The sequence below is a fragment of the Arachis hypogaea genome, chromosome 16 (genome assembly GCF_003086295.3).
Source record: "Arachis hypogaea cultivar Tifrunner chromosome 16, arahy.Tifrunner.gnm2.J5K5, whole genome shotgun sequence".
NCBI lineage: Eukaryota > Viridiplantae > Streptophyta > Magnoliopsida > Fabales > Fabaceae > Arachis > Arachis hypogaea.
The window spans coordinates 110,604,361-110,676,449 of NC_092051.1; the positions used below are offsets into that span (position 1 = coordinate 110,604,361).

Consider the following 72,089-nt stretch of genomic DNA (forward strand, 5'->3'; position numbering starts at 1 on the left):
CGCAGCAATCTCAAAGTTGGAAGCACAAGTAGGGATTTTATCCAAGAAAATCCCACTTCCCACACACAGATTTCCTAGTGATACCATGGCTAACCCAAGAGGGGAATGCAAAGCCATTACTCTAAGAAGTGGGAAGGTTGTAGAAGAAGGGACCCCAAGCAAAGACAAGCATGAAGAAGCTGCAGCAAAGCATGGGAACAAGGATGAAGAAGAGATCCCTGCTCCACCTCCACCAAAACCAGTCTTGAAGCCTTATGTGCCAAAGGCACCATACCCACAAAGACTGGGAAAAGATGGGAAGGATGGCCAGTTTTCTAAGTTCTTAGAGATCTTCAAGAGGCTCCAAATCAACATACCATTTGCTGAGGTATTAGAACAAATGCCACTTTATGCCAAATTTTTGAAGGAGCTTATAACCAAAAAGAGGAACTGGGAGGCAAAAGAAACTATAATATTGACTGAAGAATGCAGCTCCATCATACAAAAAAGCTGCCTCAAAAGCTGAAAGACCCAAGGAGTTTCCAAATCCCCTGCATCATAGGAGACATCACCATTGAGAAAACCTTGTGTGATTTGTGAGCTAGCATAAATCTTATGTCCCTAACCATGATGAGAAGGATGAAGATTGAGAAAGCCAAGCCAACAAGAATGGCACTCCAATTGGCTGACAGAACATTTAAGTTTCCACATGGGGTGGTGGAAGATTTGCTAGTGAAAGTAGGAGAATTCATTTTCCCTGCTGATTTCGTTGTGCTGGACATGGAAGAAGAGGCCAACACGTCAATTATCCTAGGAAGACCATTCCTAGCTATTGCTGGAGCCATCATTGATGTGCAAAAAGGGGAACTAGTCTTGAGGTAGCATGAAGAGAAAATGGTCTTCAACGTCTTCAAAGCAATGAGTTACCCCAAATAATCCATAGGAGAATGCATGCTGGTAGACACCATAGGGGAATCCACCTTGTTTCTTTTAATGTTACCCTGCTCTTTGTGGCCTCCTTTCCCAGGAAAATTTTGTTGCTGGTCTCATATGACTCTGGTGGGTTTGGCTCCTCTTGGGTTTCCTTTAGCTGTTGCACCTTCTGACTATTTTGTTCACCAACCAAAGGGATTCCAGGGTGTACTGTTTGTGCTTCGGTGCTTGTTTCTTTCACCAGTGCATCATTGTGATCTTCCCTTAGTTTCTTGTTTTCTTGATCTGCTTCTTGTGAGGGTTTGAAGACATTGAATGCGAGTTGTTCATCATGTATCCTCAGTATTAGCTCTCCTCGCTCCACATCTATAAGTGCTCTGGCTGTGGCTAGGAATGGTCTTCCCAATATGATTGGGTGGAGGTGACTCTCTTCCATTTCCAATATGAAAAAGTCTGTGGGAAGGAAGTAGTTCCCAACCTTTACCAACACGTTTTCAACCACTCCTACTGCTTGTTTTTGAGTTTTGTCAGCCAGCTTGATGACTACGTCTGTGGGTGTTAGCTCATTAATCTGCAGCTTCTTCATGAGGGATAAAGGCATTAAGTTGATGCTTGCTCCCAGGTCACAGAGTCCTTTATCAAACCTTGTTTCTCCTATGGCACAGGGGATGTGAAAACTCCCTGGATCCTTCCTTTTTGTAGGCAACTCTGGTTGAATGAGAGCACTGCACTCCTTATTCATCACTATTGTTTGCCCTCCTTTGAGTGAGCTTTTCCTGGTCAGCAGCTCCTTCATACACTTAATGTATGAGGGCATTTGTTGGAGAGCCTTGATAAATGGTATGTTTACTTGAAGGGATGCAAACATGTCGAGGAACTTTGAGTATATTCTCTTTTCTACACCACCTTTGAGTCTTTGGGAAAAAGGTGCATAGAGTTTCAGAATCTCCTTCTGTGTAGTTTTGGTTTCTTGGTTACCCTCTTCCTGCTCCTCTGTTGAAGTATCTCCAGAGTGTTCTAAGGGTTTGTTCAGCTCTTCCTCAATCCCCTTATCACTTATAGTTACCATCTTGCATTCTTCCCATCTCACTTTCTTTGCTTCACCTCTCGGGTTTTTCTCTGTGTCACTTGGGAAACTGTCAGTAGGTTTGGGAATCTTCTCAGAGAGGTATCCCACTTGAAATTCCAGCCTCTTGATGGTGTCTCCCTGGTTTTTAATATTGGCTCGCACCTCCTCCTTGAACACCTTGTTATCTTGGATTTCCTACATATGCCTACAAGTAGAGTCTCAATTCTGGAGAGTCTATCTTCGGATAATGGTGAGTTGAGATTGGAGGGATGAGAAGGGCCATTTTGGTTTTGATATGGATGTTGAGAGGTATTATTAGGTGGGTGCTGATATGATCTCTGTGTGAAATGTTGGTGAGCTGCATTGCTGTTGGGGTTGTGACGTCTCTGATCTTGGCCTTGATCTTGTTGATTTCCCCACCCAAAATTCGGGTGGTTCCTTGGTGCGGTATTTTACAACCACACTTACTAACCGACAAGTGCACCGGGTCGTACTAAGTAATACCTTACGTGAGTAAGGGTCGATCCCACGAGGATTGATGGATTAAGCAATAATAGTGTTTGATAGGATTAGTTAGACAAATAGAAAAGAGTATTTGAATATTCAATCGTGCAGAAATTAAAATAGTAAAGTAAATAAATTGGGAAGAAAATATGGAGAAAATAGTTAAGGTTTCAGAGTTATCTATTTTTCCTGATTAATTTTTCTTACTAACTATTTTAATCATGTAGGATTTAATTTATGGCAAACTATATGTGACTAGACCCTAATTCCTTAGACCTTCCTAGTCTCCTCTAAGATTCATCAACAGCCAATTCCTTGGTCAATTAATTCCAATTAGAGGGTGATAATCAATTTCTAGTTTATATGCCACAAAAACTCTAATTACCCAAAAATAAAAGGATTATATGTCACGTATCCCGTTAAATCCAAATAATTAAAATTTAGAAGAAATTATTTTCAAGTTGTTGTTCAAGTAAAGAGCTTTTCCAAGTTTTACAGGAACTCAAATAGAAAGAGGATCATACTTCCATTCCACCCAAATTCATAAAATAAAGAGCAAAAACAATTCTTAAATTATAAATCCATACATAAATTAAAATAGAAAAAGCAATAAAATCAATCCATACAAATAGACAGAGCTCCTAACCTTAACAGTGGAGGTTTAGTTGCTCATAGAAAAGAGAGAAAATTAGGATTGTCAATTATGTTTCCCTGATGGGATGAGGTGGAATCTCCCCAGGACCTCTCTACAAAGGAAGGAAAGCTTCCTCCTTTTATAACTAATCCTAATAAATTTAAAATCTAATATCTAAAACTAAAAATTAAAATAATATCTTTTCCTAATTTAAGATTTGAATTTAAATTTGAATTAATTTAAATAATCAAATCTTCAATGGATGGATGGGGACCACTTGAATTGTCCATGCTGCAGCTTTTAATCTGTGTTTTCTGGGCTGGAAACTGGGTCAAAATAGCCCAGAAATCGCCCCTAGCATTTTCTGTCAATTCTGCAGATCGCTCATGTGATGCGTCTACGTCATCCATGCGTTCGCGTCATTTGTACAGATTCCAGTCCACGCGTTCGCGTCAGGCACGCGATCGCGTCATTGCGATTTCCTCTATTCCACGCGGTCACGTGAGCCATGCGTCTGCGTCGGTATTCGCTGGTCATCTCCTTGGTTCTTTCTCTGCAGAAACTTGATCAAATCCATCCGAATGCTACCTAAAATAAATAAAATTGCACAAAACTCAAAATAGCATCCATAGTGGCTAAAATATAATTAATTCTTAATTAAACTCAACAAATTAGATGCAAATTCACTAGAAAAAGATAGACAAGATGCTCATGCATCACAACACCAAACTTAAACTGTTGCTTGTCCTCAAGCAACCAAAACTAATATAAGCTTAGGATGTGAATTTGCATGAGAATGAGAGTTCGATTAAGCTCATGTCTCTTCTTATAGTGGGGTTTACAACTGCAATCCTGAACAGTTTTGGCATCTCACTTTATCCTTTGAAGTTCAGAATGAATTGCATCCATAGGAACTCAGAATTCAGATAGTGTTATTGACTCTCCTAGTTCAGTATGTTGATTCTTGAACACAGCTACTTTATGAGTCTTGGCTGTGACCCTAAGCATTTTGCTTTCCAGTATTACCACCAGATACGTAAATGCCACAGACACATAACTGGGTGAACCTTTTCAGATTGTGACTCAGCTTTGCTAGAGTCCCCAGTTAGAGGTACCCAGAGTTCTTAAGCACACTCTTTTTGCTTTGGATCACGACTTTAACCGCTCAGTCTCAAGCTTTTCACTTGACACCTTCACGCCACAAGCACATGGTTAGGGACAGCTTGATTTAGCCGCTTAGGCCAGGATTTTATTCCTTTGGGCCCTCCTATCCATTAATGCTCAAAGCCTTGGATCCTTTTTACCCTTTGCCTTTTAGTTTAAAGGGTTATTGGCTTTTTCTGCTTGCTTTTTTTTTTCTTTTATTTTCTTTTATTTTATTTTAGTTTTTTGTTTTTTTTTTCGCAAGCTTTGTGTTTTTCACTACTTTTTCTTGCTTCAAGAATCAATTTTATGACTTTTTCAGATTATCAATAACATTTCTCTTTTTCATCATTCTTTCAAGAGCCAACAATTTTAACATTCATCAGCTTCACTATAAAAAATATGCACTGTTCAAGCATGCATTCAAAATCACAGAAAATACCACCACATTTAAGTAAATAAGACTATTCTTTAATATAGACCCACCTTCTCATGCAATATAACACTCCTGTATTTTTTTTTTTGAATTCAAGCTCAGTGAGTAATACATGAGACATCTTTTCAGAATTAAAGCAATTAAAAGAAAACTAAACTAGTCCTAGGATTCTAACTAATAAAGGATCATGCAACAAACAAAGCAAAATAACAGCAAACCGGAACATAACATAGAAAAAGAGGGGAGGAGTAAAAAATGAAAGGAACTCAACCACCTTAATTATCCTAGCGGTCGCTTTATTCTTCAGGTTGTGCTCCTTTGCGAAGATGATTCGCCTCCCTTTTGTACTAGAAAACCTATAGCGCAGCGTCAACACCAAACTTAAAGGTTTGCTTGTCCTCAAGCAAAGAAGAACTGAAAATAAAAGAGACAAATATTAAAATGAAAGAAAGAAAAAAAAATAAAAGGATAAGAGAAAAAGAGAGAATTAGGATTGGGAGAGAGAGAGAAAGAAACTGGGCGGCACAAGCAACGCGTTCGCGTCAATGACGCGATCGCATACGTCGCGTATCCTTCATAATGACACGTTAGCATTAGGCACGCGTCCGCGTGCCCTAGATTTTGTGCGATTCGCGCGAAGCCAGCCGCGCGCCCACGTGACTTTCTGTTTGCATGGCTTGGGAGCCACATTTTCCTACGACGCGTTCGCGTCATGCACGCGTTCGCGTGGATGGCCATTTATGCAATTGACGCGGACGCGTCGGGCACGCGTCCGCATAACCAAATTTGTGCTTTTAGCACACTTCTTGCCTCAAGCCAGCACAACTCTCTGTCCAAACACTCTTTTACGTCGATTCTGCAAGTCACACATTCGCGTGAGTGACGCGGTCGCGTGAAGTGGCAAAAATCATGAATGACGCGGTCGCGTGAGCCATGCATCTGCGTGGGTTTGTTTGTGCTAGAGGCATCATTCTTGCGCCACTCCCACGCAACTCTCTGTTCAAATTTATTTTTCATGCACACATGATTGACGCGTTCGCGTCAATGACGCGATCGCGTCGTGTGCCTCTTTTTTTTTTTGAATTATATAGCTTGAGGTGTTCGATTCCTGGAAGAACATAGCTGCATGATCAGAAAATTAGTAAGAACTCAATAAAATAACTAGGAAAACTACTACTACGAAAAATAGCTAAGGATACGAAATTATCGGATTGCCTCCCAACAAGCACTTCTTTAACGTCATTAGCTTGACAATCAGCTCTGCTAGTTCAGCAGATGAGTGGACCTCTGGCGATTAATCTCGCCTCCAAGATAGTGTTTCAACCTCAGGCCATTCACTGTAAATTTCCTGTCAGAATTCTCTTCCTGGATTTCCACATGACCATATTGTGAAACTTTGGTAACCACAAACGGTCCTGTCCACCGGGATTTCAGCTTCCCGAGAAAGAATTTGATCCTTGAATTATATAGAAGTACTCTCTGTCCTGGCTCAAAGACTCTGATGGCAATCTTCTTATCATGCATTAGCTTGGTTCTCTCCTTATAGAGATTGGCATTCTCATAGGCTGAATATCTGAATTCATCAAGCTCATTTAACTGAAGCATCCGCTTAATTCCTGCAGCTTCTGAATCAAGATTCAGATACCTAATTGCCCAATAAGCCTTATGCTCCAGCTCAACTGGAAAGTGACAGGCTTTGCCATAGACCGACTGATATGGGGACATGCCAATTGGAGTCTTGTATACTGTCCGGTATGCCCAGAGAGCATCATCAAGCTTCCTAGACCAGTCCTTTCTTGAGATACTGACGATCTTCTCCAGAATCCTCTTAAGTTCCCTGTTGGAAACTTCAACCTGCCCACTTGTCTGAGGGTGATAGGGGGTTGCCACTTTATGACGGACGCCATATCTATGCAGAAGAGAGTCCAGCTGTCTGTTACAGAAGTGACTTCCTCCATCACTAATGAGTGTCCTTGGGACACCAAACTGGCTAAAGATATACCTCTGAAGAAAGCTCATTACCACCTTGGCATCATTGGTGGGCAAAGCCACAGCTTCTACCCATTTGGACATATAATCAACTGCCACTAGAATATAGTTGTTTGAATGTGAGGGTGGAAAAGGTCCCATGAAATTAATACCCCACACATCAAACAACTCAACCTCAAGAATCCCCTGCTGTGGCATTTCATGGTTGACAGGGAGATTCATTGCTTTTTCACATCTGTCACAGTGCTTTACAAATGCTCTTGAGTCTCTGAAGAGAGTTGGCCAGTAAAACCCACTCTGAAGGACCTTTGTAGCTGTCCTTTCACCATCAAAGTGGCCTCCATACTCAGAACCATGACAGTGCCAAAGAATCTGCTGTTTTTCTTCATCTGGGACACACCTCCGGATAATTCCATCTGAACACCTTTTAAAAAGGTATGGTTCCTCCCAAATGTAGTACTTTGCATCAGTCAATAGCTTCTTCACTTGTTGCCTACTGTACTCCCTTGGGATAAAATTCATGGCCTTATAATTTGCAATGTCTACAAACCATGGAGCTTGCTGAATGAGGAACAATTGCTCATCTGGAAATGTCTCAGTTACAACTGTGGGTGGTTGCACTCCTGCTTCAGGCTCAATTCTGGAGAGATGGTCAGCTACTTGATTTTCTGACCCTTTTCTGTCTTTTATTTCAATATCAAACTCCTGAAGGAGTAACACCTATTTGATTAATCTTGGTTTAGAATCCTGCTTAGTTAGAAGGTACTTCAAAGCAGCATGGTCAGTATAAACAATAACCTTAGAACCAAGTAAATAGGACCTAAACTTATCAACAGCATACACAACAGCTAATAATTCCTTTTCTGTAGTTGTGTAATTCTTTTGAGCATCATTTAACACACGACTGGCATAATAAATGACATGTACAAGCTTACCATGCCTCTGTCCTAAAACAGCTCCTATAGCAAAATCACTAGCATCACACATTAATTCAAATGGTAAATCCTAGTCAGGTGGAGCTATAATGGGAGCAAAGGTAAGGTTTGCTTTTAGAGTTTCAAAAGCATGCAGACAATCAGAATCAAAGACAAAAGGAACATCAACAACCAACAGGTTACTCAATGGTTTAGCAATTTTAGAAAAATCCTTTATAAATCTTCTATAAAATCCTGCATGACCCAAGAAACTCCTAATTGTCTTAACATTAGTTGGTGGTGGTAATTTTTCAATTACCTCCACCTTTGCTCTGTCAACCTCAATTCCCTTACTTGAAATCCGGTGTCCAAGAACAATGCCTTCTGTAACCATAAAATGGCATTTTTCCCAATTTAAAACAAGGTTTGATTCTTGACACCATTTCAAGACAAGAGATAAATGTTTAAGGCATGATGCAAAAGAATTACCAAAAACAGAAAAGTCATCCATAAATATTTCAATAAACTTTTCAACCATATCAGAAAAAATTGAAAGCATACACCTCTGAAAGGTTGCTGGAGCATTGCAAAGTTCAAATGGCATTCTCCTGTAAGCAAATATTCCAAAGGGGCATGTGAATGCTGTCTTCTCTTGATCTTGAGGGTCCATTACAATTTGATTATATCCAGAATATCCATCTAGAAAACAATAAAAAGCATGACTAGCTAACCTCTCAAGCATCTGATCAATGAAAGGGAGGGGAAAATGATCCTTCCTTGTAGCAGTATTGAGCCTCCTGTAATCTATGCACATTCTCCATCCCGTGACTGTTCTTGTAAGAATAAGCTCATTCTTTTCATTCTGGATCACTGTCATCCCTCCTTTCATGGGAACTACCTGCACAGGACGTACCCAAGGGCTGTCAGAAATAGGGTAAATAATACCTGCTTCCCATAATTTCATTACCTCTTTTTGGACCACCTCTTTCATAGTTGGATTGAGTCTCCTTTGTGGTTGCACAACTGGTTTAGCATCATCTTCAAGAAGGATCTTGTGCATACACCTGGTTGGACTAATCCCCTTTAAGTCACTAATGGTCCACCCAAGAGCTGTTTTATGGCTCTGAGCACTGAAATAAGCGCCTCTTCCTCTTCAGGCTTTAGGGAAGAGCTAATAATTACTGGATATGAATCATTTTCACCCAAGAACACATATTTCAGAGAAGGGGGTAAAGGTTTGAGCTCAAGCTTGGGGACTTTCTCCTCCTTTATTGGCGTGTTCATCAGCTCCTTTTGGGGTGGTGAATCATCAACTTCAACTAATTCGTAGTCAGAATTAGGGTCCAGAACATCATCAAGTACCTCAGCTTCCAGTACTTCTTGAACAAGTGGTTCAATAACATCTATTTTCATACACCCCTCAGAATCATTGGGGTGCTTGAGGGCTTCAAAAACATTTAGGACCACCTGTTCTTCATTGACCCTCAGGGTTAATTCACCCATTTGTACATCAATCAAAGCTCTACCTGTAGCTAAAAAGGGTCTACCAAGTATAATAGAGGGTTTTACCTCCTCTTCCATGTCTAATATAACAAAATCAACAGGGAAAATAAATGGTCCTACTTTAATAAGTAAATCTTCAACCACACCTACAGGTAATTTAATAGAAAGATCAGCAAGTTGAAGAGAAATACGAGTAGGTTTTACCTTCTCAATTTGAAGCTTTTTCATCACTGAAAGTGGCATGAGGTTGATGCTAGCTCCAAGATCACATAAAGCTCTCTGAATACCGACTTCTCCAATGGTGCAAGGAATGACAAAACTCCCTGGGTCTGGCATTTTCTCAGGAAGGGTGTGTTGAATAATAGCACTGCATTCCTTGGTTAACACCACGGTTTCTTGCTCCTTCCAATTCCTCTTGTGGGTCAACAATTCTTTCATAAATTTAGCATAGAGAGGCATTTGCTCTAGAGCCTCTGCAAAAGGGATGTTGATCTGCAGCTTCTTGAAGACATCTAAAAATTTAGAGAATTACTTTTCTTTGGACGCCTTCTGAAGCCTCTGAGGATATGGCATTTTCGGCTTGTATTCAGGGGCCTTTGGTAAGGTGGGATAAGTGTCAAGAGAGTCAGAAAACGGGTTGTCTGCACGCTTAGGTAGGGCGTGCTCTACCTCTTCCTTCTTCTCCTCTGGAGCTTCCTTTTCAACTGGATCTTCATTGACCTTATTCTCAGAACCAGCTACCTTACCATTTCTCAATTGAATAGCCTTGCAATCTTCTCTTGGGTTCACCACTGTATCACCAGGGAATGTATTTGAAGACCTTTCAGGTAATTGCTTGCTCATTTGACCCATTTGTACCTCTAAGTTTCTAATGAAGGCTCTGGTTTCTTGCACGAAACTCATCATCATCTCCCACTTAGAATCTTCTTGGGATTTAGAATTTGCCTGCTGAGGTTGTTGTTGCTGAGACTGAGATTGGCGGTTATTATATTTGTTCTGTTGAAAACCGCCCTGAGAACTATTGTTGAAGTTCTGAGGTTGATCTCTTCACCCAAAATTTGGGTGATTCCTCCACCCCTGATTGTATGTCTTAGAATACGGATCATTGTTGGGATTTCTAGGACCACTCCCCATGTAATTCACCTGTTTAGAAGAGGGTTGAGCATAATCATAATTATCATTTTGCATAAAGTTACCTGTCATATCATAGGAGGTCTCTTGGGGTGGATTTTGAGTGTTGATAGCTGAGACTTGCATGCCACCCATCTGTTGAGTAAGTAGATTTATCTGCTGAGACATAAGCTTGTTCTGAGCAAGAAGAGCATTAACAGCTTCTACTTCCAACACGCCTCTATTCTGAGAGGTCTCAGAGTTCACAGGATTCCTGTTAGATGAGTACAGATATTGGTTGCTTGCAACCAATTCAATCAGCTCAATTGCCTCCTCTGGTGTCTTCTTCTTGTGCAATGAACCGCCTGCAGAAGTGTCTAGGCTCATCTTTGACATATCTCCTAAGCCTTCATAAAAGATATCCAGTTGAGTCCACTTGGAGAACATGTCTGGAGGGCATTGCCTAGTCAGCAGCTTGTACCTTTCCCAAGCTTCATAAAGAGTTTCACCCTCCTTTTGCTTGAAAGTCTGAACCTCCAACCTAAGCTTAGTCAGCTTCTTTGGTGGGAAAAATTTAGTGAGAAATTCCGTGACAACCTTTTCCCACGTATTCAGACTCTCCTTTGGTTGGGAATCTAGCCATAGCTTTGCTTTATCCCTCAGAGAAAACGGGAAAAGCATTAGTTTTGTACACCTCTGGGTTCATTCTATTTGTCTTCACAGTATCACATATCTGCAGAAAATCAGATATAAATTAATTTGGGTCTTCATGAAGAAGACCATGATACTGGCAATTTTGTTGCACCAGGGTGACCAATTGTGGCTTCAACTCAAAGTTGTTTGCAGTTATAGGAGGCACCACAATACTTTTTCCATAAAGATCCGCAGTAGGGGCAGAATAAGAGCCAAGCACTCTCCTCTGTTGATCATCCCCATTCGGATTTACCACATTGGCATTAGCATTATTTGCCATAGTAGATTTTGCAGCCTTGCAAAGTCTTGCTTGTTGTAAACGTTGCCTGAAAGTTCTTTCAGGTTCAGGATCAAAGTCTAAGAGTTGTTCTTTGTCTCTATTCCTGCGCATACACAAGCAGAAAACAAGAAAAAAAATGGGACTCTCTACGTTAGAGTGCAGAGAAGTCCCTGTGAAGTAACCTGTGTAAAATAATAAAATAAAAATACTAAATAAATAACTAAAAAATTCGAAAATTTAAAAGAAAAAATTAAACAGAAAAATTAAAATAACATTAACTGAGTAACACCAAACTTAAATTAAGAAATTAAGAAAAGAAAAATATTAATACTAAAATATTTATTTATTTATTTATTTTTATTTATTTATTTTTAAATTTTTTTAAAGCAAAACAAAAAAAAAGAAGAAACAAAAAAGAAGGAACAGGGGAGGGGGGGTAGGAACAAAAGAAAAAAATGTAACAGAAAAGAAAAAATAAAACGTAAAGGAAAAGAAATTTTTTTTTTCGAAAATACTAATAATAATAAAAAAGTTTTTAATTAAAAGAAAAATTATCTAATCTAAGCAATCAAACAACGAATAGTTGTCAATCACAGTCAATCCCCGGCAACGGCGCCAAAAACTTGGTGCGGTATTTTACAACCACACTTACTAACCGGCAAGTGCACCGGGTCATACCAAGTAATATCTTACGTGAGTAAGGGTCGATCCCACGAGGATTGATGGATTAAGCAACAATAGTGTTTGATAGGATTAGTTAGACAAACAGAAAAGAGTATTTGAATATTCAATCGTGCAGAAATTAAAATAGTAAAGTAAATAAATTGGGAGGAAAATATGGAGAAAATAGTTAAGGTTTCAGAGTTATCTATTTTTCCTGATTAATTTTTCTTACTAACTATTTTAATCATGTGGGATTTAATTTATGGCAAACTATATGTGACTAGACCCTAATTCCTTAGACCTTCCTAGTCTCCTCTAAAATTCATCAACAGCCAATTCCTTGGTCAATTAATTCCAATTAGAGGGTGATAATCAATTTCTAGTTTATATGCCACAAAAACTCTAATTACCCAAAAATAAAAGGATTATATGTCACGTATCCCGTTAAATCCCAATAATTAAAATTTAGGAGAAATTGTTTTCAAGCTGTTGTTCAAGTAAAGAGCTTTTCCAAGTTTTACAGGAACTCAAATAGAAAGAGGGTCATACTTCCGTTCCACCCAAATTCATAAAATAAAGAGCGAAAATAATTCTTAAATTATAAATTCATACATAAATTAAAATAGAAAAAGTAATAAAATCAATCCATACATATAGACAGAGCTCCTAACCTTAACAATGGAGGTTTAGTTGCTCATAGAAAAGAGAGAAAATTAGGATTGTCAATTATGTTTCCCTGATGGGATGAGGTGGAATCTCCCCAAGACCTCTCTACAAAGGAAGGAAAGCTTCCTCCTTTTATAACTAATCCTAATAAATTTAAAATCTAATATCTAAAACTAAAAATTAAAATAATATCTTTTCCTAATTTAAGATTTGAATTTAAATTTGAATTAATTTAAATAATCAAATCTTCAATGGATGGATGGGGACCACTTGAATTGTCCACGCTGCAGCTTTTAATCTGTATTTTCTGGGCTGGAAATTGGGTCAAAATAGCCCAGAAATCGCCCCCAGCGTTTTCTGTCAATTCTGCAGATCGCTCATGTGACGCGTCCGCGTCGTCCATGCGTTTGCGTCATTTGTGCAGATTCCAGTCCACGCGTTCGCGTCAGGCACGCGATCGCGTCATTGCGATTTCCTCTATTCCGCGCGGTCGCGTGAGCCATGCGTCCACGTTGGTATTCGCTGGTCATCTCCTTGGTTCTTTCTCTGCAGAAACTTCATCAAATCCATCCGAATGCTACCTAAAATAAATAAAATTGCACAAAACTCAAAATAGCATCCATAGTGGCTAAAATATAATTAATTCTTAATTAAACTCAACAAATTAGATGCAAATTCACTAGAAAAAGATAGACAAGATGCTCACGCATCATTCCTCCAACCAGGATTATAAGTTTTGCAGTATGGATCATGGGTCTGCCTAGGTGAGTTCCCAATGTAGTTGGCTTGTTCCTGATCACTCTCATCCTCTGTATTCACTCCTTCTTGAGCTGCTGATGAGGTGGTGACTGCTGCTACCTGGTTCCTTTCCATCTTCTTGGTAAGGTCAGCCAGCTACTTGGTGATCATCTTGTTTTGAGCCAGCAGTGCATCCATGTTGTTCAGCTCCATCACTCCTCTAGTATTGCCCCTTTCAGAAGCATAGAAGTAATCATTCTCAGCTACAGTCTCAATGACATCTATGGCTTCTTCAATGGTCTTCTTCTTGTTCAGAGATCCCCCGGATGAGTGGTCTACTACCTTCTTTGATTCATAAGAAAGACCCTCATAGAAAATATGTAACTGCACCTATTCATTGAACATGTCTGGTGGGCACCTTCTTGTCAAGTCCTTAAACCGCTCCTATGCTTCATAGAGAGTTTCACCATCTTGTTGCCTGAAGGTTTGTACTTCAGCTCTCAACCTATTAATTCTCTGAGGAGGGTAGAATCTCGCCAAGAATTTGTTCACCACATCTTCCCAGGTTCTTAAACTCTCGTTTGGGAAAGATTCCAGCCATTTAGATGCTTTGTCCTTGAGTGAAAAGGGGAACAAAAGTAATCTATAGGTGTCAGGATGAACACCATTAGACTTCACAGTATCACATATCCTTAGAAAGGTGGTGAGATGTTGATTGGGGTCTTCTTGGACACTTCCTCCGAATGAACTGTTGTTCTAAACAAGGGTGATGAGCTGTGGCTTTAGTTCAAAGTTATTGGCATGTGTGGTTGGCTTTTGGATGCTACTTCCGCAATTTTCTGGGTTTGGACCCAGAACTATTCTCTCTTGCCCAGCATGATTTGCTGGTCCTTCTCTGGCATGGTTCTGAGCCTCTTCTTCATGGTGGTTCTCCATATTCTCCTCTATAGTTGGTTCAAAATACTCCTCCTCTTCCTCAACACCAACGATTCTCTTTCCTCTTGCTTCCCTCTTTAATCTAAGGAAGGTCCTCTCAGGTTCAGAATCAAAGGAAGTTGAAGCCCCGCTTCTTCTACCTGTCATACAACCAACAGAGCAATAAGCAGGAAAGAGAATTGATGGAGCAGTTACTCCTATTAGGGGTGCTGTTAGTGTGAGTGATGCAATATATCAAACAGTTAGTGGGTTAGTGAACTGAATTGTAAAAAAATTGAAGATAACACCACAAACGGGTAGGGGGTAAAGGGAAGAAAATAACTAAAACTGAAAGTAAATCACTCAAATGAAATTAAACAAAACAAAAGAAAAATGCTCAATCTAGTTATCCATAAATTTAATCATTGTTGATACAAAATCAATCCCCGGCAACGGCGCCATAAACTTGATGCACGAAAATTTGTCTCTCAACAAATTTCCCTTGGCAAGTATACCGAATTGTCGTCAAGTAAAAACTCACAATAGAGTGAGGTCGAATCCCACAGGGATTGATTGGTCAAGCAACTTTAATCAGAGGAATGTTCTAGTTAAGCTAAGTAGAAATTTAGTTGAGATTTGCAGAATCGTAAATGGCGGGAAAGTAAATAATAGAAAATGTAACTACTGGAAATAAAGAGCAGAATGTAAATGGCGGAAAGTAAATTGCAGAATCTTAAATGGGGAATTGGAAGGATGAGCATAAAAGTAGATGGCAGAAAATAAAGAGAATGGGTAAGATCAGAAATGGGGGATTCATTGGGCTCAGGAGATGTTGTATTCTCCGGATCAAGTCATTTTCATCTCTTCCTCAATCAATGCATTCATTGATCTCCTTGGCAATCTTAAGTGATTGAATTCCAATTTCTTGGTAATTCAATCTCTCAAATCTTGATCAATAGCCAATTCCTTGGTCTAATTGCTCATGAGAAGAGATGAAGTATGGTCACTGATTATACCACATGTATTCCCAAATCAAAGTGTTGGTAGGATTATATGTCACTATATCCATCCAAACCCCAATTTGGTCCAACATGAGAAAGCATTTCTAGCATGATCTCTTCATTCCTCTTCCAAGATTTCGAAGAGATCCAAGTATGAATAGCTTCTTTTCCAAGACAACTACCCAATTGGATGAAGATTGAAAGCCTTCTAGTGAAATCAAGAGAAAAGAAAGAAGAAGAATAATGAAAACTATTATTGATCCATCAAATTATAACAGAGCTCCCTAACCCAATGAAAAGGGGTTTAGTTGTTCATAGCTCTGGAAATGGAAGAAGATAAAGAAGAATGCATTGTCAAATTAACTAGAAATTACAGAGAAAGTAAAATATACAGAGTGTAGTTCTCTAAAATGCCAAAAGCTCCCTTACCAGTTCAAAACTACTCCTATATAGACTACTCTTTTGATCTTCTAGTTGGCTCTTCAAGTCTTGGATATGGGCCTTCGATCTTGAGTTGAAGCCGTTACAATCTTCAGTGGGCTCAACTTTGCTTACAGAAAGTATGAGTTAGGCATGGACGTTAGTTAGGATGTTAGTGGTGTTAACGTTAAGTGAAAATGTGGGTTCGAGAATGTTAGTGAAGATCACCTTTTTCACTAACGTTCCAAACCAAAAATGATCCACGTTAACTTCAACGTTAGTGGCACTAACGTGACCACTAACGTTGCCTCTTGGTCCTTCGCAAACGTTATTGGCATTCACCTTTTTCAATAACGTTGCTAATTGCCCCTTTTCCCCGTGTTAGAGTTCACGTTAGTATAACTAACGTGACCCTTAACGTGGGTATGCCTAAGTTTCGAGAGCGTTAGTGACACTTACCTTTGTCACTAACGCTCCAAACGCCCCTCCTTCCCACGTTAGAGTTCACGTTAATTAGATTAACGTGGTGGTAATTGCCATCTCTAACGTTAGTGACAAAGGTGAGTGTCACTAACGTTGGCCTATCACTCCTTGCTCCACGTTACCCTTCACGTTAGTGGTCTTAACGTGACCACTAACGTGGGCAATGTTGGCCTAGTCCAACGTTAGTGACAAAGGTGAGTGTCACTAATGTTGGCAATTTTGTCCTCCTCCCACGTTAGAGTTCACGTTAATTAGATTAACATGGCTTATGTATGGCCTTTTGGAACTTTAGTGGTGTTCACTTTTACCACTAACATTGGAGCTCCTCTTTTCTTTCCACGTTAGCTCCTACGTTAATGTAACTAACGTGGCAACTAACGTGGGCTATGATGGCTTTCGATGGCGTTATTGGCGATCACTTTTCTCATTAACGCCACAAGCTTATGCCCATTCCACGTTAGTGGCCACGTTAATTAGACTAACGTGGCTCTTCCTTGCTTCCTTTGTCCTGAAATCAAGCAAATAAAGTGCATCAAAGCTCTATTCCAAGTCATGAGATCATGCATTATCCAATTTATCATTCAATTCATGCATAATTCTCATGAAATCATGTAAAGTTCACAATGTTTGCTTGAATCAAAATGTAAGTGTATTTCTACCCAAAACTTGCTTATTTACTAAGAAAATGCATGAAATTATCCTAAAACAGTAAAGAAAAGGTCAATAAAACTGACCAAAATGCCCTGGCATCAAGGAACCATTGAGCTGGATGGAGAACCACCACAAGCAACCATGAGAAACTCAATCATGCCAACCACCACAGACAACAAAGATGCAGAGTCACCAAAACTAGAGCTGAAAGCATTACCACCCAACTTGAAATATGCATATCTGGGTGCTAACAATACTCATCCAGTGATAATAAATTCAAGTCTGAGTAAGGAACAAGAAGAGGAACTTATCCAAGTGCTGAGACAACACAAGGATGCCATAGGCTAGACACTTGCAGATTTAAAAGGGATCAGTCCTTCGATGTGTATGCATAAAATCTTGCTTGAAGAAGATGTCAAACCTTCATGACAACAACAAAGGAGGCTGAACCCAATTATGAATGAAGTGGTTCAGAAAGAAGTGTTGAAACTATGGTAAGCAGGGGTGATCTACCCCATCTCAGACAGCCCTTGGGTAAGCCCGTTGCAAGTAGTCCCTAAGAAGGGAGGGATCACTGTTGTGGCAAATGAGAAGAATGAATTGATACCCACAAGGACAGTGACCGGATGGCGTATGTGCATTGAATACCAAAAACTTAATGAAGCCACCCGGAAGGACCACTTTCCGCTACCTTTCATGGACCAGATGCTTGAAAGATTGGCAGGACATGAGTATTATTACTTCCTGGATGGGTATTCAGGCTACAACCAAATTGTTGTAGACCTCAAGGATCAGAAAAAAACTTCATTTACTTGTCCATATGGTGTCTTTGCTTATAGGAGAATGCCCTTTGGATTGTGCAATGCACCTGCAACATTCCAAAGGTGCATGCTCTCCATTTTTTCAGACATGATTGAGAAGTTCATAGAAGTATTCATGGACGACTTCTCTGTATTTAGGAACTCATATTCTGATTGCCTATACCATCTTGCTCTTGTGCTAAAAAGGCGTCAAGAAACCAACCTAATTTTAAACTGGGAGAAGTGCCATTTTATGGTGACTGAAGGGGTGGTTCTTGGTCACAAGATCTCAAAAGATGGCATAGAAGTGGACAAGGCAAAAGTGAAAGTAATTGAAAAATTACCTCCACCTTGCAATGTCAAAGCAATCAGAAGTTTTTGGGGACACGCTGGGTTCTATAGGAGGTTTATCAAAGATTTTTCAAAGATTGCGAAACCCCTTAGCAACCTACTTGTCTCAAATACTCCCTTTGTTTTTGATAGAGAGTGTATGGTAGCCTTTGATGAACTTAAGAAGAAACTCTCCTCTGCACCTATTATAGCACCACCAAGCTGGGATCTTCCCTTTGAACTAATGTGTGATGCATCTGATTTTGCTGTTGGTGCTGTTCTAGGATAGAGGAAAGACAAGCTAGTACATGTTATTTACTATGCTAGCAAGGTTCTTAATGAGAATCAAAAGAACTATACCACCACGGAGAAAGAACTTTTAGCCATAGTTTTTGCTTTTGATAAGTTTAGATCATATCTTATTGGCTCAAAAGTAATTGTGTTCACTGATCATGCAGCACTCAAATACTTGCTTACCAAACAAGAATCTAAGCCCAGACTAATAAGGTAGATTTTGCTGCTCCAAGAATTTGATATTGAGATTAAAGATAGGAGCAGAGCAGAGAACAAGGTAGCTGACCACCTCTCAAGGATCCCACAAGAAGAAGAGATGCAGCAAGTAGCAGTCAATGAAAGCTTTCCTGATGAACAATTAATGATGATTCGAGTAGCCCCTTGGTTTGTAGACATAGCCAACTTCAAGGCTATTGGGGAGCTACTAACCAGCATCAATAGGCACATGAGGAAGAAGCTAATTAAGGATACAAAACACTACATCTGGGATGACCCTTATTTGTTCAAAAAGTGTGCTGATGGAATCCTAAGAAGGTGTATATCCCATGAAGAAGGGTAAGAAGTATTATGGCAGTGCCATGGATCCGCATATGGAGGTCACTTCAGTGGAGAAAGGACAGCAGCAAAAGTGCTTTAATCCAGATTTTACTGGCCAACAATGTTTAAGGATGCCAAGGAAATGGTGTCAAGGTGTGATGAATGCCAAAGAGCTGGTAATCTAACCAAGAGAAATAAGATGCCACATCAATTCATACTAGAGTTGGAGCTATTTGATGTATGTGGATTGATTTCATGGGACCCTTCCCAACCTCCTACTCTAATAGCTACATATTGGTGGCTGTTGATTATGTCTCAAGGTGGGTAGAAGCCATAGCCACTGCAACAAATGACAATAAGGTTGTGATAAGCTTCTTGCGAAGGAACATCTTCAGCAGATTTGGAGTTCCCAGAGCTCTCATTAGTGATGGAGGTACACACTTCTGCAATAAACAACTAGAGACACTCCTTCTCAGATATGGAGTAAAGCACAAAGTGGCAACTCCATACCACGCACAGACCAACGGGCAAGCTGAAATCTCCAACAGAGAGCTGAAACGAATCCTTAAAAAAACTGTTGGAAGCTCAAGGAAGGATTAGTCTAAGAAGCTGGACGATGCACTATGGGCCTACAGGACAGCCTATAAGACTCCTATTGGAATGTCTCCATACCAACTGGTATATGGCAAGGCTTGTCACTTACCAGTTGAAATTGAGCATAGAGCATTTTAGGCTCTAAAGATGTTAAACTATGATAAGCAAGCTACTAGAGAAAAGAGATTAATGTAACTCAATGAGCTGGAGGAGTTTAGAAATCAAGCATATGAGAATGCAAAAATCTACAAAGAGAACACAAAAAGGTGGCATGACCAAAAGATAGCAAGAATGGAGTTCACTAAAGGACAGAAGGTGTTACTCTATAACTCAAGACTCAAGTTCTTCCCTGGAAAACTGAAGTCTAGATGGTCAGGACCTTTCACCTTACTCAAGGTGTTTCCCTATGGTCATGTGGAGCTCATGGAGGACAAGACTCAGAGATCTTTTATTGTCAATGGCCATAGACTCAAACACTACTTGGGAGGCCCCTTAGAGGAGCAGAGAGTGAGCTACAAGCTCAGCTGAAGATAAAGGAATGTCAAGTTAATGACAATAAAGAAGCGCTAGTTGGGAGGCACCCCAACACTTTATCCTTTTTGATTTAATTGCTTTTCTTAGAAGTAGTTTAAAATCTATTGCTTTAGATAGTTTAATTTTCAGTCTCACTTTGAGGTTACAGTATCAATTTAAGATTAGTTTACAATTGTAGGTTAGAAAGTTTGATATTAGCTTTGGTAGCTAGATTTTTTTTACACTTTTTTATTTCTTTCTATTCTGGAATTGCAACTTGATGAAGGCATAAGTCATGATGAGTGAATAGGCTGAGAACTAGCTAAACTGCTAAGTTTGGTGTGGCCTTCCACTCACTTAATCTAGGCTTACAAATAATTAATAGCCTGATCTTGAAGAGTAAGCCCAAAGATTAAGTTTGGTGTGGCCACCACCAAGAATCACCTAGCAGCCCAAGTCACCTTATTTGAAAGCACTTAATGCTTTGGGTAAGAACGTGAATGTGGTTTAATGAGTTTAGAGGAATTGGAATCAAAAGAAAATGAAAAGATTGATGTTATTCCACTCTTATGAACACATTAAATACACAATGATGAAACCAATTTATTGAGATGCCAAAGAATTAAGTTTGGTGTCCCAAGGGACACCCATCAGTTACAATCCAATTCACTCTTGATGAGAAGGAATGTGAAGGGTTCTTTTGTCATTACTAATGGGTTCAGTTTCAATTTTAGGAGAGAAAATGGGGCCCACATGGTAAACAACTCACAAAGCAAGGAAGTCAAAGTGTACTTGCACTTTGGAACTCAACACACGCAGAAGACATGTGAGAAAAGAGTTGGCGCCTCTTCCCACGGTAGGCGCCACTCCCCAAGTGGGAAAACATTTAACCCTTTTTATTTCCCACCCTTCATACCACACCATTCACCCATTATAAAATCCTCACCTCCCCATCTCCTCTTCCACTTCAACAACCCCAATCACACACGAAGAACATATAACCCTCGCCTTCCTTTCACTTTTCATCTTTTACCATCTCTTTCCCTACTTTCTTTCTTTCTTTTTTTCTTGATTGGGACAATCAAGTCCTAAGTTTGGTGTTGGAGCAAAACATTATTTTGCTTGCTCTTTCTTGCAACCACCACACGTTTTCACAATCCCATACACACTCTCTCAACCTAATGGCACCACCAAAAAGCTCAGCCTCAAAGAAAAGAAAAATCAAGGAACCAACCTCTGGATCCTCAAGCTCCTTCAATGACTACAAGTTCCTCTCTGCATTCAACCAAAATCAATTCTATGATTGGGTGAGTGAGAGGGAAATCATTCCAGAAGTTGGGTTTCAACTAGGGAGAAACGAGCACATTGAAATCAACATTGAGATCAACAATAGAGGTTGGTCACTTCTATGCAACCCACCAAGGAAAGTGGTAGAGAGCTTGGTAGGAGAATTCTATGCCAACGCAGTGCCTCAACCAGGGCAACACTATGGCTACATTAGCTATGTAAGGGAGAAGTCCATTGACTACAGCCCCTCTAGCATAGAAAGAATGCTAATAGTGAAGAGGATAAGCTCTACTCGGAGCTATAAAGAAAGAATGAAGCAGCAAGACCCTGGGTTTGATGAGATCTTGAATGAAATTTGTGTGATGCATGTGCGTTGGATAAATGATAAGGATGGGATACCCAATCAATCGAGGAGAAGATATTTGAGCTCCCAAGCTAGAGGGTGGCTAGAATTTGGGAGGAGGTCCCTAATCCCCACATCCAACACTTCAGAGGTGACCAAAGAGAGAGTTGTACTCATCTACAGCATCATGAAAGGAGAGAACATCAACGTGGGGGAGATGATTGCCAGCAACATCAACAAAGTGCTGAAAAGCACCAGTGACAACACAAGGTTGGCATTCCCCAGCATTATACAGAGGCTATGTGATGAGGCTGGAGTTGAAAAAAATCATTGATGAAGTGCTTGTGAAGCAAGACAAGTTCATAACTGCCAAAAAGATGGCCAAGGTGGTAGCTGTTCACCCACTCAACATGACCAGAGAACGAAGAGCTCATGCCCATGAACCACAACAACAACAAGAAGAGGAAAAGGCAGAAGAGCAACCTCAATTCCTGGCACTCCAACCACCACCACAATACTAATATCAGCAATTTCCAGAGGGATTCAACTGGGAGCAATTGCAAGGAGATGTACACCAAATGAAGGAAAATCTACGCCACTTAAGGGAAGATGTCAATCAACTCAAGGAAACTCAACAACAATAATGGAGGCAAGTCAACCAAAACATTCAACAACTCCAAGGGAATTGGGAGCATATGAGGAAGGAACAGCAAGAACAATTTGACTGGGGAGAGGTGCGAAGTGCACTGGACAAAATAGTAGAGCAAGGCAAATGGCAACAGAGGAACTTGGCCAAATTCAGACATCTCTATGATGCCAGGAGGCAGTATGACATTAATACACAAGCGAAGTTGAATCACTTGTGTAACACCGTGGCCGCTCTAAACCCAGGATACCCAACCTTCATGCAAGGAATGGAAGAGCTAAGTGCAAGACAAGAGGAAATCCTAGCCAAACATAAGGAAGATGAAAGGAATTATATGAGGAGGGCAGGATTTTGGAAGCCCAAGGATGCCAAAGCACAAGAAGGTTCCTCCAAGCCTTCCCCTTCTAAGAAGAAGGTGGCTCTTCCCCCTCCAAGAAGAAGGACAAAGGGAAGAGGCCAATGAAGTAAAGATAAAGCTTCTCAAGGTTGTTGAGTCCCATGGTTGATATTTTCTAAATTCTGAAATCTTGTTTAAGCTTTTGCTTTATTTACTTTTTGAATAGATAATCATGCTAGGATAGTTTATATTTTATGCTTAGTTTAATTCCTGTTTGAAGTCTTTATGAATTTTTTTTACAAGAAAGAAAATGCCATGTATTCCAAGTCTTCATTTCAACATAAATAATAGTAGAGGTTGTCTCCATAAGAGTCACTGTGAGTTGTGCAAAAACAATGAGAGAGACCAAGGCCAAGAGAGATCATCAAACAAACTAAGAAATAAGTAACCAAGTGTAGGACCTTGGATGAACTAAAAAGAAAATGAGTCATGGAAGAGCAACTAGTCCTAGAAGGTACAACAAGGGGAAGGTTAAGGGGTGTTCCTTGAATATCCATAGAACTAAGAGGTAGTAAGCAATAAAGGCCCAAGGCTCTGAGCATCAACTACTGGGATAGAAAAAGAAACATTAAAAAGCTCAAAAAGAATTAAAGATCTTAGTAGATGCTTGTGGTGAAGATCTGTCAAGAAGAGACCTGGGCAAGTAAATTCTTAGGGGTGTCTCAACACCTAGTATCCTAAAACCAACTGGTTTGGGAGTGCTAATTGAAAGCTTAATTAAAGGGTTGTCTTGAGACAGAACACTTAGAGTCGTGGTCAAGAAAGCAAAACAACCTTTTTTACTTCAAGGTGACAATCAATAGAAAGGACCCCTAAAGTCTATACCTGAAAGAACCCTCAAGGATCTAAGAGCTTTCCATGACATTAAAACATTCATACATGTGTTGAACACTTAGTCTTACTCTTAGTTGTATTATAATCACTCAAAGCCAAGGCCTCAAGTTATAAAGGTTTACTCACATTTATTTGCTTGGGACAAGCAAAACTTAAGTTTGGTGTTGTGATGACTTGCATCATCTACCCTTCTTTCTTGTATAAAGAAGACCATAAAAGAGCATATCAGTACAATTCATGCATTATTTGATGAATATTATGGTATTCTACTTTGAGATGAGTTGTGCTGAATTTCAGGTGAAGAAGGCATAAAAAATGGGTAGAAGACAAAAAAGAAGCTGGGCGTGTGAAACTGGCGTGCCACTTGGGAGCAAACGTCACAAAAATGCACTGGCGTGGCACGCCAGGAGCTAGGCGTGGCACGCCAGTACTAAAGTTCAGAGAAGAAGTCCAAGCATGGATGAGGGCGTGGCAAACCAGGAACTGGGCGTGGCACGCTAATGCATTTTTCCAGAGAGCTACAATGGAGGACACAAAAGGGGCGTGGCACGCCAGGCTGGGCGTGGCACGCCTGACCCATCAATTACTATGGGTGTGCCACTTGAGCAAAGGGGCGTGGCACGCCAACTTACCATTCCAAGAAGAACCTTCACTATGGCGTGCCACTTGGTATCGAAGGCGTGGCACGCCAGCCCTAAGAAGTCACTTGGGCGTGCCACTTGAGAACCCAGGCGTGGCACGCCAAGCTTGAAGAGTTCACAAATCCATGGGCGTGCCACTTGAGCAGCATGGCGTGGCACGCTGGTACAACAATCCAGAGAAGGGGCTGAAAACAATTGAAGATTGGGCGTGCCACTTGAGTAACCAGGCGTGGCACGCCAATGCACAAAGGACCAAAAGCAAGGACTGGGCGTGCCACTTGGTATCAAAGGCGTGGCAGGCCAACCTTAGCATTTCACTATGGCGTGCCACTTGAAGGCTGAGGCGTGGCACGCCAACTACTAGAACCAAGATAAGATCATGGGCGTTGCACGCCAGCCTTTAGGTGTGGCACACTGGTATAAGTTTCCAGAGAGGATGAAGGAGGCCAATTACATGGGGCGTGCCACTTGGTATCGAAGGCGTGGCACGCCACTCACCATTCTTCACTTAGGCGTGCCACTTGAGCAACCAGGCGTGGCACGCCAGTGTCATTCAGAGAGCAAAGAAGCATTGGGGCATGGCACTTGAGTTCGTGGCGTGGCACGCCAAACAGAGAAACCACTCACTCACAAAAGAGGCGTGGCACGCCAGACCCTGGGCGTGCCACGCTAGTTAAAATTTCCAAAGAAGCCTAGCCAAGCATAGAGCAAGGGCATGGCACGCAAGACCTTGGACGTGGCATGCCAGTTCAAGTTTCCAGAGGCAAAGAAATGTGGAAAAAGGTAAGGGGCGTGCCACTTGAGTTCGAAGGCGTGTCACGCCAACACAAGAATTCCACTATGGCGTGCCACTTGAGTTCGAAGGCGTGGCATGCCAAGGTTGTTAGAGGGACGAGCGTGCCACTTTAAGGATTGGGCGTGGCACGCCAAGCTAGAAATGAAGGGCACGTGACACGCCAGAAAAACGCCAATCACACGCCAGCTGAGAAGTCACGCTTATTGAGTGTTTTCTTTTCCCTCTAAAATGTAATTTTTCTTTTTCACTTTTGTAATTCTTTTATTTTACTAGGAGTAGTATAAATACCCCCAAGGAGTACTGAAGAAGGGGGTTAAGCAGTGAGTTTTAGATCCACTTTTACACTTTACTTTTGAGTACTTTTTGAGCTATGAGTAGCTAACTTCCCTCTCATTGAGATAGGAAGCTCTGTTGTACTTGATGGATTGATAATAGTGAAATTATTCTTCTCTTCATCTTCTCTTTGATTTGCTAGAAGGAATTTTGTTCTTAATGCTTAGTATTCAATTATCTTGGGAAAGAGATTGAATGTAATTGGGTTTCATGGGAACCTTGGGAAAGAAAACATGGAACCATGCTTGAAATCCCTTCTCACGCTTGAGTAGAAGCTGGGTTTTGGTGTTTGGATATGTGACATATAATCCTCCCTCTACTTGGACCTATAATGGTGTGTGGTATAATCAGGGACCAAGCATATCTCTCTTCATGAGCAACTAGACCAAGGAATTGGTTATTGATCAAGATCTGAGAGATTGAGTCACTAAGGGATTGGGGCTCAATCAATCATGATTGCCAAGAGGTCAATGAGTTGCATGATTGAAGAGGATATAAGCTAGATTTGATCCAAAGAGACAACATCTCCCAATCTCAATGAATTTCCCCATTCTTATCTATCAATTTCTTTACAGCTTATTTTTACATTCAGTAATTCTCCATTCCCATTTACATTCAAGTCATTTATGATTCTGCACTTTACATTCTGCCATTTATATTCCTGCACTTTATTGCTTTTCTTTATATTCTAGCCATTTACATTTATGTCATTTATAATTCTGCACTTTACAATCCTATTGATCTGCTTGACTAATTCATCAATTGATTAAAACTGCTCGAATTTGACAATCTCTCTGGATACGATCCCACTCCACTGTGGTTATTACTTGACGATAATTTTGGTGCGCTTGCCAAAAGAACTAATTCACCAATTTTGAATAGAATGTGAATTCTGGTCATCACCTGCCCAGGGAGGTTGGAGCCATGGAAATACTCCTCCGTGCCGGGAAGCAGCTGGGAATCTATAAAGTTCCTGGCATCGAAGTTCCTTTCCATCACAGTAAGGGCTCTGGTGTGCAGAAATCGTGACGGTTCATTCCCCGGCAACAACACCAAAATCTTGGTACGCACGTTCATAATCTTAGTTCTTTGTCACAACTTCGCACAACTAACCAGCAAGTGCACTGGGTCGTCTAAGTAATAAACCTTACGTGAGTAAGGGTCGATCCCACGGAGATTGTCGGTTGAAGCAAGCTATGGTCATCTTGCTAATCTCAGTCAGGCAGATTCATATGTTTATGGATATTTGATAATTAAAATATAAATAAAATGTAAATTAAAGATAGAGGTACTTATGTAATTTATTGATGAGAGTTTCAGATAAGCGTATGAAGATGCTTGTTCCTCCTGAACCTCTGCTTTCCTATTATCTTCATCCAATCATTCATACTCCTTTCTATGGCAAGTTGTATGTTAGGCGTCACCGTTGTCAATGGCTACATCCTGTCCTCTCAGTGAAAATGGTCCAATGCACTGTCACTGCATGGCTAATCATCTGTCGGTTCTCGATAATACTGGAATAGGATCCATTGATCCTTTTGCGTCTGTCACTACGCCTAGCACTCGCGAGTTTGAAGCTCTTCGCAACCATCCCTTCCCAGATCCTACTCGGAATACCACAGACAATGTTTAAACTTTCCGGATCTCAAGAATGGCCGTCCATGGATTCTAACTTATACCACGAAGACCCTGATTAAGGAATCCCAGAGATATTTATTCAATCTAAGGTAGAACGGAAGTGGTTGTCAGGCACGCGTTCATAGGTTGGGAATGATGATGACTGTCACGATCATCACATTCATATTGAAGTGTGAATGAATATCTTAGAATCGAAATAAGCTTGAATTGAATAGAAAAACAATAGTACTTTGTATTAATTCATGAGGAACAGCAGAGCTCCACACCTTAATCTATGGTGTGTAGAAACTCTACCGTTGAAAATACATAAGAACAAGGTCCAGGCATGGCCAAGTGGCCAGCCCCCATAAAGGTCTAAGATAGCATAACGCTGATCAAAGATGTCTAATACAATAGTAAAAGGTCCTATTTATATCAGACTAGTTACTAGGGTTTACAGAAATGAGTAAATGATGCAAAAATCCACTTCTGGGGCCCACTTGGTGTGTGCTTGGGCTGAGCATTGAGCTTTACACGTGTAGAGGCTTTTCTTGGAGTTGAACGCCAGTTTGTAACCTATTTCTGGCGTTTCACTCCAGAATGTAACATGGAACTGGCGTTGAATGCCAGTTTGCATCATCTAAACTCGGGCAAAGTATGGACTATTATATATTGCTAGAAAGACCTGGATGTCTACTTTCCAACGCAATTGAGAGCACGCCATTTGGAGTTCTGTAGCTCCAGGAAATCCACTTTGAGTGCAGGGAGGTTAGAATCCAGCAGCATCTGCAGTCCTTCTTCAACCTCTGAATCTGATTTTTGCTCAAGTCCCTCAATTTCAGCCAGAAAAACCTAAAATCACAGAAAAATACACAAACTCATGGTAAAGTCTAGAAATGTGATTTTTTATTAAAAACTAATAAAAATATACTAAAAACTAACTAGATTATACTAAAAACTATGTAAAAACAATGCCAAAAAGCGTATAAATTATCCGCTCATCACAACACCAAACTTAAATTGTTGCTTGTCCCCAAGCAACTGAAAATCAAATAGGATAAAAAGAAGAGAATATACTATAAATTCCAAAATATCAATGAAACTTAGCTCCAATCAGATGAGCGGGACTAGTAGCTTTTTGCCTCTTGAATAGTTTTGGCATCTCACTTTATCCATTGAAGTTCAGAATGATTGGCATCTATAGGAACTTAGAATTTAGATAGTGTTAAAGATTCTCCTAGTTCAGTATGTTGATTGTTGAACACAGCTACTTTATGAGTCTTGGCCGTGGCCCTAAGCACTTTGTTTTCCATTATTACCACTGGATACATAAATGCCACAGACACATAACTGGGTGAACCTTTTCAGATTGTGACTCAGCTTTGCTAAAGTCCCCAATTATAGGTGTCCAAGGTTCTTAAGCATACTCTTCTTTTGCTTTGGACCTCGACTTTAACCGCTCAGTCTCAAGTTTTCACTTGACACCTTCACGCCACAAGCACATGGTTAGGGACAGCTTGGTTTAGCCGCTTAGGCCAGGATTTTATTGCTTTAGGCCCTACTATCCACTGATGCTCAAAGCCTTGGATCCTTTTTATTACCCTTGCCTTTTGGTTTTAAGGGCTATTGGCTTTTTGCTCTTGCCTTTTGGTTTAAAGAGCTTTTGGCTTTTTCTGCTTGCTTTTTTCTTTTTCTTTCTCTTTTTTTTTCACCATTTTTTTTCGCAAGCTTTTGTATTCACTTCTTTTTCTTGCTTCAAGAATCATTTTTATGATTTTTTAGATAATCAAATAACATTTCTCCTTTTTTCTTATTCTTCAAGAGCCAACATATTTAACATTCATAAACCACAATATCAAAATACATATGCACTGTTCAAGCATTCATTCAGAAAACAAAAAGTATTGTCACCACATCAAAATAATTAAACTAGTTTCAAGGATGAATTTGAAACCCTGTACTTCTTGTTCTTTTGTTTTTTTAGAATATTTTTCATTTAAGAGAGGTGATGGATTCATAGGACATTCATAACTTTAAGGCATAGATACTTAGACACTAGTGATTATGTAATAAGACACAAACATAAATAAACATGAGGCATAATAAACGAAAAACAGGAAAATAAGAACAAGGAGATTAAGGAACGGGTCCACCTTAGTGAGGGTGGCGTCTTCCTCTTCTTGAAGAACCAATGGTGCTCTTAAGCTCCTCTATGTCTCTTCCTTGTCTTTGTTGCTCCTCCCTCATAGCTCTTTGATCTTCTCTAATCTCATGGAGGATGATGGAGTGCTCTTGGTGCTCTATCCTTAGTTGTCCCATGTTGGAACTTAATTCTCCTAGGAAGGTGTTGATTTGCTCCCAATAGTTTTCTGGAGGAAAGTGCATCCCCTGAGGTATCTCAGGGATTTCATGGTGAGGAATTTCCTCATGCTCTTGTTGAGGTCCATGATCTCTTATTTGCTCTATCCTTTTATCAGTGATGGGCTTGTGAGATGAATCTCTCCATCTCTCATGACTCATAGGTGGAAGCTTTTGCCTTCCCTTTCCTCTTTCTAGAGGTTTCTCTAGCCTTAGGTGCCATAAATGGTTATGGAAAAATAAAAAGCAATGCTTTTTACCACACCAAACTTAAAACGTTTGCTCGTCCCCGAGTAAAAGAAGAAAAAAAGAAGGAGAAGAAGAAAAAAAATGGAGGAGATGGAGGGAGAAGGTGTATTTGGCCAAGGGTAAGAAGAGAGGGTTGTGTTGTGTGAAAATGAAGAAGGAAAGAGGGGTTTATATAGGGGTGGGATGGGATTTAGGGTTCGACCATTAGGGTTGGGTTTGGGAGGGAAAAGAGTTTGAATTTTAGAGGTAGGTGGGGTTTATGGGGAAGAGAGGATGGATGTAAGTGGTGAAGAGATGATGGGAAAGAGTGATTGAGGTGATTGTTGAAGGGTATTTGGGGAAGAGAGTTATGAAAAGGTGTGAAGAGGAGAGAAGAAGATGTGGGGATCCTGTGGGGTCCACAGATCTTGAGGGATCCTGTGGGGTCCATAGATCTTGAGGGATCCTGTGGGTTCACATATCAAGTGGGGTCAAGGACTTAACATTCCTGCTCCAATTAGGCGTGTAAAATGCCCTTGTTGTGCAATCCTGGCGTTTAACGCCAGATTGCTGCTTGTTTCTGGCGTTAAATGCCCAAATGTAGCCTATTTCTAGCGTTTAACGCCAGGTAGATTCTTGTTTCTGGCGTTAAATGCCAGCTTGGTGCTTGTTTCTGGCATTAAACTCCAGACAGATGCTTGTTTCTAGCGTTTAAATGCCAGACTGCTCTCCTCCAGGGTGTGCTGTTTTTCATTCTATTTTTGATTTTTCAGTAGTTTTTGTGACTCCACATGATCATCAACCTAATAAAACACGAAATAACACAAGGAAAATAAAATAGATATAATTAAATAACATTGGATTGCCTCCTAATAAGCGCTTATTTAACATCAATAGCTTGATAGTGAGCTCTTATAGAGCCTCACAGATGTTCAGAGCATTGTTGGGACCTCCCAACACCAAACTTAGAGTTTGACTGTGGGGGCTTTGGTTGACTCTGCAGTGAGAGAAGCTTTTCATGCTTCCTCTCCATGGTTACAGAAGGAGATCCTTGAGTTTTAAACACAAGGTTGTCCTCATTCAGTTGAAGGACTAATTCTCCTCTGTCCACATCAATCACAGCTCTTGCTGTGGCTAGGAAAGGTCTTCCAAGGATGATGGATTCATCCTCTTCTTTCCCAGTGTCTAAGATTATGAAATCAGCAGGGATGTAAAGGCCTTCAACCTTTACTAACACTTCTTCTACTTGTCCATAAGCCTATTTTCTTGAGTTGTCATCCATCTCTAATGAGATTCTGGCAGCTTGCACCTCAAAGATCCCAAGTTTCTCCATTACAGAGATTGACATTAAGTTTATTCCTGACCCCAGGTCACACAGAGCCTTCTCAAAGGTCATGGTGCCTATGGTACAGTGTATTAAGAATTTACCAGGATCCTGTTTCTTTTGAAGTAATTTTTGCGTATCCAATACATTCAGTTCATTGGTGAGCAAGGGAGGTTCATCTTCCCAAGTCTCATTACCAAATAATTTGGCATTCAGCTTCATGATTGCACCAAGGTACTTAGCAACTTGCTCTTCAGTAATTTCTTCATCCTCTTCAGAGGACAAATACTCATCAGAGCTCATGAAGGGCAGAAGGAGGTTCAATGGAATCTCTATGGTCTCTAGATGAGCCTCAGATTCCTTTGGTTCCTCAAAGGGAAACTCCTTATTGGTCACTGAGCGTCCCAGGAGGTCTTCCTCATTAGGATTCACGTCGTCCTCCTCCCTTGTAGGTTCGGCCATGATGGTTAAATCAATGGCCTTGCACTCTCTCTTTGGATTTTCTTCTGTATTGCTTGGGAGAGTACTAGGAGGAGTTTCAGTGACTCTTTTACTCAGCTGGTCCACTTGTGCCTCCAAATTTCTAATAGAAGACCTTGTTTCATTCATGAAACTTACAGTGGCCTTAGATAGATCAGAGACTATATTTGCTAAGCTAGATGGATTCTGCTCAGAATTCTCTGTCTGTTGCTGAGTGGATGATGGAAGAGGCTTGCTATTGCTAAACCTGTTTCTTCCACCATTATTAAAGCCTTGTTGAGGCTTTTATTGATCCTTCCATGAGAAATTCGGATGAATTCTCCATGAGGGATTATAGGTGTTTCCATAGGGTTCACCCATGTAATTCACCTCTGCTATTGCAGAGTTCTCAGGATCATAAGCTTCTTCTTCAGAAGATGCCTCTTTAGTATTGTTGGATGATTCCTTCAATCCATTCAGACTCTGAGAGATCATATTGACTTGCTGAGTCAAAGAACTAAGCCAATATGGCATTCAGAGTATCAATTTCAAGAACTCCCTTCCTCTGAGGCGTCCCATTACTCACAGGATTCCTTTCAGAAGTGTACATGAACTGGTTATTTGCAACCATGTCAATGAGTTCTTGAGCTTCTGCAGGCGTTTTCTTTAGGTGAATGGATCCACTTGCAGAATGGTCCAATGACATCTTTGATAATTCAGACAGACCATCATAGAATATATCCAGGATGGTCCATTCTAAAAGCATGTCAGAAGGACACTTTTTGGTCAGTTCCTTGTATCTTTCTCAAGCTTCATAGAGGGATTCACCTTTCTTCTGTCTGAAGGTTTGAACATCCACTCTAAGCTTGCTAAGCTTTTGAGGAGGAAAGAACTTGGCTAAGAAAGCCGTGACCAGCTTATCCCAAGAGTTCAGGCTGTCTTTATGTTGAGAGTCCAACCATATTCTAGCTCTGTCTCTTACAGCAAATGGGAAAAGCATAAGCCTGTAGACCTTGGGATCAACCCCATTGGTCTTAACAGTATCACAGATCTGCAAGAATTCAGTTAAGAACTGAAAGGGATCTTCGGATGGAAGTCCATAAAACTTGCAATTCTGTTGCATAAGAGAAACTAATTGAGGTTTCAGCTCAAAATTGTTTCCTCCAATGGCAGGGATTGAGATGCTTCTTCCATGTAAATTGGAATTAGGTGCAGTAAAGTCACCAAGCATCTTCCTTGCATTGTTATTATTTTCGGCCATGTCTCCTTCTTTTTCGAAATTTTCAGTCAGATTTTCTCCAAAGAGTTGTGCTTTAGCTTCCCTTAGCTTCCTCTTCAGAGTTCTTTCAGGTTTAGGATAAGCTTTAACAAGAACATTCTTATCCTTGTTCCTGCTCATATGAAAAAGAAGAAAATAGAAAAAAAAATTTGAAATCCTCTATGTCACAGTATAGAGATTCCTTATGTAAGTATAAGAAGAGAAGAATGGAGGAAGGAAAAGATAAGAATCCAAACACAAGGGAGAGGAATGAGTTCGAATTCTTGGGTGAAAGACGGGTGTTAGTAGATGAATAAATAATTAGAAAGAGATGAGGAGAAGAGAAATTCGAAAATTAAATAAATTAAAATAAAAGTATTTTTGTTTTTAAATTGAATTTAAAATAAAAAATAAAAATTAAAGTTCAAAAATTAAGAAAGGAAAATTGAATCAAATTAAATTTAATTTAAAATAATTAGTTAATTTAAAAAGGAATTTTGAAAAAGAGGGAAGGGATTTTCGAAAATTAGAGAGAGAGAGTTAGTTAGATAGTTTTGAAAAAGATAAGAATCAAACAAAAAGATAAGTGGTTAATTGAAAAAGATTTGAAAATCAAATTTTGTAGAGATAAGAAAATAGAAAAGATTTTGAATTTAAATTTTGAAAAAGATGTGATTGAAACTTAAATTAAAAAAAGATTTGAAAAAGAAATTTAAAAAGATTTGATTTTGAAATTAAAGTTGATTACTTGACTAACAAGAAACTAAAAAGATATGAGTCTAGAGTTTAAAGATTGAACCTTTCTTACTAGGCAAGTAACAAACCTAAAACTTTTGAATCAATCACATTAATTGTTACCCTTAATTTCGAAAATATGAAATAAAAATAAGAAAAAGATTTTGAAAATCAATTTGAAATTTTCGAAATTATGAAAGAAAAAATGAAAAAGATTTGAAAAAGATAGAATTTTTAAAGTGAAAATTTGATTTGACTCATAAGAAACAACTAAATTTTAAAAAGTTTTGAAAAAGTCAACTCAAATTTTCAAAAATTTATGAGTGAAAAAGGGAAATATATTTTTTTGATTTTTGAATTTTTAATGATGAGAGAGAAAAACACCAAAAAGACTCAATGCATGAAAATTTTGGATCAAAACAAATGATGCATGCAAGAACACTATGAATGTCAAGATGAACACCAAGAACACTTTGAATGTCAAGATGAACACCATGAACTTATTTTTGAAAATTTTTAAGAAAAGAAAAACATGCAAGACACCAAACTTAGAAATTTTCAATAATTAGACACTAACAAATTAAAATTGCATATGGAAAACAAGAAAAGATGCAAAACAAGAAAACATGAAGATCAAACAAGAGGATTCATCAAGAACAACTTGAAGATCATGAAGAATGCATGATGAATTTTCGAAAAATGCAAGAAAATTATAAAAACATGCAATTGACACCAAACTTAAAAATTGACACAAGACTCAAACAAGAAACACAAAATTATTTTTTGTTTTATGATTTTATTAAATATATATATTTTTTGAAAATTTTTCGAAAGTAAAAGAATAAAAACAAAAACTTAAAATTAAAATAAAATTACCTAATCTGAGCAACAAGATGAACCGTCAGTTGTCCAAACTCGAACAATCCCCGGCAATGGCGCCAAAAACTTGGTGCGCAGAAATCGTGATGGTTCATTCCCCGGCAACGGCGCCAAAAACTTGGTACGCACGTTCATAATCTTAGTTCTTTGTCACAACTTCGCACAACTAAACAACAAGTGCACTGGGTCGTCCAAGTAATAAACCTTACGTGAGTAAGGGTCGATCCCACGGAGATTGTCGGCTTGAAGCAAGCTATGGTCATCTTGCTAATCTCAGTCAGGCAGATTCATATGGTTATGGATATTTGATAATTAAAATATAAATAAAATGTAAATTAAAGATAGAGGTACTTATGTAATTCATTGGTGAGAGTTTCAGATAAGCGTATGAAGATGCTTGTTCCTCTTGAACCTCTGCTTTCCTATTGTCTTCATCCAATTATTCATACTCCTTTCTATGGCAAGCTGTATATTAGGCGTCACCATTGTCAATGGCTACATCCTGTCCTCTCAGTGAAAATGGTCCAATGCGCTGTCACTGCATGGCTAATCATCTGCCGGTTCTCGATCATACTGGAATAGGATCCATTGATCCTTTTGCGTCAGTCACTACGCCCAGCACTCGCGAGTTTGAAGCTCGTCGCAGCCATCCCTTCCCAGATCCTACTCGGAATACCACAAACAAGGTTTAGACTTTTCGGATCTCAAGAATGGCCGTACATGGATTCTAACTTATACCACGAAGACTCTGATTAAGGAATCCCAGAGATATTCATTCAATCTAAGGTAGAACGGAAGTGGTTGTCAGGCACGCGTTCATAGGTTGGGAATGATGATGACTGTCATGATCATCACATTCATATTAAAGTGCGAATGAATATCTTAGAATCGAAATAAACTTGAATTGAATAGAAAAATAATAGTACTTTGTATTAATTCATGAGGAACAGCAGAGCTCCACACCTTAATCTATGGTGTGTAGAAACTCTACCGTTGAAAATACATAAGAACAAGGTCCAAGCATGGCCGAGTGGCCAGCCCCCATATAGGTCTAAGATAGCATAAAACTGATCAAAGATGTCTAATACAATAGTAAAAGGTCCTATTTATATCAGACTAGTTACTAGGATTTACAGAAATGAGTAAATGATGCAGAAATCCACTTCTGGGGCCCACTTGGTGTGTGCCTGGGCTGAGCATTGAGCTTTACACATGTAGAGGCTTATCTTGGAGTTGAACGCTAGTTTGTAACCTGTTTCTGGCGTTTAACTCCACTTTGCAACCTGTTTCTGGCGTTTAACTCCAGAATGCAACATAGAACTGGCGTTGAACGCCAGTTTGCGTCATCTAAACTCGGGCAAAGTATAGATTATTATATATTGCTGGAAAGCCCTGTATGTCTACTTTCCAACGCAATTGAGAGCGCGCTATTTGGTGTTTTGTAGCTCCAGAAAATCTACTTTGAGTGCAGGGAGGTCAGAATCCAGTAGCATCTGCAGTCTTTCTTCAACCTCTGAATCTGATTTTTGCTCAAGTCCCTCAATTTCAGCCAGAGAAAACCTGAAATCACAGAAAAACACACAAACTCATAGTAAAGTCCAGAAATGTGATTTTTTATTAAAAACTAATAAAAATATACTAAAAACTAACTAGATCATACTAAAAACTATGTAAAAATAATGCCAAAAAGCGTATAAATTATCCGCTTATCAGGCTCCTTCAGGACTGGAGGACGGCTTCCTCCTCTTTGGGTTGTGGATTATCTTCAGATCATCCTCCTCAAATTAAGGGTTGGAGGTCGAGCCCTCACCAGGACTAACCGCCTCACGATGAACGGAGAGGGCATGCGCCTCATCAGCATTTTGGTCCGGCATCCCGGCATCACAGCAAGGGGACACCGCCTGTTTCTCGTTATTCTCAGGTGGAGTCTCCTGTTTCTCGTTGGCCATCTCCTCATCACTGTCGCCAGCCAGAAAGGTGTTATACAAATTCTCAAGGCCTATCAGTTCGGTAGACATTCCCACTGCAGCAAAACAGTGAAACAGGTTAGTCGTGAAGTCGGCATAACAAATTAAAGCAATAGTAGCACAAGAAATGCAAGTCAAAACCACTCACAAATATAATTTCTAGCAACCTCCCAGTCACCCATAAGGAGATGGGGGTTCAGATGGTTCTTCCCAAAAAAGCCAACAACACGTCAGCAATCTTTTTGTCCACAGAGGACATTCCTTTGTATGTTACTTTTATAAAGGTATAGGACCCCATCCCGAAACTCCAATACGTCGGGATGAGGTGCTGCCCCTCTAACGACAGCCAGAAGGGATGGCGACCTTTGACTGGGTGCACCTTGAAGTACTTGCCCTTGAACCCATGGTAAGAGTCCTCAAACAAGCCAAAAATCCTCCGACCCTGGGCAGATCGAAAGGACATGAATCCTTTCCTCGCTTTTCCCTTCTTTGGAAGGATTCATAAGGTTGAAGAGATAAAGGAAAACGTCGACAGACACCGGCAGCTCTAAATATTCACACACCATCTCGAAACAGCGGATGAAAGCCCAACTGTTCGGATGCAACTGCGACGGCGCCACAGAGACTCGGTTAAGGAGCGCTATTTGAAACGAAGAGAAAGGAATGCGAACCCCCAGTTAGGTAAACATTACCTTATAGAACCAGATCTAGTCGGCAACTCGGGGGGAGTGGAGGTTGAGTTCGTATAACCGTTTGTTAGGGGCAGGGATGAAAACATCGTAGTTAGACTCCTCGTCAGTCCAGCCACACAAGTACTCGGCATGACGGAACTCGGTCAGCTGATGCCAAGGCATCATAGGCTAGTTTCACTAGCATTTTTTTGTTAGTTTTAGTTGTTTTATGCATTTTCTTGAGCTTAAAGTAACCAAAAATGGTTAAATGAAGAACAAAGCAATGAACCATCCAAACAACATGATTTTGATGCATATTCCATGAGTTTTAGTTATAATACTTAAATGCTATGAATAGAAGATTTCTCATGAAATTTTGCAAGACTTTGATGCAATTGTTTGAATGATTTCAGGGAAGAAGAGGCTAAGCAAGGAAGCAAAAAAATCAATGAAGGAAGCTTGAATATCACATGTGGAGTTTAAGTTCCAGTTTAAGCCTAAACTGGAGCTTAAACGTCAAAATCATGAAGGATAAGAAATGCTGGAATTGAAGTTTAACCTCCAGTTTGACCTCAAACTGGAGGTTAAACGCCAGAATGATAATGCCACTCAGGGAGGAGTTCCACGTTTAACCTCCAGTTTGACCTCAAACTGGAGGTTAAACGCCAGAACCAGGAAGAGTACCAGGGAGCCATTCCACGTTTAACCTCCAGTTTGACCTCAAACTGGAGCTTAAACGTGTTCGACAGCTTTTCTCCTCCAGGGTTGCTCTCTCCATTTCCACGTTTAACCTCCAGTTTGACCTCAAACTGGAGGTTAAACGTGTTCGACACCTCCAGGGCTACCATTCTAAGCTTCCACGTTTAACCTCCAGTTTGACCTCAAACTGGAGGTTAAACGTGTTTGACCTCCAGTATGCCTCCACCCTTTTCCACGTTTAACCTCCAGTTTGACCTCAAACTGGAGGTTAAACGTGTTCGACCTCCAGGGCTGCCCTTCCTATTTCCACGTTTAAGCTTCAGTTTAACCTTAAACTGAAGCTTAAACGTGTTCGACTACATGACTCTCCAGGGCTACCTTCTTCCATTTCCACGTTTAAGCTTCAGTGTAACCTTAAACTGAAGCTTAAACGTGCTTCTACAAATGGCCTCACTGGAAGTGTCTGGCATTTAAGCTGCAGTTTAAGCTTAAACTACAACTTAAACGCCACTCTTGGAAAAGGTTTCTGGGCCAAAAATATTGTGATTTAAGTTAGTCTTTGAGCACAAATATTAACTTAAACTTACTTTGGTATGAAACCCAATTGAATATCATGGTTTATGGGATTGGGCCTGAAGGATTGATGAGTTTGAAATCTCAATTTATTGAGTCATATGTCATTATTTGCTTATCACTAAGTTGGCTCAATAAATGTTACAAAATTTGGATCAACAACCTCATCAAGATTATGGATCATAAACCCAAGGCAAAAGGAAAGCAAGGAGAGGCCTCAAAGCCCAAGAAGCACAACTGAAGCTCAATATAGAAAGTGTATAAATAGGATAGAAGTTAAGTTAGAGAGAACTTTTACTTTCACTTTTAGCTAGTTTTCCTTTTCTTTGTAATTGAATTCAGAGCTATGATTCACTAAACCCCCTTTCATTGGGTTAGGGAGCTCTATTGTAATTCAATGAATCAATAATAGTTTATCTTCTTCTTCAATCTTTTCTCTTGAATTTTGTTAGAAAGCTTCTCGATCTAATTCCATTGAGTAGTTGTCTTGGGAAAGAAACTACCCATACTTGGAATCCTTCGGAGCCTTGGGAAAGGAATGGAGGATTCATGCTAGAGAAGCTTTCTCACAGTGAATTGGATTGGGGTTTGGATGGATATTGTGACATGTAATCCTACCAAATTGTGGTTCATGAAATTGTGTGGTATAATCAGTGATCAAGCATCATCTCTTCTTATGAACATTTAAACCAAGGAATTGGGAATTTGTTTGTTTTTAGAGAGCATTGGTGAGCCAAGGGATTGGGATCCAATCATATAAGATTGCCAAGCAAAATTCAATGAACGCATTGGTTGAGGAAGAGATAAACATGTTTTGATTCGGAGATCTCAATATCTCCTATAACCCAATGAATTCCCCATTTCTGATTTCCACTTTCTCTTTACATTCTGCCACTCAATTCATGCAATCATCCCCATTCCCCTTTTAATTTCAGCAATTTAGTTTCTGCTCTTTAATTCATGCCATTTAAGATTCCGCCATTTTGATTTCTTGTCATTTACTTTTCCCGCCAATTTTACATTCCGCAATTCTCATCTAAATCTTGATTCTGCTCAACTAGAACACACTTCTAATCCGAATTGCTCACTCAACCAATCCTTGTGGGATTCGACCTCACTCTATTGTGAGTTTTTACTTGACGATAACCGGTGCACTTGCCGGAAGGAATTTTGCCGATCGTGCAATTTCCTAAATCGTAGCATAACTAGTTTATGTGCATCAAGTTTATGGCGCCGTTGCCGGGGATTGGTTTTCGATTGACAATTCTCAAATTGGAAGCTAACTAGATTGAGCAATTTTCTCTTGCTTTGTTAATTCTGTTCAAGATACTTGCTGAATTTTAATTTCTGCACTCGGTTATATGCTTTCCTTCTTTATGCCTTTAAATTCATGCAACTAACTCACTGACTCACTAACTGTTTGAATTAATTCCTCAATTGAGCTAACCATACTCTTCCATTAACCAAGAGTATTTCACTTGTTTGTGTTTGAGCTGTGTTCTTGCATGACAGGTAGGAGAGGAGAGACATCAACTCCTCCATATACCGAACCAGAGAGGACCCTTCATAGACTTAGAAGGGAAGCAAGAGGGAAGAGAGTAGTGGGAGAAGAGGAATCTGAAGGAGAATCTGAGGACAATTTTGAGGAAGCTTTAGATCTCAACATGGATAGAGAAGTTCACAACCATGAGAGAGCTGATGGAAACGATGCCATTCCTGAGAGGAGGGTTCTTAGTTCATACATAAACCCAACCTCTGGGAATTGTGGTAGTAGCATCCAGAAACCACCCATTCAGGCCAACAATTTTGAGCTCAAGCCACAGCTAATATCACTAGTGGAGAATCATTGTTCCTTTGGAGGAAGTGCTAATGAAGACCCAAACCAACATCTCACAAAATTCCTGAGAATTTGTGACACTGTGAAGTCCAATGGAGTCCAGGAAGATGCCTATAAACTGCTTTTGTTCCCATTTTCACTTAGGGACAAAGCAGCTAAGTGGCTGGAATCATTCCCAAGGGGGAGTCTAACAACATGGGATGAGGTGGAAAGCAAGTTTCTGGCACGTTTCTACCCTCCACAAAAGGTCAATAGGCTTCGATCTGAGGTTCAGACTTTTAGACAACAAGATGGTGAAACTCTCTACGAGGCATGGGAGAGATTCAAGGACTTGACAAGGAAATGCCCACCAAACATGTTCCATGATTGGGTGCAATTGCACATCTTTTATGATGGGCTCTCTTATGAATCAAGGAAGGCTGTAGACCATTCATCAGGAGGTTCATTGAACAGGAAAAAGACTGTGGAAGAAGCCATTGAGGTGATCGAGACAGTGGCTGAGAATGAGTACTACTATGCATCAGAGAGGCACAACACTAAGGGAGTCATGGAGCTGAACCATGTTGATACAATTCTAGCCCAAAACAAGGTGTTTGCCAAGCAACTAGCAGAGCTTACCAGGCAATTAGAAACAAAGCAAGTGGCTGCAATACACACACAAGATCAAGAGGAAGTAAGCATTGAAGGAGGTGATTGGGAGGAGGCCAATTATGTGGGAAACCAACAAAGGCAATCATATGATCCACATTCCAACACTTACAACCCAGGCTGGAGAAACCACCCAAACTTTGGGTGGGGAAACCAACAAACCCAACCACAAAACCACAAACCTTACAACCACAATCAACATAACAATTCCACATACCAAAACTCCAACCAAAGATCATACCAAGCCACACAAAACACTTACCCCCAACCATCATATCATGGCCAAAATAATCAACATACCCAACCTAATCCGAACCAACAATTTCAAGATCAATTAAACCGGATAGAAGGAATGATGGCAACCATGAGTCAAGACATAATTGAATTGAAGAGCTTCAGGAAAGATGTGAGAACTACCTTAAGAAACCATGGTGAAAAACTCAAGAGGATGGAATCTCAAGTAGGAGAGCTATCTCAACAGGCACCCAAATCAACTGCAGTGTTCCCTAGTGACACAGAAAAGAATCCTAAAGGGGAACAAAAGAGAGTAAGATGGGAAGAATGCAAGGCCATCAACCTATTGAAGGAAGTCTCAGAAGAAGAAGGAATCAGGCCCTCAGAGCAGGAACCAGAAATCTTGAAGGAAGGTGTGGAAGAAGTTGAGCAGGAAGGTGGAACTGAGCAAGCCAAGGAACTGCAAAAAGGCATGATGGAAATATACCAACCAAAAGCACCATTTCCTGAGAGGTTAGGAGGAGGTGAAAAAAGGAAAACCTATTCAAGGTTTCTAGAGACATTTAACTCTCTTCATGTCAATATTCCCTTTCTTGAGATTCTTCATCAAATGCCCACACACATCAAGTATTTAAAGGAATTGTTAAGCAAGAAAAGAGTTTTGAAGGGAGGACAAACGGTAACAATGAATAAAGAATGCAGTGCTCTCATCAAGAAGGACACACTCTCTAAGAAAACGGACCCAGGAAGTTTTCATATCCCTTGCATCATAGGGGAAACAAAAATTGACAGAGGATTCTGTGATCTAGGAGCTAGCATAAATGTGATGCCTCTAACTCTTATGAAGAGGCTACAACTGAATGAGGTGAGATCCACTGATGTAATCATACAACTGGCTGACAAAACTCAGAAGCAAGCTGAAGGGGTAGTTGAAAATGTGCTGGTGAAAGTGGGGGATTATTACTTCCCCACAGACTTTGTCATTGTGGACATGGAGGAAAGCTACTTACACCCTATCATTCTGGGCAGACCATTTCTAGCCACTACTAGAGCGCTCATAGATGTAGAACAAGGAGAGCTAATTCTGAGAATACATGATGAACAGCTCATTTTCAAAGTTTTCAAACCTGCATCTGAGCCTGAACCAGAACCTGAAAAGCCTAAGGATGATAGTAGCCATCTGTGTTTGGAGGAAAGTAATCCAGCAGCTGAGACTCTAAAACAGTCCTTGGAAGGCAAACAAGAGTTGCAAGAGTTAGAGCCACAAGAATCAGTGGAAACAGATCAGAAGGATCCTCCTGACATAAGGGTCAATGAAGAAATCCTCAAGAGAAAGGGAAGAGTGATAGGGAGATTGCCAAGAGGATGGAGAAACAAGAAAATTCCCACTGAAGGTTTTTCTCCGGGAGATAACGTGATATCAAGTCATTATCTGCCAATCCCACCTGGCCTCAAAACCATTCCTTCCTAGCTCCCTCAGGTGTTCACAATCAGGAAAGTTCTTTCTATGGAACATTTAGAGGTCATGAATGAATCAAGTGGGGACGTTTTCATAGTGAGAGGAGAAGACGTCAAGCACTACAATCCACCCTAACAAGGGACAACCGTCAAGCTAGTGACGTTAAAGAAGCGCTTCATGGGAGGCAACCCATGTTTTTAGTATCCTTAATCTTTAGTGCTTTGCTTTACATCTAATAAAGCATGGTTTCTTATGCATGAACTTGAATCCCCAGGACAACTATTGATTAAGTGCACTAAACCTTGCATGTAAATTACAATTGGTCTCTAAGTTTGGTGTGCCTGATGGCACTCCCAAATCTTACTCAAATTAAATTCCATCTTTCACTTAAGGTGCACAACCAAACATTAAGTTTGGTGTTCTTTTTTGAACACAGTTTATGAAAAGCAAGAAGTTCCTCTGGATTTCAAAATTCATGACAAGTATACCATTCACATGTTTTAATACTTTGGTTTCAATTACTTAGGGTAGTAACTTTGTTTAGAATCAAAGAGCCAAGGTGACTATGATTTATTAGAATTATGCACACTCATTAAGGACAACCAATATGGATTTCATGTCATCAGGAGACTTGACCAAACACTAAGTTTGGTGTCCAAATAATAAGTGTGCATACATGTAGAAGTCACGGCTATAAGCTCATAAAGACAAGCATTGATTTACATGTGCAAATACTATTCATAATTCACATGGACCGAAAAATGATAGCAAATTTGTTTGTTTGTGCAGGTACAAAAGAAAAGACAAAAATGGAGGAAAAAGACAAAGGGAGGTACGTGCTTGGTCAAAAAGAAAATTCACAAATCTTTGAAACTAACACATGGGAAAAGGAAGTTCTGCAAGAAAAGAAAGCTACATGTACAACCTAATGCACCCAGAATACTTCCAAGAAAATGAAAAGCAAATCGTCCTTATCCACAATTCATATATTTACCATCAAGCCACCCTTCACAAACCACCCTAGCCGTCCATTTTTCACTCATGGGCACTATAAAGAATCACTTGGGGAACGAGTCCCACACCACCAATTCTCCTCCATACACATTTTCCTTCATCATAGCATAACTATCTCTTGCCGAAAACAACCTCACCACACTTCCAACAACACTTCTTGCTTCACCTTGTCAACTTTAGCTTGTCACTTACCAAAACTAAAGAACCAATGGCAGCTTCATCTAGCCACAAAAGAAGAAAAGACAAGCAGCCAATGGAGGAAAACAGGGAATTCGATGCATGGAGATACAGATCAGTTTTCCATGAGATTCAAGCCGAATGGACGAGACCTAAAACGGTACTAGCTGAGGTTCCTTTTGACCTTGAAAAGGATGAGTTCCCAGGTGTTTGGGAAAAGATCAAAAAGAGGAAGTGGGAGCTCCTGACTAAGCCAATCACTAAAATCAACATCAACTTGGTGAAAGAGTTTTATGCAAATGCAGTAAGGGAGGATCAAACCAAGAAACCCACATACAAAAGCTATGTGAGAGGGGTGGAAGTTGACTTCAGTCCCAAAGCAATCATGAAAACTCTTGGCCTGAAAAACATACATTTCAGCTAAGCAAGTTATGAAGAAAGGATGATAGGAGAACCTGACTATGCAACTATTGCTGAGGACCTTTGTGCCATCAGAGCTGAATGGGTGAGAAAAACAAGAGGGGCTCCAAGAGTCTTGAGAAGGGGAGACCTAACACCTGAAGCTAAAGGGTGGTATGCAATAGTTAGGAGATCCATCCTACCCACTGCAAACTCTTCAGAAATAGTCCCTAAAAGAGCCATCTTGCTACATTGCATTATGGTGGGAGGGGAGATCAAAGTTCATAAACTCATTGCTGAACAGATACAAGAGTTTAGTGAGAAAAGTGACCCTGAATCCTGGCTCCACTTCCCTAGCACTATCATTAGACTATGCATCGATGCCCAAGTACCACTTGAGGATGAAAGACCTAATTGGCTATATCCTGGATTGGCCATAACTGCGCACAGAATGACTCTTGGCCCAACTCCTCCAAGACATACAAGAAGAAGAAATGAAGAAGGGCAACAAGTGGAAGCCGAGCAAGAAGGAGAACAAGAAAGACAGGAAGGAGAAGACAGAGAAGAAGAGCAAGAAGAGCAAGCAACTCCTGAAAGAAGACAACGAATTCCCAGAGACCCCATGGATATGAGCAGAATGCAGGAAATCATGGAAGGAATGTCTCAACAATACATGAGGTCTCAGGAGAGACAAGAGGACTTTCATCTAAAAATGATGGATATGCAAAGGAACTTTGAATCAAGATTCTTCGATCTGCAAAGGGATCAAAATTTACACTTACAGGAATCCTTCAGCCACATATGCCAACACCAAGATGCCAATGTCTTGGCAATCAAGGAAGCCACCACTTTACAGAATGCAAGATACTCAGTCCAAGCTGATTACAACATCAGCTCGCAAATCAAGCTTAACTACTTAGGGGAACATCTACACAAGATGGACCCAGCATTCCCAGCTTATGATGAGTATTTCAAAGGGAGGAAAGAAGGAGAAATAAACAAGGCAATGATCCTTGAAAAAGGAGTGGAAGAAACGATGAAAAAGGCTGGATTCTGGAAAAAGCTCATAAGAAAAGACAAAGGAAGCACAAGTGGTCAAAAAGAGGCAGGAAGCAAGAAGAAGCAGGATCCCAAGAATTAAGAAGAACCAAGCAATAAATAAGAGGTGGTCTCGTTCCTTAATAATCAAATGATAATTGGTGAATTGTCTTTATGAACTTGTTTTCATCATAAGTCATTTAAGTGTTATGTGGAGTCTTTTTTTTTAGTATGAGTCTTTTGTTTTTTTTGTATGAGTGTCTGTTTATTGCTTTGAATAAAGTGAATGCCTAGATGTTTGGATATAACTTCACCTTCTAAAACAAGTGCGTGCCATGCTTGTTCTGTTTCCAAAAATAGAAGAAAAGTTTGAACAAAAGTAACTTGGCTAAATTAGTGACAAATCAAGTAGAATTAAGTGGTGGTATGCATGCTTGATTGTTTAGTCAGATCACTAGAATTAGAGTGTAGAATTATCATTTTTTATGTAGAAAGTAAAAATTGTCTATGGATCTTGATGAATAAATGTCTTTGGCCATGAAAAAGAAAGAAAAAGAAGAAGAAAAAGCCAAAGGGCAACCAAAAAGCAAAAAAATTGAGAAAATAAGCTAGGTACCAATGGTTTGAACTTCTGAGACAAATGCCTGTGGTGTTTATGTATTAAGGATATGCTTGGATGAATAGGTTCTGAGGAGTGTTTCAACACTTGGTAACTTGGGTTAACTAACCCGGGATTATCAACCAAAAGTCCATTATCAAGAGCAACCTAAATACAAAACATTTAGTCACACAAAGAGGTGCTGGGCACCAATGTCTCAAGAAGAAATGTGAACTAAAATGCCTAAAGTGGATATGTGTAGTGCACTGATAAGAAAAAGAAAATGCCAAAGGCTTGTGCAACACATGACACTAAGCAAACAAGGAGCAAAGGAGCTCTAAGAAAAAAAGAAAAGAAAACAAAGAAGAGAAAAGTGCCAAAGACATAAGAATAACAAGAGGCCATAGCAATGTTTGATGGATGCAATGAAAAAGTGATAATCCTACCTGATAAGTATGAAAAAGTGATGCTGCAACTTTCTGCATAAAACCCTTCTGATGAACTTCAAATGCTTGCTAATATAGCCAATGTAATTGCTTTCTGTTTCATACTTTCTTCTCAAATAACTCAGGACTTGCTTAGGGACAAGCAAGTATTAAGTTTGGTGTTGTGATGCCAAGGCATCATAGGCTAGTTTCACTAGCATTTTTTTGTTAGTTTTAGTTGTTTTATGCATTTTCTTGAGCTTAAAGTAACCAAAAATGGTTAAATGAAGAACAAAGCAATGAACCATCCAAACAACATGATTTTGATGCATATTCCATGAGTTTTAGTTATAATACTTAAATGCTATGAATAGAAGATTTCTCATGAAATTTTGCAAGACTTTGATGCAATTGTTTGAATGATTTCAGGGAAGAAGAGGCTAAGCAAGGAAGCAACAAAATCAATGAAGGAAGCTTGAATATCACATGTGGAGTTTAAGTTCCAGTTTAAGCCTAAACTGGAGCTTAAACGTCAAAATCATGAAGGATAAGAAATGCTGGAATTGAAGTTTAACCTCCAGTTTGACCTCAAACTGGAGGTTAAACGCCAGAATGATAATGCCACTCAGGGAGGAGTTCCACGTTTAACCTCCAGTTTGATCTCAAACTGGAGGTTAAACGCCAGAACCAGGAAGAGTACCAGGGAGCCATTCCACGTTTAAGCTCCAGTTTGACCTCAAACTGGAGCTTAAACGTGTTCGACAGCTTTTCTCCTCCAGGGTTGCTCTCTCCATTTCCACGTTTAACCTCCAGTTTGACCTCAAACTGGAGGTTAAACGTGTTCGACACCTCCAGGGCTACCATTCTAAGCTTCCACGTTTAACCTCCAGTTTGACCTCAAACTGGAGGTTAAACGTGTTCGACCTCCAGTATGCCTCCACCCTTTTCCACGTTTAACCTCCAGTTTGACCTCAAACTGGAGGTTAAACGTGTTCGACCTCCAGGGCTGCCCTTCCTATTTCCACGTTTAAGCTTCAGTTTAACCTTAAACTGAAGCTTAAACGTGTTCGACTACATGACTCTCCAGGGCTACCTTCTTCCATTTCCACGTTTAAGCTTCAGTGTAACCTTAAACTGAAGCTTAAACGTGCTTCTACAAATGGCCTCACTGGAAGTGTCTGGCGTTTAAGCTGCAGTTTAAGCTTAAACTACAACTTAAACGCCACTCTTGGAAAAGGTTTCTGGGCCAAAAATATTGTGATTTAAGTTAGTCTTTGAGCACAAATATTAACTTAAACTTACTTTGGTATGAAACCCAATTGAATATCATGGTTTATGGGATTGGGCCTGAAGGATTGATGAGTTTGAAATCTCAATTTATTGAGTCATATGTCATTATTTGCTTATCACTAAGTTGGCTCAATAAATGTTACAGAATTTGGATCAACAACCTCATCAAGATTATGGATCATAAACCCAAGGCAAAAGGAAAGCAAGGAGAGGCCTCAAAGCCCAAGAAGCACAACTGAAGCTCAATATAGAAAGTGTATAAATAGGATAGAAGTTAAGTTAGAGAGAACTTTTACTTTCACTTTTAGCTAGTTTTCCTTTTCTTTGTAATTGAATTCAGAGCTATGATTCACTAAACCCCCTTTCATTGGGTTAGGGAGCTCTATTGTAATTCAATGAATCAATAATAGTTTATCTTCTTCTTCAATCTTTTCTCTTGAATTTTGTTAGAAAGCTTCTCGATCTAATTCCATTGAGTAGTTGTCTTGGGAAAGAAACTACCCATACTTGGAATCCTTCGGAGCCTTGGGAAAGGAATGGAGGATTCATGCTAGAGAAGCTTTCTCACAGTGAATTGGATTGGGGTTTGGATGGATATTGTGACATGTAATCCTACCAAATTGTGGTTCATGAAATTGTGTGGTATAATCAGTGATCAAGCATCATCTCTTCTTATGAACATTTAAACCAAGGAATTGGGAATTTGTTTATTTTTAGAGAGCATTGGTGAGCCAAGGGATTGGGATCCAATCATATAAGATTGCCAAGCAAAATTCAATGAACGCATTGGTTGAGGAAGAGATAAACATGTTTTGATTCGGAGATCTCAATATCTCCTATAACCCAATGAATTCCCCATTTCTGATTTCCACTTTCTCTTTACATTCTGCCACTCAATTCATGCAATCATCCCCATTCCCCTTTTAATTTCAGCAATTTAGTTTCTGCTCTTTAATTCATGCCATTTAAGATTCCGCCATTTTGATTTCTTGTCATTTACTTTTCCCGCCAATTTTACATTCCGCAATTCTCATCTAAATCTTGATTCCGCTCAACTAGAACACACTTCTAATCCGAATTGCTCACTCAACCAATCCTTGTGGGATTCGACCTCACTCTATTGTGAGTTTTTACTTGACGATAACCGGTGCACTTGCCGGAAGGAATTTTGCCGATCGTGCAATTTCCTAAATCGTAGCATAACTAGTTTATGTGCATCATCAGCTCCTCCTCACCCATTTGGTTTGGGGAGTCCTTCACGTCGGAGGTCACCCAAGCGTATCGGTCGTAACCTGCGCTTGAGGAGGAAGATCGTGAAACGTGACGAGGCATACCTACAGTGGAGGCACCACTCGGTTAGTCTACGAGGTCGGGAGTTCGAAAAAAGTCTTGAAACTACATTTTTCCTATTCAACAATTGCAACCAAGCATGGCTGAAGCCAATCCTAAGTAAAAGCCTAAAAACAAATGCCATGGAATGGTAACCCCCCTAATGCACCTATCTAACACTAATGTCATCCAACATACAAGCCAAAATCAGGAAAACAACATGCATACAAGAGCACAGACAGTAAAGAAAAAGTAAAAATAGAACAAAAAGTGAAGGATGAATGCTTACCAGGACAGTTGTAGGGATCTGAGGAGAAGCAAGAGGGAGCGAATGCACAAGAATACAGAACTCACAACAGAGATTCGAGAGAGAAAAAGATGGAAGTAGAGAGAAAGAGACACTGAGGTAGGAATGAAATGTGAAAACTGACTGGGAGATTAGGAAACTGACTCAAGAAGCGCGAAAGGCAAAGGACAAAACAGTCTTTGCACATAGGGTTTTGAAATAACCCATTATGAGCATTAAATGCTTGACGCGAAGAACGAGGTGATGAAAGGTTATCCCCAGCAACAAACAGTCACGCGCGCAAGAGGCACGTCCTCTCCACGAGTGACCGACCTAACGACAATGCACAAGAGAGAACATAACACGCCACCAACGGCGCTCACGTCCATTGCTGGCGCGTTGGGGGCACTGTTACGACCCAGCCCAGCTAGGCGTGTGAACCGACCCGGCCTGAAGACCTACCGACCCGGCCACGCACTCTCCTTGCCAGCTGCATAAGAGCTGGGGGGAAGGAAACTTCCTAGAAGGAGGCCTTCTCCTATGGGGGCCCACCTTTCTGACAGGGTATATAAGGGGAGGGTCCGACCGCTCCCCCCAAGGTACGTCACACATATCACCTTACCCACTTTTTGCCTGCACACTTGACTGATTAGAGCGTCGGAGTGTCTTTGCAGGTGACACCCCCTCTTCACTCGAAGAGCTCGGGACGTTGGTTGCTCCAATTTCACCCCAGCGACCCAGACCTAGGCGATACCCCACCTTATTAACCTAAGAACCTCTCCGAGTCGTCCGTTACCTGAGCTGCCGTACACTTTTAAATTTTAATAATAATAATAATAATAATAATAATAATAATAATAATAATAATAATAACAATAAAAATTAATTTAATTTTTGTTTTATCAAATTTTTTTTGATAAATAATTCAAATATAATAGAATAAGTAATAATTAAATTAAACTTCAATAATCATAAAATTTTATTTAATTATTTTTATTAAAAATAATTTTCTTAAAATCTACATCTCAATATAATATATTAGCTCATAAATAGCTAATTATTTAATTTTCAAAAATCTGGAGCTTTTCAGCGGCCACCACATTGGAGGAAAGTCGTTAGCCATAAAGCTCATTAGAGCCGGGTATTACTGGCCCACAATCATGTCGGGTAGATAAAAGTTTGTCAAGAAGTGCAACAAGTACCAAGAAAATGCCAACTTCCACAAGGCTCCGGCAAGGGAGCTTAATTTGATGTTGGCTCCATGGCCTTTCGTCCAATGGGGAGTTGACCTCTTGGGACCATTCCCGCTCAGTCCCGGGCAGGTCAAGTATCTAATAGTAGCCATAGACTACTACACTAAACGGGTAAAAGCTGAGCCACTAGCCAACATATTATCGGTAAATTGTCGGAAGTTCATGTGGAGACAAGTGATTACCAGGTTCGGAATTCCAGAGACTGTGGTATCAGATAATGGGACACAGTTTGCTGACAAAAAATTTGGAAAGTTCCTATCCAGGCTAGGAATCAAGCAGAAGTTCTCCTTGGTAGAACATCCACAGAGCAATGGTCAAGTAGAAGCGGCAAATAAAGTCATTTTGAAATGATTGAAGAACCAACTCGATCAGAAGAAGGGTTCGTGGGCAGACGAGCTAGCTTCTGTCCTATGGTCTTAGAGAACGACCCCCTAGTCATCTACCGGGGAAGCCTCTTTCTGACTCACCTACGGAGTCGACGGCGTCATCCCAGTCAAGGTTGGGGAGCCGAGTCCGAGGTTACTTTTCAGCAGGGGAGATGAGGCAGTGGAAAAGGATTTGATTGACGAAATCAGACAGATGGCCCACTTGACGGAGATAGCGATTAAGCAAAAGTTAGCCCTGAGGTACAATAGCAAGGTAGTAAAAAGAAGCCTTGAAGAAGGTGAGCTGGTGTTCCAACGCAACGACATAGGATCGTCGACCCCAGGAGAAGACAAGATAGCAGCAAATTGGGAAGGCCCATACAGGGTAAGAGAGGTACTCGGAAAAGGTGCCTATAAGTTGGAAAAGTTGGACAAAAGCGAGATAAGAAGGACATGGAATATGGCACACCTGAAGAGATTCTACTCCTAAGACACGACAATCCGACCTAGCGGTTTACTCCTCTTATACTTATTTTCATCTCTTCGTCTATTACACCCTTAAAAAAGGTCAAATCCATTTGGTTTACTCCCCCATACCTGCTTACACTCTTATATATATATATATATATATATATATTCTACAAAGACGGTAATATCATTTTATTTGACAAGTTAAGATTTCCACTTATTGCCATTTCGTTTTCATCATATGCATACTGATGAGCGGATAATTTATACGCTTTTTGGCATTGTTTTTACATAGTTTTCAGTATGATTTAGTTAGTTTTTAGTATATTTTTATTAGTTTTTAATTAAAAATCATATTTCTAGACTTTACTATGAGTTTGTGTATTTTTCTGTGATTTCAGGTATTTTTTGGCTAAAATTGAGGGACCTGAGCAAAAATCAGATTCAGAGGTTGAAGAAGGACTGCAGATGCTGTTGGATTCTGACCTCCCTGCACTCAAAGTAAATTTTCTGGAGCTACAGAACTCCAAATGGCGCGCTTCTAATTGCGTTGGAAAGTAGACATCCAGGGCTTTCCAGCAATATATAATAGTCCATACTTTGAATAAGGATTGACGACGTAAACTGGCGTTCAACGCCAGTTCCATGCTGCAGTCTGGCGTCCAGCGCCAGAAACAAGTTGCAAAGTGGAGTTCAACGCCAGAAACACGTTACAAACTGGCGTTCAACTCCAAGAATGACCTCTCCACGTGTAAACTTCAAGCTCAGCCCAAGCACACACCAAGTGGGCCCCGGAAGTGGATTTCTATATCATTTACTCAATTCTGTAAACCCTAGTAACTAGTTTAGTATAAATAGGACTTTTTACTATTGTATTAGACATCTTGGGATGTTTAGTTATTAGATCATGGGGGCTGGCCATTCGGCCATGCCTGAACTTTTCACTTATATATTTTCTAACGGTAGAGTTTTTACACACCATAGATTAAGGTGTGGAGCTCTGCTGTTCCTCAAAGATTAATGCAAAGTACTACTGTTCTTCTATTCAATTTAACTTATTCCGCTTCTAAGATATGCATTCGCACTTCAATATGATGGATGTGATGGTCGTGACAGTCATCATCATTCTCAACTTATGAACGCGTGCCTGACAACCACTTCCGTTCTACCTTAGATTGAATGGATATCTCTTGGATATCTAATACAGGGGACCGAGTCCGAGATATTAGTGTCTTTGTGGTATAAGTTAGAACACATGGATGGCCATTCCTGAGATCCGGAAAGTCTAAACCTTGTCTGTGGTATTCCAAGTAGGATCTGGGAAGGGATGGCTGTGACGAACTTCAAACTCGCGAGTGCTGGGCGTAGTGACAGACGCAAAAGGAGGGTGAATCCTATTCCAGTATGATCGAGAACCTCCAGATGATTAGCCATGCCGTGACAGAGCATTTGGACCATTTTCACAGAGAGGATGGGATGTAGCCATTGACAACGGTGATGCCTAACAGAAAGCTTGCCATGGAAAGGAGTAGGAATGATTGGATGAAGACAGCAGGAAAGCAGAGGTTCAGAGGAATGAAAGCATCTCTATATGCTTATCTGAAATTCTCACCAATGAATTACATAAGTTCCACTATCCTATTTTATATTTTATTTAATTTTCATCCACTATAATTTCTTAATACAATTTACTCTGCCTGACTGAGATTTACAAGGTAACCATAGCTTGCTTCAAGCCGACAATCTTCGTGGGATCGACCCTTACTCACGTAAGGTTTATTACTTGGACGACCCAGTGCACTTGCTGGTTAGTTGTACGAAGTTGTGAAACAGATATAAGATCATGAACGAGCGTATTGAGTTTTTAGCGCCGTTACCAAGGAATGGAATGATCACAATTTCGCACACCACATACTCTCAATTTCCTTTTCTATTGAAACAAGCGGCACGACGTGTCCCGACGGTCGATCTAACGGCATTCCGGCTAAAAAGCAAAGGCGCCACATCGGCCAAAAAGTTCAAAGACACAAAAGGAAATACAAAGTCACGACCTCATGCCTTTGGGATATCAACATACTTCCCGTCCTGAACTATTCTAAAGTCCCCAACAACCGAGAGGTCGAGGTCGGGAAAAAGCACGACCACCTGAGCCTTGATCCTTTCCTCCGTAGCCTTGACGACCTTCCGGGCATCCCTTACAACCTCCTTATTTTTCTTCTTTAAAGAGGACTCCTCTTGCTGAGGGGCCTCATCCGAGCTTATTGCTTGAACAAGCTTCTCCTCCAAGTACTTAATCTTCGTCTAAGTAGCAACGACCTCAGCGCGAGCAGTATTCAAAGAAGACGATAGAGAGAGATCACGCTCTGCCAACCTGTTGATCTCTATGGCATCCTCTTCAGCTTTCCTCTCCTTTTCTTCCAACTTGGTCTTCAGGGACTCTTCCTGGGCTTTCGAATCCATGAGATCCTTCTGGGAAGCCCGAAGCTTCGCTTCCAGAACCTGACAATTTGCCAAGACAGGCTCCACCTTCTTGGCGATGGCGGCAACTCGGAGGAGGCTGTGATAGGTCCACCTCCCCTAACCGGCAAGATCCTCATCCCGGAAGAATTCCTCCGTGCCTAGGAGAAGCTGGGACTCAATGAAGTGCTCGGCATCAAAGTTCTTCTCCATCACTGTCAAAGCCTTTCCAGGCAAGGTCTTCCTCTTTTTTGGGTTAGTCACAATGACCAAATCCTCGTCAGCCCCAAGGTCTTCCTCTTCCTCTTGAGTCGGCACCTCGTCAACAGGAGCAGCCGGTGGATCCTCACGAGTCCCTTTATCAGTAGGAGAAGCCTGCCCTTGGTCCCAATCCGCAACCTGGCCACTCCCCTCACCGACAACCCCGGGAACAGGACTTTCCAAAGGAGTTGCCGATGAGTCTTTGTCACTTTTTTGTTCAAAAATTGCATCAATGTAGCCATGGTAGTCTTCCTATCAGCCATGGAAACTACACGTGTAAAACAAATCATGAGACCCCAAAATGGGAAAGCACGCATAAAAATAACACACAGAAAAAGCAAAAGGACCGCTAACAACTCACATACATAAGACCGTCCGGTCTCTCAATCTCCCATCACCATGTGGGGATTAAGGTTTTTGTTACAAAAAATAGCCAACAAAATGTCAGCGATCTGGCGATCCTCCGGGCTCAGCCCATCATAAGTCACCTTTATCAAGTAATTGGACTCTTCCCCCAAACTCCAATAGGTTGGGATCCGTCTCTCCCCCTCCAGGGTAAGCCAGAAAGGATGATGGGCCTTGACCGGCCTAACCTTGAAAAAGGTGGCCTTAAACCCATGGAAGGAATCTTCTAAAAGGCTGCAGATCCTACGACCTTGCTTGGCCTGAAATGACATATATCCCCTCTTGGTTTTGCCCTCCCGAGAAAGATTGGTAAGGAGGAACAAGTAAAGGAAGATGTTGACAGAAACTGAGAGCTCCTGATGCACGGAAAACTTGTCTCGTGACAAATTTCCTTCGGCAAGTGTACCGAATTTGTCGTCAAGTAAAAACTCACAATAGAGTGAGGTCAAATCCCACAGAGATTGATTGATCAAGAAACTTTAATTAGAGGAATGTTCTAGTTGAGCGAATCAGTATTTGAGTTGAGAATTGCAGAAAATAAAATGGCGGGAAGGTAAATAACAGAAGAAGTAAATGCTAGAAATAAAGAGCTGGAAGTAAATGACGGAAAGTAAATTGCAGAATTGTAAATGGGAATGGGGTAATTGCTCATAAAAGTAAATGACAGAAATTAAAGAGAATGGGTAAGATCAGAAATGGGGAGTTCATTGGGTTCAGGAGATGTTGCATTCTCCAGATCAGTTTCATTTTCATCTCTTCCTCAATCAATGCATTCATTGATCTCCTTGGAAATCTTAAGTGATCGAATTACAATTCCTTGTAATTCAATCTCTCAAATCTTGATCAATAGCCAATTCCTTGGTCAATTGCTCATGAGAAGAGATGAAATATGGTCACTGATTATACCACATGCATTTCCCAAATCAAGTATTGAGAGGATTATAGTCACATATCAATCCAAACCCAATTTGGTCCAGCATGAGAAAGCATTTCTAGCATGATCCCTTCATTCCTCTTTCAAGGTTCAGAAGAGGTCAAAGTTTGAATAGCTTCTTTTCCAAGATAACTATTCAATTGGATGAAGATCGAAAGCTTTCAAGTAGAATCAAGAAAACAGATAGAAGAAGAATAATGAAAACTAGTATTGATCTATCAAATTACAACAGAGCTCCCTAACCCAATGAAATGGGGTTTAGTTGTTCATAGCTCTGGAAATTGAAAGCAAAGATGGAGAATATATGATGAAAACAAAACTAGAAGTGCAGAGAATGGTAAAATATAGAGAGTAGTTTTCCCAATTTCCAATCTCTCTTAGCAATTCAAAGCTACTCCTATATATACTACTCTTCTGATCTTCTAGTTGGCTCTTCAAGTCTTGGGTATGGGCCTTTGGATCTTGAGTTTGAAGCAGTTATCTTCTTCATTGGGCTTAGCTTTACTTGCAGAGAGAAAGTGTGAAGTGGGCAGGGACTTTAGCTCAGGACGTTAGTGGTGTTAACGTTAAGTGAAAATGTGGGTTCGAGAACGTTAGTGACAATCACCTTTTTCACTAACGTTCCTTACCCAAGTTAGAGCCATGTTAACCTCAACGTTAGTGGCACAAACGTTGCCACTAACATTGCCTCTTGGTCCTTCGCACACGTTATTGGGACTTACCTTTCCCAATAACGTTGAAAAGCCTCCCCCTTTCTTACGTTATAGTCCACATTAACTTAGTTAACGTGGCTCTTAACGTTAGCTTGCCAACCTTCGAGAACGTTAGTGACACTTACCTTTGTCACTAACGTTCCAATGTGCCCCTATCTCCCACGTTAGAGTCCACGTTAACTAGGTTAACGTGGCCTCTAACGTAGCAATGCTAGCCATCTTCCAACGTTAGTGACAAAGGTGAATGTCACTAACGTTGGCTCATCATCTCTCTTCCTCACGTTAACTTCCACATTAACTAAGTTAACGTGGGAGTTAACGTGGCTCATTGTGGCTTGTGTGGTTCATTCCAACGTTAGTGACAAAGTTAGGTGTCACTAACGTTGGCGATCATATACTTTCTCCACGTTGGCTTCCACGTTAACTAAGTTAACGTGGTAGTTAACGTGGCTTGTGGAGGCTTGGCCAACGTTAGTGACAAAGGTGAATGTCACTAACGTTGGCTTCTCTTTTGCTTCTTAACGTTAGAAGCCACGTTAACTAAGTTAACGTGGCAACTAACGTGGCCACTTATGAGCTTGGCCCAACGTTAGTGACAAAGGTAAGTGTCACTAACGTTGGCTCCATTTTCTTTCATCCACCTTAGAGTTCACGTTAACTTAGTTAACGTGACTCTTAACGTGGGCTATGATGGCTTCGAGGACGTTATTGACGATTACTTTTCTCATTAAATTTGCAAGCTAGCTCTCATTCCTACGTTAGAAGTCACGTTAGTGAGACTAACGTGGCTGCTAACGTGGTTCTTCCTTGCTTCCTTTGTCCTGAAATCAAGCAATAAAGTGCATCAAAGTTCTAGTTCAAGTCATGAGAAATGCAACATCCAATTTGTCATTAATTTCATGCCAAATCCTCATGAAATCATGTAAGGTGCACCATGTATGCTTGAATCAAGATGTAAGTGAATATCTACCCAAAACTAGTTTATTTTCTAAGGAAATGCATGAAACTACCTTAAAAACAGTAAAGAAAAGGTCAGTGAAACTGGCCAAAATGCCCTGGCATCACAACACCAAACTTAAAGCTTGCTTGTCCCTAAGCAAGTACTGGAACAAGAGAATGATGAATGGAATGCCAAGAGAAATGAGTCATACTTGTGGAAGTCATGTCCCTGGTTTTATGGTGGTTTCATGCATAGCAACTTAAGTTCATTCCTGGTTTTCAGACCTTTATCTTGTCCTAGAATACTCACTGTGATTGCATCCCATGAGACTTTTATTCATTGATCCTTTTGTTGTCATTTCAGGGCTTATTTGTGTTCTTAAGCTAAGTGCTCTGTAAGGGGGCAACTCTTTAAAATAAGCTTTCAGCCAACACTCCCGAACCAGTTGGTTCAAGGTGCTAGGTGGTTAAGCACTCCTAAGGACTTACTTCCTCAAGTCTCTCCCCCATACATACACACCACAGGCACTTGGTTTGTTTATTTTCTTTCTTGAGACCTTGGTGTCCAGTACCTCTTTGGGTTACTAAATGCTCTGTAGTGGGGGTTACTCTTGATAGTGGACTTTCAGCTGATAATCCCGAGTTAGTTAACCCAAGTTACCAAGTGATAACGCACCCCTAAGAGCTTATTCATCCAAGTAAATCCCTCACACAGGAACACCACAGACACATGCTTCAAGATTAAAACCATTGGTGCCTAGCCTTATTGCTTACTCTTTGTCTTTTATTTTTCCACTTTCATTTTTCTTTTCCCCTTTTTCTTATTAGGATCTTGTTATTTAGCTAGTCTCATGTGTATGTTCAAAGCATAGTATTCATGACAGATAGTTGTCTTCCCACCTTGTGGTTGAACTAACTTAGCTAACTTATGATCACACCATAAACTCATGAACTTACTCCATAGTATGAACTCCACTCTGGTCTTTTGTAAACACTCATTCTCTTTTCATTTGATTTAAAGGAACAAGCATACAAGTAAGCCAAGTGATGATGCAGTGACATAAAGACTAGCAAGCATAGACCTCTTCAACACAAAACTTAAAAGACAAAATAAAAAAAAGTTCAAACTAACATGGAAGCAAGTTCTATTTCATACAAGATCTTCCTTATTTAAACCATAGAGAAAGATGGACCAAAGAAGGAACTCCACCACCTTTTACTCATGTGCTTGCCCATGCTCTCCTCCTTGCTTGTCCTCCTTGTGTCCCTCTTGAGTGCTCGTACTCCCACTCCCTTTGCTTTTTCCAATCAACTTTTTCCAGAAACCACCATCTTCCATCTTCTTCTTTAGTGTTTCCTTCTGCTTTTTCACCTTCTTCTCTTCTTGTTCTACAAAATCTTTTTGGACCTCATCATATGTAGGGATGGCATAGTGTAGATGATGCATATGACTAGACATGTAGTTTAACTTGGCTTAAGTATTTACGTTGAACTCCTCCCTATGTAGTTGCCGTCCTTCATTAAGTAGAGTGAACTCATTGAATGCTTTCATCTGAGCTATTTGCTGCTGATTGAGTTCCTGCAAATGCTTATCTTGACGTTCTTGCCTCTCAGTAACTTGGTGGATGGCTTGAGTGAGATGGGAGTATTGTTCCTGTTGCTGCTCCATTTGTTGTTTCTGCCATTATTCTTGTTGGCTCATCCAGTTGGACTGAAGGTTTAGTATTTGCTCTTGTCCTTCCATATGTCTCATCCCCAAATCTTCAATGGCCCTTAGAAGGTGATTCATATTCAAGTCGGCTGGGTCATGATGCTCTTCTTGTTGATATTCTTCCTGATGAGGCTCCTCTTGGTGAGCTCCTTATTTCGCTTTTAGCTTCCCTATTTGTGGCCTTCTTTGTTGCTGAGCAGGTGTAGTATAGACCAGACGTTAGATTGTAACTAGCCTCCTAGGGTTCACCCAGTCTGGATTGCTATCCTCGAAGACCACCTTAGCCTTTGTGCACAGTCTGAGAATAGTGCTGGGGTACCAAAGCCTGACACCCGAATCAGCCTTCTCAGCTGACTCTTGAATCCCCTCAGCTATGAGTTCATGCACATTAATTTCTCCGTCCTGTACTAGGCAATGTACCATAGTCGCTCGATTAATATTGACCTCTGAATTATTTGCAGCTGGGAGGATGGACCTCCTTACGAGTTCAAACCACCCTTTGGCTTCCGGGCTAAGGTCTCCCCTCTTGATGAACCGGGGTCTTCCATCTGCATACCTCTCCCAATCAGCTACTATAACACAGATGTCAGTCACGATTTCTGTGAGCTCATCATTGTCAGGGCTCTTACTTATCCTTGCATGATAACTGGGCTCATCAAAATGCGGTGATTTCAAGTGAAGAGTTCTTGTTATGACATTTGGGCTGAAGTCCACCTCCTTTCCTCTTACATAGCTTTTAAAGGTTGGGGCCCTGGTTTTGTCTTCTCTAACCACATTTGCGTAGAACTCTTTGATGAGGTTTGCATTGATCTTCCCCTCTGGATTAGTGAGCCTTTGCCACCCTCTTTGTTCAATTTTCTCCCAAATCTGTGGGCACTCGTCTTCATTGATTTGGAAGGTTAACTCAGGCAGTATCTTCTTGATCATGATCCTTTCAAATTCTTATTCATGGAAGGCAGTTTTGAATCTCTTCTCATCGAAAGGAATTCTCTCCATTGGTTCTTTCCTTTCTTTGTCTCTTGGAGCTTGATGCTGCCATGCGTGGAGGTTAATGTGTACTGGTGTAGTGAAAAGAAGAGATGTAGGATTTAGAGAATGAGGAGTTGGGAGAACTGGTTGTTGGAAAGTGAAGTGCAAGGGATAGGAATTTCGAATGTGGAAGTGGTGCGGACTAAATCCACTTATATAGAGAAGTGGTGAGTGGATGAAAGGTGTGAATTGACGGAGTGGTTGCTTGATGGATGGTTGGGGTTGTGCATGGAATGAGCACAGGGATCATAAACTTTATGAAGGGGGTTGGTTCGGTCTCTAAGAGTCTCATTTTTTCAATGTTGCATGGCAACATTTTCCAATGCGTTCCTTCTTGAGACAAGTGTGTAGTTTCTCTTCATGAAGTGGCCGAACCTTCTTCATTTAATTGTCCAATCAATCCCTTTCAATGCTCCTCTCCTTTTCCCTATAAAAATAAGAAAAATTAATATCATAAAAATTTAAAACTTACGGCTAGAATAATAAAGAAAAAGGATTGGATTGTTTATTCATGAACACCAACTAACTAACTAACTGTGTATCCTTATATGCATATTCGTGGCACCTTGGGGTGACACCAAACTTAGTTTGGAGCACTGTGATGAAAAGTTTTGTTCAAAGCCCCAAGACTAGCATGCTCTGAGTTGCGCTCATGTTTTCTTGGCATGCTTTGAACACCAAACTTGTTCTTCACTATATACTGCATACTAAGGATCTCACTAAGTGTCTGTCAAGTTTGGGTTGGAGTCCATGAATATTGACTTATTCACTATTTTCTAAAAGCATATAAAACATGGGTTGCCTCCCATGAAGTGCTTCTTTAGCGTTACTAGCTTGACGTTTCTCCTTCATCAGGGAGGTTGATAATGCTTCAAGTCCTCCCCTCTTGCCTTGGACTTATATCCATTGGTTGTATCAATGATCTCTACATGTTCCAAGGAGAGAACTCTGTTGATAGTGAAGACCTTAGGTAACTGAGATGGTACAGTGGGGAGATCAGGGGGGATATCTGGGAAGTAAGCTAAGATCACTTTATCCCTTGGAGAGAAGTTCTCGGTAGGGATCTTCTTGTTCCTCCACCTCCTTGGTACCTTCTTCTTTGTTCCTTTTGATGTTGTCTTGCTCTTTGTGACTTCTTCTTCTAAGAGAATTTTGTTGTTGTCTTCACATGTCTCTGGTGGTTTAGGTTCCTCCAGCTTTTCCTTGAGCTGTGACAACTGCTTATTTCTTTGTTCGTCAAGCAAGGGCTTTCCCAGATGAGCTGGTTGTGCTTCAGTGCTTGCTTCCTCTTTCAGTATCTCATTATGATCTTTGCTTGGTTCTTTGTTCTCTTGGTCTGCTTATTTTGAGAGTTTGAAGACATTAAAGCTGAGTTGTTCATCATGGATCCTCAATATTAGCTCCCCTCGCTCCACATCTATGAGTGCTCTGGCTGTAGCTAGGAATGGTCTTCCCAATATGATTGGGTGGGTGTGACTCTCTTCCATGTCCAGGATGACAAAGTCTGTGGGAAGAAAGTATTTCCCAACCTTTACCAACATATTTTCCACCACTCCTATTGTTTGTTTTTGAATTTTGTCTGCTAGCCTGATAACTACATCTGTGGGCATTATCTCATTGATCTGCAGCCTCTTCACCAGGGATAAGGGCATTAAGTTGATGCTTGCTCCCAAATCGTAGAGTGCTCTATCAAACATTGTTTCTCCTATGGCACAGGGGATGTGAAAATTTCCTGGGTCCTTTCTTTTTGTAGGTAACTCTGGTTGAATGAGGGCGCTGCACTCCTTGTTTATCACTATAGTTTGTCCTCCCTTGAGTGAGCTTTTCCTAGGAAACAGTTCCTTCATATACTTGATGTATGCAGGCATTTGTTGGATGGTCTTGATAAATGGTATGTTGACATGCATAGATGCAAACAAGTCAAGAAATCTTGAGTATATTCTCTTCTCAACAGCACCCTTGAGTAGTTGGGGAAAGGGTGCATAAAGTCTCAGCAGCTCCTGTTGTGAGATTTCTGGTTCTTGGTGATCTTTTTCCTCCTTCTCTGTTGAGGTGTCTCCAGGTTATTCTGCCGACTTGTTTGGCTTGTCCTCAGTCTCCTTATCACTTATAGTGACCATCTTGCAATCTTCCCATCTTACTTTCTTTGTTTCACCTCTCGGATTCTTCTCTGTGTCACTTGGGAATCCATCTGTAGGTTTGGGAATCTGCTCAGAGAGATACCCCATTTGGGATTCCAACCTCTTGATTGTGTCTCCCTGGTTCTTGAAATTGGCTCGTACTTCCTCCTTGAATGCCTTGTTGTCTTGAATCTCTTTGCCTATGCCTTCAAGTAGATTCTCAATCCTTGAGAGTCTGTCATCAAATGATGGTAGATTGGGATTAGAGGTGGAAGGATGAGGAGGGTTATTTTGGCCTTGGTAAAGGTTTTGAGAGGGTTGGTTATGTGGGTGCTGATATGGTCTGGATGTGAAATATTGGTGGGCTGCATTGTTATTGGGATTTGAACGTCTTTGATCTAGGCCTTGGTCTTGTTGATTTCTCCACCCAAAGTTTGGGTGATTCCTCCATCCAGGGTTATAGGTCTTAGAGTATGGATCATGGTTTTGCCAAGGTGAATTCTCAATGTAGTTGGCTTGCTCCTGACTACCCTCTGCTTCTTCATTCACTCCTTCTTAGGTTGTTGATGAAGTAGTGATTGCTACTACTTGGTTCCTCTCCATCTTCTTGGTGAGGTCAGCCAGCTGCTGGGTAATGAGCTTGTTTTGGGCCAACAGAGCATCTACATTGTTTAGCTCCATTACTCCTCTAGTGTTGCCTCTTTCAGAAGCATAGAAATAATCATTCTCTGCTACTGTTTCAATGACATCTATGGCTTCCTCAATGGTTTTCTTCTTGTCCAAAGATCCTCTGGATGAATGGTCTACTGCCTTCTTTGATTCATATGACAGGCCTTCATAGAAAATGTGCAGCTGCACCTATTCGTTGAACATGTTAGGTGGACACCTCCTTGTCAGGTCCTTAAACCTCTCCCATGCTTCATAAAGAGTCTCACCATCTTGTTGCCTGAAAGTTTGGACCTCAGCTCTCAGCCTATTGATTCGTTGAGGGGGTAGAATCTTGCTAAGAATTTGTTCACTACATCTTCCCAAGTTGTCAAGCTCTCCTTCGGGAAAGACTCCAGCCATTTGGCTGCCTTATCCTTGAGTGAGAATGGAAATAAGAGCAGTCTATAGGCGTCAGGATGAACACCATTAGACTTCACTGTGTCACAAAGTCTCAAGAAGGTGGTTAGATGTTGATTGGGGTCTTCTTGGACACTTCCTCCGAACGAACAGTTGTTCTGAACAAAGGTGATGAGCTGTGGTTTTAGTTCAAAATTGTTGGCATGGATGGTTGGCTTTTGAATGCTACTTCCACAGTTTCCTGGGTTTGGATTGATGTAAGAGCCTAAAACTCTTCTATCCTCCCCAGCATGATTTGCTCGACCTCCTCCGTCATGGTTGTGAGCCTCTTCCTCACGATGGTCTTCCATGTTTTCTTCCATGTTTGGTTCAAAGTATTCCTCTTCTTCCTCAGCACCAACCACTCTTTTTCCTCTTGCTTCCCTCCTTAATCTAAAGAAGGTTCTCTCAGGTTCAGAATCAAAGGAAGTTGAAGCCCCGCTTCTTCTCCCTGTCATACAACCAACAAAGCACAAGCAAGGAAAATAAATGCAGAAAGTATTCTGTTAGAATTACTGTTAGTGTGAGTGATGCAATATATCAAACAGTTAGTGGGTTAGTGAACTGAATTGTAAATAACGAAAAGAAATGAAAAAGTAGGGGGAAGGGAAGAAATTAACTAAAACTGAAAGTAAATTACTCAAACAGAAAATTAAATCAAACAAAACAAAAATGCTCAATCTAGTTATCCTCCGATTTAATCATTGTTGATGCACAATCAATCCCCGGCAACGGCGCCATAAACTTGATGCACGGAAAACTTGTCTTCTGACAAATTTCCTTCGGCAAGTGTGATGACAAGTCATCCTAGCCTATTTTAGCTAGTCTTTTTCTTTTGTTTTCATTAGAATTATGCACTTTCTTGAGCCATAAGCAAGCCAATTGGGTAGATTTTCATGTTTCCTTTGATTTAATCAACCATGTATGAATTCATGCTATTTCATGAGGTTTTATGCTAAAATTGTCACATATTATGAAAGAATGAATATCTCATGATTTTGAGCATAGCTTTGATGTGTTTGGTTGATTAATGATAGGTGAAGAAAGCTTGGAGAAAGGTTGAAGCAAAGAGGAATGGCTAGGAGTGAAGAGAGGACAATGGAATAAGTGAAAATTGAACCAGGAAGCATGAAGTTAGCCCCAACGTTAGCCCCCTAACTTGGAGGCTAACGTTAGGCATGAAGATTACTCCCTGGGCTCCCCACGTTTGAGCCAACGTTAGCCCCATAACTTGGAGGCTAACGTTGGCACATGAACATTCAAGGAAGAGGCCAACGTTAGCTCCAACGTTAGCCCCCTAACTTGGAGGCTAACGTTGGCACATGAAGACACAAGGGAGGGGCACCAACGTTTGCGCCAATGTTAGCCCCCTAACTTGGAGGCTAACGTTGGCGCCACTAGCACTAAGCAAGGCCAACGCTAGGGTCAAAGTTAGACCCCTAACGTTGGCACCAACGTCCAAACCAGAGAAGTCATGCTTGCTGCTATGAAAAGTTAGGGTCAAAGTTAAACCCCTAACGTTGGGACCAACTTTGGCTAACTTCAAAACCGGTTCAATTGGTTCACTTTGGTTCTTCTTCAAACTTCAAGAGCAATTAACCAAGGCCTCTTTCAACCCAATTCCACCAAGAACAAAGGCCCAACTCAAGGCTTGAAGATCATTTTGGAAAGTGTATAAATAGGATAGAATTCAAGTTATTCGGAGAGCTTTCCTTTTAGAATTTTCATAATAGTTTTCGGAGAGCTTTTGAACTTAAGTGAACTTTAATTTCTTGCTTTCATTGCTTTCAATTTCATTTTACATTTGCCTTGGATCTTGGATTGGAGAATTGAAGAAATTCTGTTTCAATCTCAATCTTGGATCTCTCTGTTTCTTTACTGTTAATTGAATCTCATTTCCGGTTCATTGTTCTTCATCTCTTTTCTTTGCAATTTACAATTTCCTTGCTATTGCTCTTGTTGGATCTAGGAAGGCATTGAGATCTAGACTTGGTTTTCTAGTCTCTGGGTCCTGAGATCTGAATTTCTCATTTCAATTCCCTGCTTATTGCTTTTTCTGTTCATTTACTTTACTGCTTCAAGATCCGGTTCAATCCCAATTCCCTTTCCCTCTTCTGTTTGATGCAATTTAGTTTTTCCTTGTTTAAATTCTGCAAATCCATTCCCCAATTCCCTTTACATTTCAAGCAATTTATATTCCTTGCACTTTAAGATTCCGCAATTTACATTTCTTGCACTTTAAGTTTCTGCCATTTAATTTCTTGTTCTTTAAGTTTCAGCCATTTATTTCTTGTTCTCTTTACTTCAATGCAATTTACATTCTGCAAGTCACACAATCATCAACCAAGTCTTGATTCGCTTGACTAAATCAACCACTAAACTAAAATTGCTCAATCCTTCAATCCCTGTGGGATCGACCTCACACCCGTGAGTTTTTATTACTTGATGCGACCCGGTACACTTGCCGGTTAGTTTTGTGATGTTTTGTGAGAGATTCGCTTTTCACCAAAATATCTCATCAAGTTTTTGGAGAATACAGAGAGTAGTTTTCCCAATTTCCAATCTCTCTTATCAATTCAAAGCTACTCCTATATATACTACTCTTCTGATCTTCTAGTTGGCTCTTCAAGTCTTGGGTATGGGCCTTTGGATCTTGAGTTTGAAGCAGTTATCTTCTTCATTGGGCTTAGCTTTACTTGCAGAGAGAAAGTGTGAAGTGGGTAGGGACTTTAGCTCAGGACGTTAGTGGTGTTAACGTTAAGTGAAAATGTGGGTTCGAGAACGTTAGTGACAATCACCTTTTTGACTAACGTTTCTTACGCAAGTTAGAGCCACGTTAACCTCAACGTTAGTGGCACAAACGTTGCGACTAATGTTGCCTCTTGGTCCTTCGCACACGTTATTGGGACTTACCTTTCCCAATAACGTTGAGAAGCCTCCCCCTTTCTTACGTTAGAGTCCACGTTAAGTTAGTTAACGTGGCTCTTAACGTTAGCTTGCCAACCTTCGAGAACGTTAGTGACACTTACCTTTGTCATTAACGTTCCAATGTGCCCCTATCTCCCACGTTAGAGTCCACGTTAACTAGGTTAACGTGGCCTCTAACGTAGCAATGCTAGCCATCTTCTAACGTTAGTGACAAAGGTGAATGTAACTAACGTTGGCTCATCATCTTTCTTCTTCACATTAGCTTCCATGTTAACTAAGTTAACATGAGAGTTAACGTAGCTCATTGTGGCTTGTGTGGTTCATTCCAACGTTAGTGACAAAGTTAGGTGTTACTAACGTTGGCGATCATATACTTTCTCCACGTTGGCTTCCACGTTAACTAAGTTAACGTGGAAGTTAACGTGGCTTGTGGAGGCTTGGCCAACGTTAGTGACAAAGGTGAATGTCACTAACATTGGCTTCTTTTTTGCTTCTTAACGTTAGAAGCCACATTAACTAAGTTAACGTGGCCACTTATGAGCTTGGCCCAACGTTAGTGACAAAGGTAAGTGTCACTAACGTTGGCTCTATTTTCTTTCCTCCACGTTAGAGTTCACGTTAACTTAGTTAACGTGACTTTTAACGTTGGCTATGATGGCTTCGAGGACGTTATTGGCGATTACTTTTCTCATTAACTTTGCAAGCTAGCTCCCATTCCTACGATAGAAGTCACGTTAGTGAGACTAACTTGGCTGCTAACGTGGTTCTTCCTTGCTTTCTTTGTCCTGAAATTAAGCAATAAAGTGCATCAAAGTTCTAGTTCAAGTCATGGGAAATGCAACATCCAATTTGTCATTAATTTCATGCAAAATCCTCATGAAATCATGTAAGGTGCACCATGTATGCTTGAATCAAGATGTAAGTGAATATCTACCCAAAACTAGCTTATTTTCAAAGGAAATGCATGAAACTACCTTAAAAACAGTAAAGAAAAGGTCAGTGAAACTGGCCAAAATGCTCTGGCATCAGCTCCAAGTACTCACACACCATTTCAAAGCAGCTAATAATGGCCCAACTATTTGGGTGAAGCTCAGACGGGCAACATCGCAACAGTTTAAAAGGGCCGTTACGAAGGGGGAGAACGGAAGGCGAACACCCAAAGTGGTAAACATGGGTCGGTACACCCAAAGCCAGTCGACTACCCGCGATGTCACCATATTCCTATGGCAGACATGTTCGCTATTGGCAGGAATGTAAGCCTGGTAGTTCGCCTCCTCGGGACCACCGCCACAAAGAAGATCAGACTCGCGGAGTTCCTCAAGGCTCTCCAAAGTTACCCGGATGGCGTGCCCTTAACATCGGAAGTAACCTAGGCGTAATAATCAATCACATAGACCACAGGTCGCTGAGCCAAGTTCGGCACCACAGGACGTTCAGCCATACCTGCAGTGGGGGCATGATGCGTGAAAATTGTCATGTCGGTATAGAATATCTCAAAATTAACTCTCGTTGCAAGTATAGTTCTACACCAACAAACAATCCTCCCAATCAAAAATTTGGTTTTGTCACATGTACAAACCCCAATAAGAATTAACCGAAGTATTTAAACTCCGGGTTGTCTCACAAGGAATTGTAATAAAGAGGTTAATTATTGGCTATGAAGATGCAAGGGGGTTTGATTTGATAAGAGGACAAGAAAATTAAATGGCAAGAAAAGTAAAAAGAGCAATTAAAGAGAGCAAGTAATAAAGAGAGACATTCATGGCAAGGATTGAGAATATAGGCTTTCCATCCTAGTCGCTAATAATAATAATTAACAAGAATTTATTCTATTTCGTCATCTCCAATGTTGGAAGAAGGTGTAAGTTATCTTCCATAAGAGAAAGTCAAACAAGACTAATCAATCTCAATCCAAAATTCCTAATAAACTTACTAATGGAATTAGCAGGAGATTAGAGTCAACGAAAATCATATTAACTAACAACTCTAGATCGCCAACATGAGTTGGGTATTCATGACTCAAGATTGCCCAATTACTTTTTCTAAGTCAAGAATGCTCAAGATCTACTCTAACATCCTTCTAAGCATTTTGTCAAACACTTGAAAGACATAAAAGGAAAGCATAATAAATTGCAAAGAAAGATAAAATCTAACAACTACCAATTGCAAGAAAAGTAAATCAACAACTCAAATTAACAATAAAAGAGCATCAAACATCAAATTTCATTAAATGTAAACCAAATCTAACATGAGTGCATGAACATAGAAGAGTCATAAAAGTAAAATTAACATCACAAACTATGAGAATAAAAGAGCAGAAGCAAGAATTCATAAAGGAAACAAGATGAAAACATGAAATTGGACCTAAATCTAAGAGAAATTAACCTAATCCTAACCTAATTCTAGAGAGAAGAGGGAGCTTCTTTCTCTAGAAAACTAACTAAAGGCTCATCATGACTAACTAAGTGCTCCCCCTTTGCTAATCTTCAACTCTGCATCAAATACCCTCAGAAACAAGTTGGATTTAGGCCTGGGCAGCTCAGAAATCGCCCCCAGTATTTTGCCTTTAAGTGGGTCACGTGCGAGCATCGACGCGTACGCGTGGGTCACGCGTACGCGTCGCTTGGCAATTTTCCTATCCACGCGTACACGTCATGTACGCGTACGCGTCACCATACAACTTCACTTCCACGCGTGCGCGTCTGTTGCGCATGTGCGTGGGTTGATGTACTCTAAATCCTTGTTTTCTCATGCATTCTCCACTTTGTATGCTTTTCTCTTCATTTCTTCCATCCAATACTTGACTTAAGAACTTGAAATTACTCAACAAACACATCAAGGCATCGAATGGAATTAAAGTGAATTAAATCACCAATTTAAGGGCTTAAAAAGCATGTTTTTACAATTAAGCATAATTTAAGAGAGAATTACAAAACCGTACTTTTTCATTGAATAAATATGGGAAAAGGTGATAAAATCCCCTAAAATAAGCACAAGATAAACCACAAAATTGGGGTTTATCAGGGCACCACTTAATCAACATGAGAGATTGGGAACTCTAAAGAAATAAAAATGGTAACTACGCTTTGCTGTGTCACTACTTTACACTATTTCATAGTAATCCAAGAAGCAAAACACCCAGTGGTACCCCCTCTACGGACTATCTAACCAAGGCTACAATAAAATCCAAAGCATGCACAAGAGAAATAAAATAAAAACCCATACGATCATCAACACAAAATAAGCAAAAATAGGCAATAAAAAATGACAGGAAGAAACCAAATACCAGAATGAGTTTCGATTTGCAAGAAGGACAAAAAATGGAGGAGGAAAGTGTAGTGAGCATGCACAGCAAAGTAAGGAAGGCAAAAAAGCGGGTAGCAGCAGCAAGAGGAAAGAGGAGAGAAATGAAAAGAAAAGAGAGGAGAGAGGTCATAGAGGATGAAAAGAAAAATAAAAAAGCGTAACCATCAGAAGAAGCGCGAAGAGACAGGGGCACAACCGTCTTTTTTCCCTTTTTTCAAATCAATCATAATGGGCATTTAATGCCCGGTGCAGAAGCCAAGGCGATGCTCCCAAGGGGGAACATGAGCAGACCGCGCATGAAAAACATGGAGACCATCGGCAAGCTCCCGAGCAGAGCAGGACACCACCATGGCAAGTAGATCAAACGTGCCAGCTCCGAGCTCTAAACCTCGGGGCTGGCACGTTGGGGGTACTGTTACGGCCCAGCCCACCGACCTGACGTGTCAGGACCCTGAACACGAACCCGGGAATCGAATCATCCTGTCACAAGAAACGGCCCTCTCGGTCTAACCTGCCGACGTCCCGGGTTGAGACCCAAGAAGCGGACCCTGGCGTTAGACCGACCCGATGCGGAAGATGAACCGTTCGCCGCTACCTGTCCACGTGGACCAAGACAGCTTGCAGAAGCTTTCCTGCAGATGGGCCTGGCTACAAGAGGCCCACCTGAATACAGACTATAAAAGGGGAGGGACCTACCCCTCCCCCATGGTATGTCACATCCTTACCCTAATTGGTGACCATCTCATACGGACACTGACTTGAGCTTTGGAGTGTCCTTGCAGGTGGCCACCCCCTTTCTCTCTCCATTCACCGTCCCCCCCGGAGGGTCACTCTCTAGTCGATGCTCCAGGATCAAGTCTATCCTGATTCTCCCCTAACTCATATCTCTACCCAAACTGAACCGTATAAACCTCGAGGTAACGAACAAATTTATATTAGTGTCTCAGTATATCGTGTCTCTGTCAGTGTTCATACTTGCAAATTGGAGCAAAACTTTGATTGGAAGTACTATTGAACCATAAGTTAAGTGACTTGGATTTTTCCACTAATATTTTCAACATTGGTGAACTTTAGTTGAATTATAATGTTGAATGTGTTAGTTGTAAAAGTGTTAAATGGGGTAGACTTTAAATGTGTGTTGCTTTTGCATTTATAAATAGGAGACTTTTAGCCTTGAGTATTTGCATCATGAGCACACAAAGCATTGCAATCAAGGAAAGTAATATTTTATTAAACTTCTTGTGTTTTAGTGAGATACTTTTGAAGTAAGTGTAATATTATAGAGAGTGCGTGATATAAATTAAGAGTGTCAGTGAGGAGAATACACTAGATTTTTGGTAGACTTTCTAGTATTCATTAGTTACCATAAATTATAGTATAAGAGTATCCACTGTGATAACATTATATTGTAATTACAATTAAATATAATATTTTTAGAGTTTTGGCCCATGCCCAACAATTTTGGAATTTTCTATGTTAAATTTAAGATACTATTCACTTGTAGTTTACTGTCTACCTATAAGATACTATTTCACTTGTACAGTATTGTTCACTTATATAGTGCAATTCACGTATACAGTTTTACTGCGTATACAAATTCGCTTGCTGATTTCACTAATAATTCTTTACATCAATTTTGATGCGCTTCCACTCACACCCAGTGTTTAATATGCTAGGAGTGTACCTATTTCTAATTATCTCTAATAAGTACAAAATTATACATTATATAATTTCATTCATAAAATAAGAAATAATGATACAAATATAATACTTCATTGTTTCAAATATGTACACTTTAAGTATCGTAAAGGAGAAAATTTATATGATTTTTTTAAATTGATTTTGGTTACATCTATGTGTTGTTTGACTCTACACCAATCACAATTTTAAACCATAAAATGCCAGTGAACATTGGTTATGAACAAGAATTTATAAGTGAAGCAATAGAATTGTAAGTTGTGGTTTAAAATCAAGATTTATAAAAAATCATGGTTTAAAGTGATTGCATCCTTATAAATTCTGATTCAAAACAAAACGAAGGAAAACAAACTAAAATACTCATTTGATTGTCATGGCAGAGAGTATGCTTATATATGGATACTATATTGGCAAATCAAACAAACTAGTGATGGATCTACTTTCTCTAGTAAAAATCTTATTGTAGTACTTGTCAAGTGGGATGACTTTGAAAATCTCCTCACACAATCTCGCAAACTCTTCTTTCTTCCTTCTCTACTCTAGCTTTCCCGATTAGATCAGTACCTTTTTTCATTGAGATCCTTTTTCTCTCTTCTTTACCGGGAGGGAAATCTTATGGCCTTCACCTCCCGCCCGGCCCGGAAATAGAACCCAACCCTTTTTTGATCCATTCATTTATACAAGCAGCTGAAGAAGCTCAATTTTATGGGACAAGCTCAGTTTTTAGCAAGAATTTGGTCGATTTCTAGAAATTAGATTGATGAAATTATTTTCTAGATCAATTCACAAAGGGTGATCGATCGAGGGAGGCTCCAGTGTGAGTCCTATTAAAAAATGTTTAGAATTTGTTACATCTTTGTCATTTATAGTTAACTTAAACCAACAAGATCAAGATGGTCGAGTGAGCCTAGATAATAATGACAACTTGCAATTACTTGCAGAGGAGGGTGTACAAATACATCAGTGTTTCATAAGCTTTATGGAAGTCATAAATATTCAAAATGTGAATTTAGCAATGATTATGAATATGTTGAGGCATAAGAGATTGCTGCAAATAGTGATGAAAATAGAGGATTAACTCCACCAATACAATCACAAACCTCTGAGAGTTCTTGAACTCCATAGTATTTGAGTCACTTTTTGTCATTGAATTTTGAGGCAATGCACCAAAATCCAATTCCAAAACAAATTGGTTTTGCAATAGGTGAGTATGGGTTCAATGTAGATGGAGATCACGATTTTAAAATTGGTCAATATTTTCAAAGCAAGAAAAATAGAATGTTGGTTGTTAAGAGTTATAGCAATTTTCAAGCTATTGACTACAAATCTGAGTGCCACTTAGATTTGTGAGATATTCAATTTAAGTATTACCTGAGAAACCCAGTAAAATATCTAAAGTTCTTAGATTGGTGAATATCCAATCTAAATCACTAATTAATCTTGAGAGAGCTTGAGAAAATAATTAACGTTCTTAAGTTAGTGGGGTATCTAGTCCGAGTCATGCTTGAGAATGTTATGAGATGTATGTATTTTTAGGCCAGACCAATATATATTGTTTGTGTACAAGTTTTGATCACTTATATCTTTCATCTAAAGGTTATTATTTATATTATGTTCGGAAGTTAATTTTCTCACATATTTAGCTTTGTCAAAGATACCTTACAAAACAATTTCAAAAGCCATACGAAGTTCATTAAAACCTTACAAGTTGTTTTATTAAAATCAAGGTATCTAATAATTTGTTTTAAAGAATTTCAAACAAAGTTTTGAACTTAATCACAAACTCATTCTGTTGCATGCTATAACACATTTTTTCATACGAGATTA

General features: G+C 40.2%; 4 non-coding genes across 4 annotated transcripts; 3 read left to right on the forward strand and 1 right to left on the reverse strand.

Annotated features, from left to right (window-relative positions):
- The first annotated feature begins 13,657 nt into the window (after positions 1–13,657).
- Positions 13,658–13,761, forward strand: LOC112761752 (small nucleolar RNA R71). Its single transcript, XR_003182131.1, has one exon. It is a non-coding gene; the product is annotated as a small nucleolar RNA R71 (small nucleolar RNA).
- Positions 13,762–31,815: 18,054 nt separating this feature from the next.
- Positions 31,816–31,923, forward strand: LOC112761053 (small nucleolar RNA R71). Its single transcript, XR_003181462.1, has one exon. It is a non-coding gene; the product is annotated as a small nucleolar RNA R71 (small nucleolar RNA).
- Positions 31,924–39,927: 8,004 nt separating this feature from the next.
- On the reverse strand, positions 39,928–40,031 carry LOC112760037 (small nucleolar RNA R71). Its single transcript, XR_003180495.1, has one exon. It is a non-coding gene; the product is annotated as a small nucleolar RNA R71 (small nucleolar RNA).
- A 22,066-nt stretch (positions 40,032–62,097) lies between these two features.
- On the forward strand, positions 62,098–62,201 carry LOC112761639 (small nucleolar RNA R71). The gene has a single exon (XR_003182026.1). It is a non-coding gene; the product is annotated as a small nucleolar RNA R71 (small nucleolar RNA).
- Positions 62,202–72,089: the final 9,888 nt, after the last annotated feature.